The sequence below is a fragment of the Aquarana catesbeiana genome, linkage group LG04 (genome assembly GCF_042186555.1).
Source record: "Aquarana catesbeiana isolate 2022-GZ linkage group LG04, ASM4218655v1, whole genome shotgun sequence".
NCBI lineage: Eukaryota > Metazoa > Chordata > Amphibia > Anura > Ranidae > Aquarana > Aquarana catesbeiana.
Genome location: NC_133327.1, coordinates 516,952,419 through 517,024,507, shown reverse-complemented (window position 1 = coordinate 517,024,507; position 72,089 = coordinate 516,952,419). Strand labels below are relative to the sequence as shown.

Here is a 72,089-nt window from a genome sequence, read left to right as displayed (position 1 = left end):
TGTGATGTGATCATTGTTTGGATTGATGTTAAATGATGAAATATTTCTAAAATAAAAATTAAAAAATTATATTATAACTGTCATTTTTGCATTTGTGCGCTGTAATATTTTGTTCTGTTTGTATGGTCTTATGGCTGCACCATCTTCAATGCATCTTTTAGGGTGTGCCCCCCAAATCTTTGTTTATTTATTGTATGGATTCTGCCCAAATCCCTTTGGGCTGGAGCACCCCACTCCCCCATCATTGCCTCTTATTAGTGTCCACCTGTGTTATAGGAAGAGTCCTTTAGTTCTCCCATATAGAGGAGTGTATTTCTCCCATGGTTCAGAGAAGCAGGATATGCCATTCCATGGATAGCGTAGGACCCACTGATAATGGGATCCTTTGACACAGTAAGTGAGCTTAAGCACCATATAGCCATATGGTGTGACTAAATCCCCATATTTTTTTAAAGTGTTATAAATAGCCTGCAGGAGTTAAATGTCATTTTTGCATGTATGCGCTGTAATATTTTGTTCAAATTGATAAGGGCTCACACTTCACTGGATCAACAGTATAACAGCCAAATATTCTGGATTGTACTGGCTGTTCCATAACATCCACAGGCAGCTGGCTTGATTGAAAGATACAACTGGCTATTGAAGGACCTCAAATACGCTAATGGTGTGGGATCTTTACACAGGCAGTTCTGTTGTTAAATTCTAGGCCAATAGCCAAAAGTACTACATATGAAATTATGGTAGGGTCCTAAGGCACAGATTCAACAGCTGGAGTGCAAGCTGAAGCAAAAACCAATGGGAGGGAATCTGGTGTGAAGGTTTGAAGTTACTTCCATATTGACAGATGAGCTTCAGGACAATGGCTGGGATTCTGACTTTGACCTGGTTGACATTTCTCGACCAGAGTGGAAAATGAGGCTCTAAAACGGGGGTTGGCAACCCGTCAATCACGTTCTACCAGTCGACCGCATGCAGGTGACAGTTAGAATACAATCGAGTCACTGCCTTGCCAACCCCCAAGTTCTTCTCCCTGCACTGCACCGATCTGCACTGGCCCTCCTCTCCAGTCCACCCAAGGAGCATTTAAATGACATCATATGAAATGGACAAGAGAGGAGCGCTTGTGGGGACCAGAACAAGTAGATCAGCTGCAGTAAGTTTTCTGCACTGTGCTCCAACAGTAAACTCCTTTTGTGCTCTCCTGAGCCGCCCTATGGTGTGTCCTTCTAAGCCCCCCTATGGGTGTGTCCTTCTGAGCTCCCCTGTGGTGTGTCCTCCTGAGACTCCCCTGTACCATGCCCTCCTGAGCCCCCTATACCATGCCCTCCTGAGCCACCCTGTGGTGTGCACTCCTGAGCACCACTGTGGTGTAGCCTCCTAAGCCCTTATGTGGTGTTCCCCCCCTGAGCCCCCCCTGTACCATGTCCTCCTCAGCCCCTCCTGTGCCATGCCCTCCTGACCCCCCCGTACTGTGCCCTCCTCAGACCCTCTGTACCATGCCCTCCTCAGCCTCCTATACCATATCCGCCCTGTGGTGTGCCCTTCTGAGCCCCCCTGTGGTGTGCCCTTCTGAGATCCTCTGTACCATGCCTTCCTGAGCTCCCCCATGTGGTGTGCTCACCTGAGGCCCCTTGTACTGTTCTCTTCTGAGCCCCCCTGTGGTGTGCCCTCCTGAGCCCCCCTGTACCATGCCCCCCCTGAACCCCCTGTATTGTGCCCTCCTGAGCTTCCCATGGTGTGTGCCCACCTGAGTCCCCTATACTGTTGTCTTCTGAGCCCCCCTCTGGTGTGCCTTCCTGAGCCCCCCCGGCGCTGTACCCTCCTGTACTGTGCCCTTCTGAGTCCCATCGTGGTGTACCCTCTTGTGACCCCCTCTACCATGCCCTCTTGTGTCTCCCTGATCCCTCCTGTACCATGCCCTCCTGACTCCCCAGTACTGTGCTCTCATAACCTCCCAGTACTGTGCTCTCTTAACCTCCCAGTACTGTGATCTCTTGACCTCCCAGTACTGTGATCTCTTGACCTCCCAGTACCGTGCTCTCTTAACCTCCCAGTACCGTGCTCTCTTAACCTCCCAGTACTGTGCTCTCCTAACCTCCCAGTATCCTGCTCTCCTGACCCCCCTGTATTGGGCCCTGCTGACCCCCCGTCCTTTGCCGTGCTGATGCCCTGTTCTCTGCCCTGCTTTTCCCTGGACACTCCCCTAGCTACTGCTTACCCCTGGACACTGCCCTACCTACTACTGACCTCTGTACACTGCCCTACCTACTACTGACCCCTGGACACTGCCCTACCTATTAGTGACCCCTGGACACTGCCCTACCTAATAGTGACCCCTGGACACTGCCCCGATTACTACTGACCTCTGCTGACCCCTAGACACTGTACTACATTCTATTTACACTGGCCAGAGCAGCCAGGCCTGAAATTAATTAAGAAAGGCAGCCTGAAGTACCAGTTGATCTGCCTTCATGATGAATTCCTGCACCAGACTTTTGGGGCTGGCCAATTGCTCCCCAAACCTGAAAAAAATGTGAATGAAAGTGAATGCAGAGTTTTTGTAGGAGCTAACTGTTAAGGTAGGCTAAGTATATATTTTTACTGTGACATTAGTTTTATTTGATTTTTCTAAGCTTTCTTCGTGCTGTCTTTTTATTGGGGGTTTGCTAGTTAACTACTTAAAAAAATAAAATAGGGGCGCTGCACCCCGATGATCTTTGATCTCTTCTATGTTGTTCAGGTAGATCTCTGCCTCTCAAAGGTTGCCTACCTCTGTGGTAGAGGCTGTGATAGAGATGTACACAGTGCTTTGAAAAAGTACTCATGCTCCTTGAAATTTTCCACATTTTGTCATGTTACAACAAAAAGTGTAAATGTATTTTATTAGGATTTTATGTGATAGACCCACACAATTGGCACATAATAGTGAAGTGGAAGGAAAATAAAAAATGGTTTTCACATTTTTTTTTACAAATAAATATGTGAAAAGTGTGGGGTACATTTGTATTCAGCCCCCGAGTCAATACTTTGTAGAACCATCTTTGAATGCAATTACAGCTGCAAGTCTTTTTGGGGACATCTCTAACAACTTTGCACGTCTAGAGAATGACATTTTTGCCCATTCTTCTTTGCAAAATAGCTCAAGCTCTGCCAGATTAGATGAAGAGCGTCTGTGAGCAGCAATTTTCAAGTCTTGTCACAGATTTTCAATTGGATTTAGTTCTGGACTTTGACTGGGCCATTCTAATACATATATATGCTTTTATCTAAACCATTCCATTGTAGCTCTGGCTCCATGTTTAGGGTCCTTGTCCTGCTGGAAGGGGAACCTCCAGTCTCAAGTCTTTTGCAGACTCAAACAGGTTTTCTTCTAAGATTGCCCTGTATTTGGCTCCATCCATCTTTCCATCAACTCTGACCAGCTTCCCTGTCCCTGCTGAAGAAAAGCATCCCCACAACACGTTGCTGCCACCACCATGTTTCATAGTGGGGATGGTGTGTTCGGGTTTATGTGCAGTATTAATTTTCCACCACACATAGCGTTTTGCTTTTAGGACAAAACGTTTAATTTTGGTCTCATCTGACTAGAGCACCTTCTTCCTCATGTTTGCTGTGTCCCCCACATGGCTTATTGTAAACTGCAAACGTGACTTCTTATGGCTTTCTTTCAACAATGGCTTTCTTCTTGCCACTCTTCCAAAAAGGCCAGATTTGTGGAGTGCACGACTAATAGTTGTCATGAGAACAGATTCTCCCACCTGAGCTGTGGATCTCTGCAGCTCCTCCAGAGTTACCATGGGCCTCTTGGCTGCTTCTCTGATTAATGCTCTCCTTTCCTGGCCTGTCAGTTTAGGTGGACGGCCATGTCTTGGTAGGTTTGCAGTTGTGCCATACTCCTTCCATTTTCAGATGATGAATTTAACAGTGCTCCGTGAGATTGTTCAAAGCTTGGGATATTTTTTTATAAACCAACCCTGCTTTAAACTTCTCCACAACTTTATCCCTGACCTGTCTGGTGTGTTCCTTGGCCTTTATGATGCTGCTTGTTCACTAAGGTTCTCTAAAAAACCTCTGAGGGCTTCACAGAACAGCTGTATTTATACTGAGATTAAATTACACACAGGTGGACTCTATTTACCAATTAGGTGACTTCTGAAGGGAATTGTTTCCTCTAGATTTTAGTTAGGGGTATAAGAGTAAAGGGGGCTGAATACAAATGCACACCACGCTTTTCATATATTTATTTGTAAAAAAAAATGAAAATCATTTATCATTTTCCTTCCACTTCATAATTATGTGCCACTTTGTGTTGTTCTATCGCAGGGGTAGGCAACCTTTTGAGCACAGTGTGCCGAAAAAATGTTTTCAAAGAAATTGAGCGTGCCGATTTTATAAAAAAAAAAGTCAACTTCACACTCTCAATCATGAAAAGGGATTTTTATAAAGTAAATGCTTTAAACTACTTTAGTAGTGAGAAATTAACATCCTGCGTGCACTCTCACGCCTCAGATCAGCCCCAATTCATGCACCTTCACAACTGTAACCCCCTGCACATATGCCCCACCACTGTACTACCCTGCACATCTGCCCCACCACTGTAACCCCCTGCTCATCTGCCCCACCACTGTACCACTCTGCTCATCTGCCCCACCAATGTACCCCCCTTTTCATCTGCCCCACCACTGTAACCCCCTGCACATCTGCCCCACCACTGTACCACCCTGCTCTTCTGTCCCACCACTGTAACCCCCTGCTCATCTGCCCCACCAATGTTCCCCCCTTCTCATCTGCCCCACCACTGTACCTCCCTGCACATCTGCTCCACCACCGTGCCCCCTCCTCTTCTGTCTCACCGCTGAACCATCTTCTCATCCATCCTAACACTGAACTTATCTGCTCATCTGCCCCACCTCTGTACCCCCCTGCTCCTCTGCCCCACCGCTGTAACCCCCTGTTCATCTGTCCCACCAATGTACCTCCTTTCTCCTCTGCCCCAATACTGAACCCCCCGCTAATCTTTCCCACCACTGTAACCCCCTTCTCATCTGGCCCAACACTGAACCCCCCCCCTCTCATCTGTCCCACCACTGTAACCCCCTGCTCATCTGCCCCATCACTGTACCCCCCTGCTTTTCTGTCCCACCGCTGAACCACCTTCTCATCCCTCCCACCACTGTACCTGCTGCACATCTGCCCCACCACTGTACCCCCTTGCTCTTCTGTCCCACCACTGTAACCCCCCTGCTCATCTGCCCCATCAATGTACCCCTTTTTCTCATCTGCCCCACCACTGTACCTTCCTGAACATCTGCTCCACAGCCATATCCCCATGCTCTTCTGTCTCACTGCTGAATCACTTTCTCATCTGTCCTAACACTGAACCCATCTGCTCATCTGCCCCACCACTGTAACCCGCTTTCTCATCTGCCCCAGCAATGTACCTTCTGCATATCTGTCTCACCTCTGTACCCCCCTGCTCTTCTGCCCCACCACTGTAACCCCCTGCTCTTCTGCCCCACCACTGTAACCCCCTGCTCTTCTGTCCCACCAATACACCTCCTTTCTGCTCATCTGGCCCAACACTGAACCTCCCTGCTCATCTGGCCCAACACTGAACCCCCTTGCTCATCTGCCCCAACACTGTACCCCCTGCTTTTCTGTCCCACTGCTGAACCCCCTTCTCATCTCTTCCACCACCACTGTACCTCTCTGCACATCTGCATCTCCTGCTCATCTGTCCCACCTCTGAACCCCTCCTGCTCATTTTCCCCATCGCTGTACCCTCCTGCTCATCTGCTCCACCGCTGTACCCTCTTCTCTTCTATGATATCCGTGATATGCAGAGTGGTGAAAGGAAGCAGAGATGAGACACATCTACCTGTCCTGGCAAACTCATCCTGCTGATCCACCTCTCGCATCCAGCCCACGTGTATGTGACATCACATGTAAGCATCTGCAATGGATGCGCAATGATGAGCTCAGGTCAGGGGCATTTTCTGAAAGCAGTGGGCCTGTGTGCAGGATCATAAGTTGGGCCCCCCCAGCTGAGAAAAAGTGCGGCTCTCTGCGCCACAGGAAAAGTTGGGTGTGACTTTCATTGCACTGAATACTGGCTCTGGCTTAAAAGGACACAGACTGCAGGAGTTCAGTAGTAAGTGTCACAAAGGTTCAGGAATAATGTCAACAAAGTTCCCAGAAGCTCAACAGTAATTCCACAAACTGTCACCTGATTGGGGTTTTCTCAATCACAGTGAAATCCCTTCTTTCTGAGATTGGTAGTGGCAACCAAGCGAGTCATCGTCCTCCAGTTGGTGGGCGGGGCTAGCAGGACTGTGATTGGCTTTCGCAGTGGCCAATGACAGTCTTCCTTCTCCTGGAAACAGGGACCGCCCCCCTAGCAGAACTGCACCCAATCTCTTCCCCATCACAAAAGTTGACGATCACAGCTACAGCAAAGTTAGAGAACCAAACAATGTTTCCCATCTTTTACAATGTGTGGGGGCACAGTGCCTCCCCCTCAGTGCAGGTGCGGCGTGGGGAACTCTGAAATTGGAAAGCATTAGTGTCTCACTGACACTTCCCTGCGCTGTTGATGGGGAGGGGGTCGAGTGTCGCAAAAGAGGCTTTGTGTGCCGCTTGCAGCACCAGTGCCGGGGGTTGCCTACCCCTGGTCTATCGCATAAAATCCTAATAAAATACATTTACGTTTTTGGTTGTAACATGACAAAATGTGGAAAATTTCAAGGGGTATGAATACTTTTTCAAGGCACTGTATGTGAAGTATATGGTAGAGGCTGTGACAGAGCTGTATATATACGTCCTCCATGAGGTATATGACAGAGACGTATATATGAAGTATATGGTGGAGGCTGTGACAAAGCTGTATATACAATTCCTCCATGAGGTATGTGATAATGTGACGTCCTCCATGAGGTATATAACAGAGCTGTGTATATATACGTCCTTCATGAGGTATATGACAGAGCTGTATATATTTATATGTCCTCCATAAGGTATATGACAGAGCTGTATATGTAGCCATGATGTTGCAGCTAATAACAAACAATCCGCCAAATCACCCCACTGCCAGACTTCATACATCATTTCCAGAGACAATGAACAGTCTTTTGCAAGCTTTGTTTTTGTTGTTTTATTGGGAGGGGGGGTACAACTTGGATAGGGATAGGAATATGGGATGCTCATAGGATAAGTCTTTGCCATCATATTTAAGGATTTGAGTACACTATGAATAAAGTTAGAGCCAGAAGATATAATGTGCATAAAGGATTTAGTATTAGTTTTCTCCTGCATCTCCATGCAGACTGTTGCGCCTCCTGTGGCTTAATCCCCACAGACTATTCCATCTAAGAGTTCTCTTACCATCCGACCGTGTGGTGGCATCACTAATGACCATGTAAAAGCAATGTTCTTAGATCTCTTTCACCTCCTGCCCAAAACTTGAAGTTACTACTTGGAATATGACACATCCTCTTCTACTGAATAATAGGGGCCCACTCTGAATAAGCCTCCCTCCTATGGCTCTTGTTGCTCACTGCCACTAGGCCTGCAGAATCTCTTCCCGGAGGCCCAGAGGGTTAAAAGCATATCTTCTAGAAAATATGGACTACTGTTCCCAGCCAGCCCAACTTGAAAATCATAAGCCCGCAGGCTACATCTACTTGACACAGATCCCCACAGTCACTTTTCTGATTCAGGACTCCAAATCATCCACCGTGTGTATTGATGAAGACTCCACTAGTGACCCTGTACTAGCAGAGTTCCCTCACAGACTCCTTGGCACTCTAGCCCCACTGTGATAACACTCACCGACCTTCCAACAGCGCTGAGTCCTTGATGAGGAACTTAGACTGGACCATGCGTACTGCCAGTTTCACCTGCCCTTCTGCTCCAGGAGTTCCCTGCCATCCAACCGTGTGGTGGTAGAGGCAATGTTCCCTCACAGCTCTCTGGGCCTCTCCTGCGAACGGCGCACCCCCCCCCCCCCAGATGGGGATGGCCTCCTGCGACTAACTAACATGTCATTCCTCACTTCACCCAGCCAACTTCTTCCATCCCCTGTGTGGAGAATCACATCAGCTTATATATGAGGCCCGCCCCCTGCCAGCCTCGGTTGGGGATTGGTCAGGGCTTACATACAAGCTGCCTGCCACTCCAGTTCTAGGCTCAGCCCCTTTTCCAGAACCTTCTCTCTGGAAACAGGGGAGGCGCCTCAGAGCTAGAGCACAGGTGGTCACACCCACTGCTACTCTGACCACTCCCAGCCCCCCAGATCAAAACAGACAGGTCCAGCTTGCAGCATAGGACTGCCTAAATTTGCCCGTGCTGGAATAACCTAGTAAATATACCTTTACTAGTACCTACCTACTGGTAGAGGGTGCTATATATATATATATATATATATATATATAGAAAAAAGAGGTGGACCGATGCTTGATGCAAAAAAGTGTCTTTTACTGAAGATATTTCAATTAATACATGCAAGCCACTGTACAGTTCCGAGCGCACATCGCTCTTCATCAGGCTATTCTGGCTGTGTGTGACACACAGCCAGAATAGCCTGACGAAGAGCGATGTGCGCTCGGAACTGTACAGTGGCTTGCATGTATTAATTGAAATATCTTCAGTAAAAGACACTTTTTTGCATCAAGCATCGGTCCACGTCTTTTTTCTATCCATTTATGGTGGAAGGTTGGGAGTCCACCTTGACGGTGTCTTGATCGAACAGGATCTAAGAAAAGAGGGTAACCCACCTGAAGTTCATTATATATATATATATATATATATATATATATATATACAGTATATATATATACGTCCTCCATGAGGTATATGACAGAGCTGTATATATATATATATATATATATATATATATGTAGCACTAACTCACGGTGGAGCTGCTGGTTTAAGTGGGTCTGTTACCTTCACTCTGCTTCCCTCTGTTTCACCGGCACTGGGTCTAGGGGTTCCGTTGAGTTTACTGCTGAACGACACACGCACCAACACTGGAGTACGTTTTCAATGCTTTATTGAACAGTCAAGCTTTAGGAAGTAGCAGGAAAGAGATGAAAAAGGAAACTCTCAGGAGAAACTCAAATATCTTCTTGCAAAATCTTAGCTACAAATGTCCCGGTAGAATTCAGATAATCATGTGGAATGCGTTCCCCTCATGGGATGCACTCTTTGCTCATCTGGATAGGCCTCTCTCACCAGTCTAGCAGCCAGTACGCAGCACGAATCTAAAGTCTCTGCCACAGACTTATTTGGGGGGGTAAATCTGCACGATCCTCTGCCACAGGATGTATCAGATCTTCTGCAGTGAACAGTCAGTCACAGTGCCTGAACCTTTAAGCGACACTATGCTGTATAATTACTTCTTTTGGATACGTCCTCCACCCGAGTCACCAGGCCCCTCTATAGACCAGCACGCTGCGTGATCTCTCCAAGACGGGTCCTCCCCTGGGATCTCCTTGGCTGTCCAGCTTCGTCACACAGAAACGACAGCTCAGGACCATTCCTCAGCCACGGTGGTAGGCCCCAGACAAGCCTCTGGACCCACCCCTGCGCCGTAGCATCGTGGGCCTCCCGATCGGAGGACCACGAGGTAGCTCCTTAACGCATACCTGTCGGCCAGGAGGGCCAGCAGGTTGCAAAAAAAAACCTTAGAACATGGCGTCTGTTCCATAAATACCCTCGCCCAGAATGCAACTCGGAAGACCACCTCCACCGAGCTTGCCTCCGATACAGAGGCGCATCTATACACTTCGACACGTTGCCCTTCCAACACTGACTAATGGTAACAGCGATACCCACCGGTCAGCAGGGAAGCACACACAACGTCAGCCAAGCTGGAACAGAGGCGAACTTAAACCTTCCTAACACACAATTTACTAAATTTACCTAATCTGCGGTAGATTGTAAATCTAGCAGCGCTACATACTCCCCCCACTACAATAGACGTTGTCCCCAACGTCTGTCCTAAACACAGTAACAGTAACTCTCAAGCCTGAGAGTAGCATTTGAGTTTCACATAACTTTAGATAGGCAAAGAGAGAGAAAAAGGGACAGTTTAAAGACATTATGAGACTTATATCTATAAAACATTATGTTCACATCCGCGAACAAAACCACAATATAAATTTTTTTCAACCTCACTAACTAACTAGCTGAAAAGCCTCCCAGCTATACATATGATCCGATGATCCCTGAAAAAGAAACATATTTAAACACACATATATACACACTACGTAACACCAGGAGCAAAGCCTCATTTAAAAATGAGACTCTCTTCCTATGATTTGTATTAGAAAGAATATGTACTTTTGGAGTCCATCCCTGCATAAGAACTTTTCTTATAAAAGAAATCCGGCTAGCAAACAGAAGTCCTTGGATTTAAACACAGAACAGGATCTGTAGACCTTGACCACGCAGATCTCTTTGCCCTGTCGCTATCTAACTAGCTAACTTCAAAGTAATAGTGTCCACAATTACCAGTAAAACCGAGGATCTGGTAGAGTCACACATTTTCCTACTTTATCTACAGTGGTAATAAAATATGCAGCATTGTCCTTTCCCGGTCTGCAGATTACCACTTTATCAGCATAGATATGCCGACCATAGTTCCAATGAACAAAGCATCCGTTAAAACGTTCATCCATCCGGACAGAACATCCAGTCTTTCTAAAGGGCTTAGGCACAGACAAGTAGTCCCAAATAGCTTCGTTGTACCAAAGTTCCCGATTAGCTTCAATCTCCCGCATGACATCCTGGGGCACATACGGGAACTCTAATCCATACTCTGCGGCCACACGCTTGTTTAACATCCTTTGCAAGCGAGCAAGTTTTGGCAAAGATCTGTCTTTTCCCATACCAAGCGGTACACAGGAGTCTAATGACTTTTTCACCATAGACTCAGTCGGTGTCTGTAGCGAATCAATAACTTTTGACAAAGTCCCAGCAACAGCACTGTGCGTCTCCACACAGGGCGACGTCTTCCCAGAACTCATGGCAGTCCATTCAGGAAGAGTCATTGTAGAGGCAACATCCTCGTCTTGTGACCACAATAGCTCTTGCAATATGGTTTCGAACAAGTCATCATCCCCGGAAAGATCCGACATGGATTCTATTTCCGAGTCTCTCAATTTTTCTGCTGGCAAATACTTATTTACAGTCCCCAACAATGGCTTACCCGTTCCAGACGTAGACTCTGGTAGCTCCGGCTCAGGTAACCTCTGGGGTAGGCCTCGACCACGGCCGCGAGAAGCCTTCACATAGCCCACCTTCTTCTGAGTAGGCACCACAGGAACAGGTGTAGTGGATTCAGGAATCAAAGCAATGTCTCCTGATGAGACAGCAGCAGCAGTGTCTCTTTCTGAAACATTGTCGGCAGCAACAGGCGAAGTGGCGGCCCGTCGCTCTCTCTCTGTAGCGATAGCAGCTTCCACTGTAGCGATACCTGTCACCCAGTCCATCCACATCGATAGCAGGTCATGCCCAGTCCCTCAACATCTCCCGAGGTATACAGGACAAACTTCCCCTGCGGTTTCATTCGAACTCCAGTATCCGTGAGCAGAGTTCCAGATTGCACAGTATTCATCACGGTGCTTGCAGGAAACACTCTGGGTCCCACAACCGATTGCAACGCCGGAAAAGACATGGCCACACTGATCTTTTAAGCACGATCACGAGGCTTCTCTTCTCCTCTGGCGCCAAGCACACTACACGCGTCCCAAACGGTAGCAAGTAGGGTAACTCCTCCCACTTGTTCTTTCAGTCACGTAGCTCCCGGGCCTCTTCTGGTGCCCAGCGTCTACGCAGCCAAAAGCAAAGTCCCGTAGTTTAACCTTTCCTCTTCCTGAAAAGTTTTTTTTTCAAAGTTCAGCTCTCTCTGTAAACTCCCGGTAAAACACTCCACTGGGTTGCAATAATTGTCGGTCAAGAAATCCCGGACGAGCCCCCACATGTAGCACTAACTCATGGTGGAGCTGCTGGTTTAAGCGGGTCTGTTACCTTCACTTTGCTTCCCTCTGTTTCACCGGCACCGGGTCTAGGGGTTCCGTTGAGTTTACTGCTGGACGTCACACGCACCAACACTGGAGTACGTTTTCAATGCTTTATTGAACAGTCAAACTTTAGGAAGTAGCAGGAAAGAGATGAAAAAGGAAACTCTCAGGAGAAACTCAAATATTTTCTTGCAAAATCTTAGCTACAAATGTCCCAGTAGCATTCAGATAATCATGTGGAATGTGTTCCCCTCATGGGATGCACTCTTTGCTCGTCTGGATAGGCCTCTCTCACCGGTCTAGCAGCCAGTACGCAGCACGAATCTAAAGTCTCTGCCACAGACTTATTTGGGGGGGTAAATCTGCACGATCCTCTGCCACAGGATGTATCAGATCTTCTGCAGTGAACAGTCAGTCACAGTGCCTGAACCTTTAAGCCGAACCGGCGACACTATGCTGTATAATTACTTATTTTGGATACGTCCTCCAGCCGAGTCATCAGGCCCCTCTATAGACCAGCACGCTGCGTGATCTCTCCAAGATGGGTCCTCCCCTGGGATCTCCTCGGCTGTCCAGCTTCGTCACACAGGACCCACAGCTCAGAACCATTCCTCGGCCGCGGTGGTAGGCCCCAGACAAACCTCTGGACCCACCCCTGCGCCATAGCATCGTGGGCCTCCCGATCGGAGGACCACGAGGTAGCTCCTTAACGCATACCTGTCGGCCAGAAGGGCCAGCAGGTGGCTGCAAAAAAAACCTTAGAACATGGTGTCTGTCCCATAAATACCCTCGCCCAGAATGCAACTCGGAAGACCACCTCCACCGAGCTTGCCTCCGAGACAGAGGAGCATCTATACACTTCGACACGTTGCCCTTCCAACACTGACTAATGGTAACAGCGACACCCACCGGTCAGCACAGAAGCACACACAACGTCAGCCAAGCTGGAACAGAGGCAAACTTTAACCTTCCTAACACACAATTTACTAAATTTACCTAATCTGCGGTAGATTCTACCAACGCTACATATATATATGTCCTCCATGAGGTATATGACAGAGCTGTGTATATAGATATATATATATATATATATATATATATATATATATACGTCCTCCATGAGGTATATGACAGAGCTGTATATATATATATATATATATGTCCTCCATGAAGTATATGACAGAGCTGTATATGTATATATATATATATATATATATATATATATATACGTCCTCCATGAGGTATATGACAGAGCTGTGTATATATACGTCCTCCATGAGGTATGTGACAGAGCTGTGTATATATACGTCCTCCATGAGGTATATGACAGAGCTGTATACATGGAAGTGTGTTGGAGGAGAGGAGGACCAGGAAGTCCAGAAAAGGACAGCCTGGAAGGAGGAGGGAGGACGGCGGAGAGGAAGTGACTTGTCTGTAGAAGGACGGAGGAGGAGGAGGAATGTGGAAGGCTGGATTCCCTGAGTCCTCGGTGCCAGTGTAGCTGGAGGCTGCCAGGGACACCATCACTAAATTCAGGGATAACACAAAGGAGCTGCTCCAGGCAAACAAATGGCTTCTATGGCGGCTGCAATAGCCGCAGCTCGGACTGCTGTGTCGGGTAACCGGCCCCTGGATGAGAAGGAGAGGAATCGCTTTGCTTATTTCTCTTCCCTCAACTCCATGGCCAAGAAGATCATGCAGGATAAGGAGCGGGTCCGCCAGCGCTATGGCACTCAGTGGGAGAAGATGCCGCCCAAAGAGCAGGACGAAGCCATAGACAAGAGCATGGTGGACCCGGAGGTGCAGAGGAGATATGTCCTACACAGGGGAGCCGCCGACACACAGCCTGTCTCCTGCTACCCCGTCCTCAAAACCCAGAGCGGCCAGAAGGTGGTGCACTTCGGGGAGGAGGTAGGTACACTGCCAGGGACATCCTGCATGGGAGAATGACAGGGAAACCTTGCACAGGGGGTGACAGGGACACACTGCATGGGGGGGGGGGGGTGACAGGGACATGCTGCATGGGGGGGGGGGGACAGGGACACGCTGCATGGGGGAGGGACACGCTGCATGGGGGTGTGTGACAGGGGACAGGGACACGCTGCATGGGGGGGACACACTGCATGGGGGTGGTGTCAGGGATGTGCTGCATGGGGGTGTGTGACAGGGACATGCTGCATGGGGGTGTGTGACAGGGGACAGGGACACGCTGCATGGGGGGGTGACAGGGACACGCTGAATGGGGTGGGTGACAGGGACACGCCGAATGGGGGGGTGACAGGGACCCGCCGCATGGGGGGAGGTGACAGGGACCCGCCGCATGGGGGGAGGTGACAGGGACCCGCCGCATGGGGAGGGGTGACAGGGACACGCCGCATGGGGAGGGGTGACAGGGACACGCCGCATGGGGAGGGGTGACAGGGACACGCCGCATGGGGAGGGGTGACAGGGACACGCCGCATGGGGAGGGGTGACAGGGACCCGCCGCATGGGGGGGTGACAGGGACATGCCGCATGGGGGGATGACAGGTATACACTGCATAGGATAATTACAGGTAGAAATTGCATGCAATGGCCGGGATCTGGGAACATACACACTGCATGTAATGACACGGCTGCTACACACTGTGATGGTGGAGAATAGCCCTGTGACTTCACTGCCAATACCTGTAAAGTAAATAGTTCATGGTTATCCAAACTAAGACCAACACATTGACTGTATACTGTATATCCATTACAGCAGTATTGCTCAAACTACCTGGACCCCCCCCCCCCCCCTTCTCCTCCTCAAGAAATCCCTTACAATTAGTTGGTGTAAAATGTATGACATTAAGTTATACTTGCTGTACTGCTGTCCTCTGATCTCTGGGCACAATGTCCCCGTCCTTCCAGGAAGATTCCTGAGGAACACCAAGCAGGTGAAATCTCACAATAAATATACTCCAGTCTATGACAGGAATGTCTCTTCATGAGATTTGGATGTCTGTATTCCCCAGGATCTAATAGGTAGGTAAGTGATATCATCCCCACCTAGGCACTACGGGCAAAAGACGGGAGTTGGGTAACAGTGACGGCCCGTCAACAAGGGGCGCCCCCCCCCCCCAACTACTCATTATAAAAATAAATTGTCCCTTTTAAGTGTCTGCGGGGCGCCGAACACACAGGTGTCTATGGTAAGCATGACATGTTTATAATCACGTGATTGTGGCTAAGAAGCTCTATTGGCTTCCTTTAGAGTGCCCTCGGGCGCAGAGCGATGTGCGCCGAACACGCCCACTGTAGCATTATGTTTCCTGTGGTGGTTACTGATTGGCGTGGTCCGTAGGACGAAGGGCGGTGCTTTTATCAGACCCACAGCGCCCCTTGCATTGTCTCGAGTTACTCATCCCAGTCCAAAGGTGGATGGAACGCAAGGCCTGAGCAGAGGAGTCGGCTGCTGGTGAGCAGGGTGCACTTGTATTACTGCGGCTAGGGAAGAGTAGATGGGCTTAGCTCTGACGTGTTTAGCTGATGGACTTCAAACCTTCCAGAGGTGTCATCCTGGGACTTGGGGCATGGTGCCAGCAAATAAAAAGTGGCTATGTCTCCAGGGCTAGTACAGTGGGCTACCATTGGCATTGCTGATGCACTGCATCACTGGGGACCCTCATAATGGGCACAGCAGGTGTACAGATCCGGCTGGGAACTCAGCACAGGGATGGTGGGAACCCCTCATAATGGGCACAGCAGGTGTACAGACCCAGGAACTCAGCACAGGGATGGTGGGAACCCCTCATAATGGGCACAGCAGGTGTACAGACCCGGGAACTCAGCACAGGGATGGTAGGAACCCCTCATAATGGGCACAGCAGATGTACAGACCCGGGAACTCAGCACAGGGATGGTAGGAACCCCTCATAATGGGCACAGCAGATGTACAGACCCAGGAATTCAGCACAGGGGCGGTGGGAACCCCTCATAATGGTCACAGCCGGTGTACAGACCCGGGAACTCAGCACAGGGATGGTGGGAACCCCTCATAATGGGCACAGCAGGTGTACAGACCCAGGAACTCAGCACAGAGATGGTAGGAACCCCTCATAATGGGCACAGCAGGTGTACAGATCCGGCTGGGAACTCAGCACAGGGATGGTGGGAACCCCTCATAATGGGCACAGCAGGTGTACAGACCCGGGAACTCAGCACAGGGATGGTAGGAACCCCTCATAATGGGCACAGCAGATGTACAGACCCAGGAATTCAGCACAGGGGCGGTGGGAACCCCTCATAATGGTCACAGCCGGTGTACAGACCCGGGAACTCAGCACAGGGATGGTAGGAACCCCTCATAATGGGCACAGCAGGTGTACAGACCCAGGAACTCAGCACAGAGATGGTAGGAACCCCTCATAATGGGCACAGCAGGTGTACAGACCCGGGAACTCAGCACAGAGATGGTAGGAACCCCTCATAATGGGCACAGCAGATGTACAGACCTCGGAACTCGGCACAGGGGCGATGGGAACGCCTCATAATGGGCACAGCAGATTGCAGATGTGGGAAATCTGAGATATAATTAGTAGCACCCCTGAGACAAGAAGAAAGTGGCAGGTGATTTATCTCTCCAGCATCCACCAAACACTAATGCCAGTTCTGGGTGGACTGACCCTTTAAGCTGAGCTGCACCATTTTCTTAATGTACTGATTCTGCGCAGCGTCAGAATATTGTATTTTACACTCGATGCGGGGACAGATCCTCATTTTTGTCCTTGTGCACAGCTTCCTCTGTCGCTAACATTCCGTCATAATCTGTCAGGTTTTTTTCCCCCGCAGCCTATTTTTAGAACTTGTTTCCAAATTTGTTTAATATTGTGCGCCCCCCCAAAAATTTTGAGCACCAGCCGCCAATGGGTAAGGATAAAATTAAGTTTTTTCTTTACAGGTATAGTCTACACCCTCTAATAGCGGGGGAATTCTGAAGAGGGAGAGGGCCAGGCAGTGCAGAGTATACATTTTATTGTGTATGTGTGATATAAATGGTTGCTGAGTTAATAGGCATAGCGAGTTGGTTATTTTTTTCAGCAAGATTTGAGTGGTGTGTCTTTTTATTGTGGATATAACCCCTATGTATGGTATAAAAAGGATGAATGGTACAGTAGATTATCCTTCTTTGTCTCTTGGCAGTCATATGGTATTAAATTCAATGTCAGCTCAAGAAGCTGCTGCAGCATGCACAGTGCAAAATAATCCAAAAAGTATGTTTAGGTGCTCGCTCACACCGACCCCATTTGGACAGCATAGCCTGACACCTAGACAGAACATTGTGCCTTCTGTCCTATGTATTTTCTTCTCACTTATGCTCTGCATTGATGTGCTCTGAAGATAAGTAGGACGTGTTGCATTTTTAAACAGCCCATTCCAATGTGCTATAAGGTATCGCTGGGTGCATAGAACTGTCAGCTGTAACAAAAATTAGGGAAAAAATACAAACACTGCAATTCTTTGTACAACGTGCGTACTTAATCCAAACGCACACGTTCCTGCAGCAATGGCTGTGCAAATAGATGGGTGCTGCAGTGACCAACAGCTGGAACCGTCAAAAGTCAAACTGAACAAATGTCGCCAGCACATAGTTACAGCAGTGTAGCAATGTTTCAGCGTTTCTCTATGACCGTCGGAGGCCGTGCGCGATGTTATGACGTCACGTCCAGACCGCGGATGTAAACAAAGCTGCGATCGCGGCTGGTAAGCATGAGATCATGGATTTATTTTTTTTTCCCGATCTCATGCTTTCCAGCCTGAAGGAGAGATGTGGGGTCTTATTGACCCTGCATCTTTTGAAAAAGAGGACCTGTCATGGACGATTCCTATTACAAGGGATGTTTACATCCCTTGTAATAGGAATAAAAGTGATAAAAAAAAAATGTAAAAGAAAGTGTAACAATAAAAAAAAAATAAAGTTAAAAAAATAAAATAAATAATAATAATTTAAAATGCCTCTGTCCCCGGTAGCTCGTGCTCAGAAGCGAACGCACACGTAAGTCCCGCCCACATATGTAAACGCTGTTCAAACTACACATGTGAGGTATCGCTGCGTGTGTTAGAGCGCGAGCAAAAAATTTTAAAACATAGAGATTTTTTAACCGGTTCAATATAGGGCATTTTCACCCCCTTCCTTCCCAGGCCAATTTTTAGTTTTCAGCGCTGTCGCACTTTAAACGACAATTGCGCAGTCATGCGACGTTGTACCCAAAAAAAATTGACGTCCTTTTTTCCCCACAAATAGAGCTTTCTTTTGGTGGTATTTGATCACCTCTGCGTTTTTTATTTTTTGCACTATAAACAAAAGAAGAGCGACAATTTTGAAAAAAACACAATATTTTTTACTTTTTGCTATAATAAATATCCCAATTTTTTTGAAAAAAAACCTAATTTTTTCCTCAGTTTCGGCCGATACATATTCTTCTACATATTTTTGGTGAAAAAAATTGCAATAAGCGTATATTGATTGGGTTGCGCAAAAGTTATAGCGTCTACAAAATACGGGATAGATTTATGGCATTTTTTTTAAAAAAATTATTTATTTATTTTTTTACTAGTAATAGTGGCGATCGCGATTTTTTTTTTCGTGACTGCGACATTATGGCGGACACATCAGACACTTTTGACACATTTTTGGGACCATTCACATTTATACAGCGATCAATGCTATAAAATTGCATTGATTACTGTGCAAATGTGACAGGCAGTGAAGGGGTTAACCACTAGGGGGACACAAGGGGTTAAGTATGTTTCCTAGGGAATGATTCTAACTTTAGGGGGCGGGGACGTACAAGGGGAGGAGACCGATCAGTGTTCTGCTGTACTGGGAACACAGATCGCTCTCCTCTCAACTGACAGGACGTGGATCTGTGTGTTTACACACACAGATCCACGGTCCGGCCCAGGTAACGGGCAATCGCGGGTGCCCAGCGGACATCGCGGCCGCCGGGCACACGCACCGGGTCCCGAGCAACGCGGCGGGCGCGCGCGCACCCCCTAGATAGCCGGGAATCCCAGGCCGTCATATGACGTCCACCCAGGATGGGAGATCCCATCTGTGGACGTCATATGTCTATGGCCCGGTGCGGAAGTGGTTAAGTACCGAAGTTTGGCGTCATTCCATGAGTGTGCGCAATTTTAAAGCGTGACATGTTGGGTATCTATTTACCCGGCGTAACATCATCTTTCACATTATACAAAAAAATTGGGCTAACTTTACTGTTTTGTTGTTTTTTAAATCATGAAACTGTTTGTTTTTTTTTTTTAAAAAACGCGTTTGAAAAATTGTTGCACAAATACTGCCGTGCGAGATAAAAAGTTGCAAAGACTGCCATTTTATTTCCTAGGGTGTCTGCTAAAAAATATAAATATAATGTTTGGGGGTTCTGAGTAATTTTCTAGCAAAAAAATTATGATTTTTACATGTAGGGTAGGAGTGCCAGAATGGGCCCCGGTATGGAAGTGGTTAAATAAAAGCTGATCATTGTTAAATGATAAACCCCTGCCAGTGTTAAATGGTTTTCCCCACCCTTAAAACTGATACATCTGCAAGAGAGTTTGTTCTTTTTAAAAACAACTGACTTACTGGCTAGATCACCAGATGAAAATAAAGGAAAAAGCCCAAAAAAAGAAATGAATGCAGCCACCACATCTAAGAATTGGTAAGCTGCAATACAATAAATGTTTGCTTTTGGGTTTACTACCGCTTAAAGCGGAGTTCCACCCACATCTACTCTTGCATAATGCATATCAATCAAATCTAATTCTTGTCATTAGCACTGCCTTTAGAAGATAGTTATCGTAAAAAATACCTTAGATTTTTCATTCTTGGGGATTCCCATCTTACTTGTGGGCAGGAGAAGCCCACAAGCATATTCTTCGGGGATATGACGCTGCTGTATTCCCAGCATGCAACGCCTGTTCTTGCACATGCGCAGTAATAGCACGTAGCGGTGCTGGAAATTATACAGGCTGCCAGCACAACCGTGGACGGCGTGGGAAGTGGCAGCCCCATTGTGATGGTAACGAAGCCCTCGGCGTTGCCCACTGACTCCTGGGAAATGACGACACACATCTCCCAGGAGCAGTAGTGAGCAGAGGAGCCGAGGGAAATGACGTCAGGAGCCGCGGTGAGGAAGGGGAAGATTAGAAGGGACCACATAGCAACAGGGATTATAAAAGGTAAGTAAAAAAAAAAATACCGGTAATAATTTCTCCAAATGTCATTTGCTATGTTATTTGCTGCACAGTTATGTAAAATTATTTGTATGGGTAGAACTCCGCTTTAAGAATAAAACAGCCGGCAGGTCAATAACTAAAACCTGTAAATCAGCGTGACAGCTAGAGTTTTCAGAAGAAGTAATGAAGTGCAGCCTGTATATTTCTTGATGTGAGAGCAGCAGCTGGAGTTCTATCAGTTGATGATCTTTCAGTACCCTCTGTTATCTAATCCACTCATTTAATACAATGTAATAACCGCATAGTGTGACCTTGCTGCTGATAATGCCTTTTGTTTCCACGTTTTCTGTCCAGCAACTTGAATTGTAAAATGAAGGTCATTTGTTTGTAGCTGTGATTAGAGAGATCTTCCATGGTACTGAAATACTGCCCTATGATGGGCTAGTAACTCATGAGAAAGGCAGGCTTCTCTCATGGGGATCCTTTTCTCAAGATGAGGATCTATAGCTTATACGTTTTGTCTTTGCTATCTCGCTGTATTTGCACGTTGGATGGTTGTGCATTTCCTATAAGACAACAGGACAGAGCATCATTTGTGATATTCTATCCATTTGTTAAGATACAAGTAAGTATTGTGAGACATTTTTATAGTGGTTGTAAACCCTTACATATACCCAGTGATGGGACTATCCTCAGGTGATGCATAGAGATGAAACAATGCTCCTACAGAAGTTGTATCTGTCTATGTGCAGTCTTCTCTTCTCTACATCCATTTTAAAGTGCTGAATTTATAAGCTGGTCTGAGAGCTCAGAAAAAAAGAGGATGGAGAGTGTTTCTCAACTCCAGTCCTCAAGGTGTCCCAACACGTCATGTTTTCAGGATTTCCCTCAGATGAAACAGGTGTGGTAATTACTAAGGCAGTGAAACTGATCAAATCTGTGCAAAATAATGAAAAGCCTGAAAACCTGACCTGTTGGTGACGCCTTGAGGACTGGAGTTGGGAAACACCGCTCTGGAGAGCTCAGTGAGTAGAGTTCTGAGAGCTGTTTAGAGGGATGGGACAATACCCCCTTTTACACAGCTCACAAGAACAGAGCTGAGGCTGTCAATCAGCTGGAGGTCCCTCTTCTGTCACCTTTTTTCTCTTGGTGTCAGGAAAACTTGTCAACAGAATTATGCTGATAGCAGAGGAACAAAATAGCAGACAGAAATGACACTTAGTGCTCCTAATTGAGACACACACTATAGTGGGTTATGCATTGTTCATGTCTGAGGTTTACAACCAATTTAAGCTGTCAGCGATGTGGCAGGGATGGGCGTGACCGGAGGCTGAGGGAGAGGGGAGGGCGTTGAGAACCCGGACCTAGCTGCTATCAGCTGTTCCTCCTGACGCCCGCCCGCCACCCATGCTGGATGTTTGGGATGCCGTAGCGGCTTTCCCCATGTTTATGACGGCCGGAGGGTGGAGGAGACAAGGAGTAAGCAGCTGGCTCATGATCTAGCTGAAGCCGTGGCTCTCCTGGAGACAGGAGTTTAAAAACCGCACCGGATCCTTCATTTGAGCGTTCGCGCTGGCTGCCAGCACACAGGTGGATACCGCTGGTTGGCGGTTTGGATGACAGGAGGAAGGAAGACTGTCTAGCTACACAGCGCGCTGCACACCTGAGGTAACCTGTCTGTGTCACCCCTAATAAACGGGAACCTGGGGAATCCTCCTGTAGTGTCATCTCCCGGTGAGTCTTTACTTTGATGTATTGGAGGGGGCATTTCAAAGGCTGAAGAGGGAGTTGTAAGGTGCAAGGTGATCATACTGCCTAGCGCCACCGTCTCAGGGCTTTTCTGAACTTTCTGGAGCCGGTTTCTGGAGGCGGTTTTCCCCCTTGGGGTATCAGCAGACCATTGATTTATTTGGGAAGAAAAAAGTTGGCAGCGATTGAACAGGTGGTACAAACCTTTGCCCCCAAAATCTTAAGGGGTGAGGGTGGATAAGATGACCAGGAAAAAAGGGTCAGAGGAGGCCGCAGCACAGGAGGGAGCGCACAATTTGCGAGGTCCCAAGGAAAAGGTAGCCCAGGGAGCGGCCGCTAAATTGGAGCGATTTGCTCACACACCAAATTGCACACCAAAAAAGGGAAACCAGGGGGGTGCACAACTCCAAGGGGCACAGATTAATCACCCTGGGGGGAGGAAGAGCCAAGGTCCAGCTGAAATCTGTATACCTACAGTAACCGAATCAGCATTGCAGACATGTTTGGTAAAGGAGAGTGGCCTGAGTGGCCTGGGCCATGAAGTAATAAAGGATAAGGAGGCCGCAGAGCAGGAACCATCCCTGAAGGACATCCTCCTAGCAATTAATGTCTGCAAGACCACGTTGTCGGATCTATCAGACCAACTTAGAGGAATTAGAGATGACCTGGTCATATTGAAAAAGGATATGCAAGAGGTATGTGCCCGTACCACTGCTTTAGAAGAGAGGCTCAGTCAGGTGGAGGACGATGTGAACCCACTGAGACAGGAGGTTAAGAAGATGAAGGTACAGCTAGACACATGCCTCCAGAAAATTGATGAATATGAGAACAGAGCACGCAGGAAGAACGTGAGGGTCCTGGGCCTCCCCGAAAAAAGTGAGGGCAACAACCCTGTAGAATTCATGGAGGGATGGTTCAGGGGCATGTTTGGCAAGGACGCTTTCTCCAAAATGTTTGCTATTGAGCGAGCACACAGAATTGCCCCGAGGGTCCCACATCCAGGGGGTCAGCCAAGGCCACTCATAGTTAAAATTTTGTTTTTCAGAGATAAAGTGACTATTCTCCAGAAAGCGAGGGAGATGAAAAATATCCTGTATAATGGTGCAAGAATATCTTTGTATCCAGATTTTTCTCCTGAACTGCAGAGACAGAGAGCGAAGTTTGTAGAATGTAAGCGAAGCTTACAGCAGCATGGACTCAGATATGCGCTGCTGTACCCAGCTCGTTTACGGGTAATAGCAAATGGAGAGGTGAAATTTTTTAATGCTCCTGCAGAAGTGTCCTCATGGTTAGAAAGATATGAGGGAAGGCTGCGGCCAGGTGAGGGGCTCCGGGGAGAGGGGGGGAGGGAGTAGGAGATCGGAATTTGGGGTCTTTTGGGGTTTTTTTTTTTTTTTACCCCTTTTTTTTCCTTTCTCTTTTTCTCGCCTCCCTCCCTTCTCCCCCCCCCCCTCCCCCTTTTCTTTTTCCCCTCCCATCCTTTTCACAGTTGATATAGTAGGGATATATGGTTCAGTGGTGTGGGTTTTAGGGAGAAGCAGCCATGGAAAGGGGAAGAGAGAAACAATTTTTTTTTTTTTTCTCTCTTTTCTTTCCTTTTGGTATTTACACTTATTAAGTATGCTGGGGGTAATCCCCCCCTTATAAAGGTTCGGGTTGTAACGTAAAAGGAGGAAGGTGGTACACCCAGGTTTAGATGGAGTGGGTGGGAGGGGAGGTGGGGGGTTGGGAGGGCTGGGAGGGTGTGGGGGCGAGGATGTGTGAATGGGGGTTTGGGGGGAGATAGGGGGGTAGAGTGGAGTGAAGGGGGTAGCATTGAAGTCACACAAAAAGTAATAGCACTAAAATTTCAAAAATTAATCACAACAGTGTTGGAAATTGAGTATTATTTAGAGTTAAGATATAGGAACAGGTGTAGCATTGAAGTTACACAAAAAGTAATAGCACCAAAATTTTAAAAATTAATCACAACAGTGTTGGAAACTGAGTATTATTTAGAATTCAGATATAGGAACAGGTGATGGTAGGCACAAAAACAGATACGAGGGCAATGTTATGAATAGTTAATTGTGTGAAGGTATGTTCGTGGAACGTGCGGGGGGTGAAAGATGTATGCAAGAAACAAGCAATTTTCTCTATGGCCAGAATAAGGGATGTCAGGATACTCTGCCTCCAGGAGACCCATTTAGACAGGGGTTCGGTCAACATTCTAAGGAATAGGGGCTATCAAGAGCAGTTCCACTCAACCTATTCCTCGTACTCAAGAGGAGTGAGTGTGCTGATAAACACCAGATTGGTTTTCTCCTGTAGACAGAGCAAAATGGACAAGTATGGTCGGTACGTTTTTCTCTATTGTAATATTGAGGGGCGGGATTGTATTCTTGCGGGTGTATATATTCCCCCACCATTTAAAACAGAGATACTCAACAAACTGATAAATTTTACAGCGGACAAACCAGGGGTACCGGTCATAGTAATGGGGGATTTCAATATGGCTATGGATAACCGTTTAGATAGATTCCCGACAGGGTTGGCTCCTGGAGGGTTATCTAGGGGCCCGCTTCTCCAATTTTGTGAGGAAGTGGGTTGGGTGGATGTCTGGAGGAGGTGGCATCCGGGTGTGAGGCAATATTCATGCCACTCAAGGACGCATGCCACCCTCTCCAGGATAGATTTGGTGCTCTGTAATGAGGAAGCTCAGAAAATGGTGGAAGAGATAGATTATGATCTTAGGGGGCTCTCAGATCATTCTCCAGTGGTTTTTTTCAGTGAAAATGGGGTGGAACACTGGACGAGGGGAGTGGAAATTGAACCCCTTCTGGCTTGAAGTGATTGAGGACGATGGAGGGATCATCAGTAACCTGAAAGAGTTTATAAACCTGAATCAAGGGTCTGCCCCGATAGGTACCACTTGGGACGCTTTGAAGGCATTCCTTAGAGGGGTTCTTATACAGAAAATCTCCTATGTCAAGAAGAAAGCACAAGTTAAGGAACAAAGAACAAGGGAAAAGGTGAGGGAGGTAGAAGCTAGATATCTGGAGGAGCCTACCACAGTCAGATATGAGGCTTGGGTAGAGGGCCAGGAGGAATATAGAAAATTAATCCTGGAGAAAGAGGAAAAGAGTAGAATGTTTCAGAAACAGAATTTTTTTTGTGAAGGGGAAATGGTGGGTAGAACTTTGGCATTAATAGCTAGGGCAAATGGCCCCTCCTCCACGATACCGGCGGTGTGGGATAGGGACGGGTGCACTATAAGGCATACTCCTGGTATGGTGGAGGTGTTCAAAGATTATTATGAAGATCTGTATAAGGCCCCTCAGTTAGATGTAGAAGGGGAGATGTGGGAGTTCTTTGAAAGACTCAAAATTGCTCCTCTAGCCAGAGAGGAAAGAGATACCCTGGACGCCCTGCTGACACTGGTGGAGATACAAAGAGTGGTAAAGGAAATGGCGAATCAAAAAGCGCCAGGACCTGATGGTTTGCCTGCAGAACTGTATAAAAAATATGAGGAAGTTTTGCTCCCACAACTAGTAGAAGTTTTAAATGGGGCCGTGATGGAAGGTAAATTACCCATGTCTATGACAGAAGCCACGATCATAATTTTGTTAAAAGAGGGGAAGAACCCGTTAGATGCTGCCTCATACAGACCAGTCTCACTTTTATGTACGGATGTCAAGATTCTGGCTAAAGTTTTAGCAAATAGGTTAAAAAAAATAATTTCTAGAGTAATGCACGCGGATCAAACCGGTTTTATTCCGGATAGATCGGTGAGTATGAACATTAGGCGAATGTATAGTAACATACAAGTACCTATGGAGAAGGGAGGCAACAGGGCTATTCTATCTCTAGATGCGGTTAAGGCATTTGATAGCCTTGAGTGGCACTATCTGTGGAAGGTACTGGCAGAGTTTAAATTCGGCCCTAACTTTGTGAAATGGCTGAGGCTATTATATGATAACCCGAAAGCTAAAGTCAGAGTTAATGGTGAGTGCTCTGAGTGGTTCCAGTTGGGGAGGGGGACGAGACAGGGGTGCCCATTGTCGCCCCTGCTCTTCGCCCTAGCACTGGAGCCCTTGGCAACCGCTCTGAGAACGTCACAGGAAATCCAGGGCTTCAAAAGCAGGGGTGCAGAGGAGAAAGTCGCTATGTATGCGGACGATATCCTGTTATTCCTGGGAGATACACAAACCTCCTTGCTAGCAGCCATGAAGCTAATTAAAGAATTTGGACATTTCTCGGGCTTGAAGATTAACTGGGATAAATCGGCTTTATTGCCGATAGATCCCCTGGTAAATCCTCTCCCTAGTCAGGTGAGTTCGATAAAAATTGTAAACCAAATGAGATACTTGGGGGTAAATATAACAAAAGATCCAGGGCAGTACATAACAGGCAATGTAGTACCATTATTGGTAAAATTAAAGCAGAAGAGTCGGGTGTGGGGTGGTCTTCCTCTCTCGATCGCCGGCAGATGTAATCTTATCAAAATGATATGGATGCCACAAATTTTATTTATACTACAGAATTCCCCTGTCTGGATTCCAAGACCTTGGTTTAGGAGGCTGGATAGTCTGTTCAGGGAATTAATTTGGAAAAATGGTGTGGCAAGGATAGGTTTGAAAACGCTGCGGCGGCCGAGGGAGGAGGGAGGCCTGGCGTTGCCGGACCCCTGGAGCTACTTCTTAGCAGCCCAAATACAGTTTATGAGAGGCAGCAATGTGTCTGAAGAAAGGTCAGGAAGAGATAACTTATGGATGAGTAACATCAGCTATGCTACAGAGGTGGAGGCAGTGGAGGCCGAATCCTTTGGACATAGCTGCCCCACAACTCAGTTAATGATCAGAAGCTGGAAGATGGAAGATAAAGGCCGCACTAGGATACTCGGGGTTCTCCGAATTTTCCCCGTTATGGAACAACAAAAATCTGAAGGAGCTCAGTGTGATGGGGAAAATGGAAGAATGGGATAGGAGGGGTATCCACTGTCTGAGGCAGATGTATAGAGCAGGGAGGATGAAGTTGTTCCAAGAGTTAAGAGAGGAGTTTGCAGTGCCCAATAGATTGTTCTTTGGCTACTTGCAGGTAAGACATGCCTTGGAGGCACAATTTAAGGGCAAAGAGATAGAGTGGAGTGAAATGCCCTTACTAAGGAAATTGGTAAACAGCAAGGGATCTAGAGGGCTGATTTCAGAAGTGTACAGGAGTATAATCAAGGCGGGGCAGGAGGGGGAGGTAGAGCCCAAGAGGAGAACTAAATGGGGGGAAGAGATCGGCACCATAACAGAGGAACAATGGAAGTTTAATCTAGCATTGGGCCCAAGGGTATCTCTGTCACCATCACAAGGGGTCTCCCATTTGTATCTAATTTATAGACTTTACTATACACCAGAAAAACTATTTAGGTTTGGAAAGAGGCAGGAGGCGAACTGTCAGCGTTGTGGAGATGGAAGAGGCGACCTGATACACATGTTCTGGCGATGCCCCAAGTTACATAGATATTGGGAAAAACTAGTGGAGGAAATCAATGTAATATTTAGATCTTCACTGGCGATGGAGGCCCGAACCTGCCTTTTGAGTTTATTTGAGTAAAATGATATGCTGAAGGACACCCAGACGGCAATTATAAGATGTTTGTTTCAGGGTAGGAAAATTATAGCACGGAAGTGGCAGGCGAAAGAACCCCCAACGGTAGGAGAATGGAGAAGAGAGGTTAAGGATATGATCATTAAGGAGGAATTCTGGTACAGAAGGAGAGGTAATTTAAAGAAATACAAGAGTATATGGAAGTTATGGCTGGAGCATGAATGAATTAGTGAGGTGTAACAGAATTTAGGTTGTGCGGGTGGTGTGTGTTTGGGTGGAGGGGGGGGTGGAGGTGGGGGGGGGTGTTGGGGGGGGTTTGAGGGGGATGGAGGGAGGGAGATAGCAGCAGACACTACTGTAGTTTGTACAAACATTATGTATAACTTCTGCTTAACTGGAGAATTTTGTTGCTTTTATTTCTTTTCTAATTAAGAAGTTTTTGAATAAATAAAGATAAAATTGTATATTAGCCACAATGATGTGAAAAAAAGAGATGGGCTAGTTTTTGATTTTTTAAAGTTGAAACAACGTCTCTTAGGAAAAAATTTGCTGAAGTGGTTAAGAAAGAAAAGGAAAAAAAAAAAAAAAAAAAAAAAAGCTGTCAGCGATTGTACACCATGCTGGAAAAAGATTAGTGAGCTGTTTAGTAAGACCTCGTTCACAAGAGGCGTACCAAAGCGTGCACCCGTAGAGAACCGTGTATACCCGCAGCGACACAGCCGCTGCTCCCAATTTAACATCCACATGTGTGTCCCCACCTCATCCCTTTAAACCCAAACACATATTATGTGGCTGATTAAGGTCGTAATTAAACTCACTTGATGCCTAATCTGCATTAAATTTGCTGCAGAACCTGTGTAATTCATATGTGTTCAGGTTTACAGGGATGAGATGGCAACCCTACCCTGAACTCAGTGTGGGAGTTTGGGGACATGTACCTACACCAATGTCAAATAGGGGGCAGCAGGTGTGCTCATGTAGCTGCTGCCTTTCAATTGACATGGATGGCACTGCCTGTTCAGGGATACATGGAACACCTGTGCAGGTAAACACAGCCTTCCACGGGTGTATGCTTTAATATGTCCTATGTGGACAAGGCCTAAAGAAATCTGTAGGAAGATGGTCCTTCCAAGTTGCAAGTTTGGAGAGCTAAAAAAAAAAATGAAAAAAGATGAAAAAGTGCCCATGTTTTTCAGACTGATTTAGCTGATGCTTTGTGGAAGGCAAATTTATGTTCAACAGGTGTCAGAACAAAAAAAGCTTATAAATTGTTTATGCAATCAAGCAGCTTCATCTTTTGTTGGAAAGATCTCTTCCTACCACATCTTATGTGTTGAACAAACTTTATCATTTGCTTTCTATTGGGATTTTGACATATACAAACACAACAATGGAAATTGCACATAGAAAAAATTAGCAAGATTAGATCTGAATTTAGTTATCGTTTCTCTTTAGTTTTCTGGCTTGCCACATAGCTATAACTTGAGGGTTAATATATGAAATAAAACCTTTCCACTAAGTCCAAACGAGTGTTTGGTATCAGCTCTGTCATCAGAGTCCACAGAGTCTACCTCTACCTGGTACGTTTATCAAGTGTTGAAATGTTTTTTAGACGTGTTCAGCAAACCATTGAGTGACATGTTACACGCCTGTCAGCTTCTAGCTACATTAAGACCTGTTCATGTTTTTGATAGAAGTCGATCCTTTTTTTTATTCACAAAGGCATTGTTAAATTGATCATAAATTATAGTCATTACGTTAAACATGTCATACTGTTTTTTTTTTGTTTTTTTTTTGTTTTTTTTTTATTTCATATAACTGTTCCATTCATCCAAGAATTCTCTATTTGCAGACCTATAGCATTTTAGCTGTCAGTTTTTGAATCTATTAAGGGGCAGATTTCAATCATTCATATTTCTTTCCAGTTGTGTGACTGTCTTGTAGGGTATCCTTGTCTTCCTACAAGAGCACAAGAGAATTGAGATCTGTCAATTGTGCCTGCAAGTCGATGAAAGACTGGAATCCGACATCCTGTATTATCATTCTACATTTTGATAGAGGGTCCTGCATGGTGAACTGAAAAGGGGAGTTACACTGACCCACATCCCGGGATAATCATGAAAACAAAAGGGTTCCTCTGGGTGGGACTTTAAAAGGACAGTGAACAACTGGATGATCACAAAGGGATAGAAAAATATATCATTTTTAATAGCTCAAAGTTAAAAGATACAGTACATAAAAACTCCAGATATCTCTGTTGTTTACACGAATTTCTCAACAGACCCAATTGGTAGTTGTCAACATTTGCCATTTAATCCGCAATGAATTTTTATGTACTGTATCTTTTTTACCTTTGAGCTATTAAAAATTATATATTTTTCTATCCCTTTGTGATCAGCCAGTTGTTCACTGTCCTTTTAAAGTCCCACCCAGAGGAACCCTTTTGTTATCATTCTCAATTAGGCTTTAACATTGACTAGAAGTATGCTTGGTTTTGAACTTTGAATTTTGCACCAATTTAGCGCTGGACACAGGGGATGACACAACCTTGTCAATAGCATGATAACCTCTCTGGTTTATTATTCATTCCATCCTCTGGAAATCTCTCACCTTGCAAGAACCTAAGTAGCTCCCTTCTTCACTATGCCTAACAGAAGCCATCAAGCACTTCATTTGTGGTTTGTCTCACAATTATTACCCTTCTTGATCCAAACACTTCAGATGTGTCCATAATACTCCAGTCATTAATGATCCAATTTGTACATTCTTTTCATTTGTCAGCTTTACACATGTCTACCTTTATGGCCAGACTTCTCTTCATGAACAGTGGTGCTTTTGAATTTTCCACTTCTTTTTTATATCCTGGTTAGGATCTAGTTTCTTTTCTTTCAGGACAGTCCGGACTTTTTGTCCCCATGTGATGGGGGGGGGGGTTTATAAAAGTGTAAAAAATGTAAGTTATAACTAAGCACATAAAAACCCCTCCAAAATTGTTGGGCCCCCCCACATATACACACGTACAAATGTAAATGTACATGTAAGGGGCACCTACGCAAGAAAACATAGATTGCACTGCACGTGTTACATATTGCTGCACGTAGAGTGATAATTCTAGGCCCATTATAATGGTTAACTGGACACAGCGAGAGCCAATCGGTGGGTCCGGCGGACGCGATGTCCGCCGGGAACCCCGCGATCGTTTGTAGAGAGGCAGAACGGCGTTCAGTCTATGCAAATAAGGCAGATCACTGTTCTGTCAGTGGGGAAGAGGTAGATCCTGCTAAGCAGAAACATGGATCCCCTCCCCAGTCAAACCATCCTCCACACAGTTAGCAAGCACCCCCTAGGAGCACATGTAACCCTTTGATCGCCCCTGATCACCCCTTCCATGCCAGTGTCGCAGTCCTGCTAAAAATCGCTGATCGCCGCCATTACTAGTAAAAAATATAAAAAGTCCATAAATCTATCCCATAGTTTGTAGACAAGATAACTTTTGCGCAAACCAATCCATATACGCTTATTGGGATTTTTTTTTTACCAAAAACATAGCAGAATACGTATTGGCCTAAACTGATGAAAAAATTAGATTTTTTCATTTTTTTTTTTTTTGCTGGATGTTTTTATAGCAGAAATGAGAAAAATACTGTTTTTTTTTTTTTTTTTTTTTTTTTCAAAATTGTCGGTCTTTTTTTGTTTATAGCGCAAAAAATAAAAACCGCAGAGGTGATCAAATACCACCAAAAGCAAGCTCTATTTGTGGAAAAAAAGGGACATAAATTTTGTTTGGGTACAACATTGCATGACCGCGCAATTGTCAATTAAATCAACGCAGTGCTGTATCGCAAAATAATGCTCTGGTCAGGAAGGGGGTAAAAGCATTCACCATAGAAAATGTAGGGTGCTAACGTTTTATTACCATTTCACATGTTGGGAATCTCGTAACTTGGCGCAACCTCCTGCCTTTCCTTTTTTTTTTTTTTTTTTTTATTTTATTTTACCAAAAGTTGGGTATTACATTGTGTTTTATGTGCCCTAAAATAAACTTATGTTACTGAAATGTTGCATTTTTATGAACATTTTGTGAAATAAATAAATTGGACCTATGACTATTTTGTGTTCTAGTTCCCTAGATTTTTTTTTCAAGTGAGAAAACGGTAGGGTTAAGCAGGCCTCCCCCCCCCCCCCCCCCCCCCCAAGTGTGTGCTTTGGGCTTGGGCTGTGGTAATAGTAGTGTGGATATTTCACTTGGAGGTGGAGTACCAGCAGGCACGATACCCTTTGTTATTTTTAGCACATGCATTTAGCTATAAAAAAACTGACATTTGTTAGAATATCCTAACTTCATCTAAATTGTATGTATTCTAGTTCCATTTATGATTTTTGTAATTTGGTTTTAGAGTCTTCCCAGCGTAGAAACATAATGGCTAAGCAGGGAGTGATCCCCTCCACCTTGAATGTCAGTGATTTCAGATGAGACATTGAGCATGCTCAGAGCATGCAGAAAATGAAAGAAACCTTTTCATTTAATATCTCGAGAGCCACAATGAATTGTAATTAGTTTTGGGACACAAAGTGCTTGAAAGACGTCACACCATATTTCTGTATATATTTTCTTATGTTTAGATCTAAGGAATTAAACTTTTTAAACTTTACTGCATATGATGTTTTTCATAGTAACCTATTTTTAGCAAGCAGATGGAACTATTGGCTCCTGTTTACCAGGCTAAGCTTAACTGCTTTGTGGAAAAAGCCTGTTGCTTGCAAAGCTCAAAAGCTAAAGCGAAAAATGAAAGTTGAATGAGTGGGAAGAGTGATTAATCTCCTCTTCCTTCTCGGACACCAGTGCCATAGGTGCACCTCATATTAAAGTGGACCTGAACTCCAAAAAGTTGCATTGTTTTATGGAATATTTATAATTTTTATGATATTCTTATTAACAATATTAATAGGGAATATTTAATAACTTAAAATACCCTGAAAATGTACTTTGTCTGGAATTCCAGACCAGTGCGCTTTCTGGTATGCAAGGGTGCCTAGGCACGCCTGTGTGAATACAGCTCGGTAGTTGTATATCTGTAATGTGTAATCTAAGAAGCCACTACTGCCTCTGACTGCTAGTCTCAGAAGATCGGGAGTGACATTTGGTGATGTCACTACTGCCCCCTACTGTTCTCCTTGCTGCAGTATCTGATATGACGAAGCAAAGTTCCACCTGTGTCAAGATGGCCTATTGTAGTAGGTGGAAAATGCTGGGAAAAGATCCCTGAATCTTCCAAAATCACAGCCGCAGGGAAACCGCTTAGTGCTATGCGTTCCCCACTAGGGATACTGTGTGGGGGTGCCATTAAAAATTGGTGGCACCCCAACGCCTCTAACAGCAGTTCATTTTTCCTATGGGTGCAGGAAAGCATGCAATTTACATGTAGACCCGCATATAGTGTGAACCTAGCATAACTGTTCTGCAGAAAATACTATCCAGCTTTGTTTCACTCTCTCCTTTTTTTTTTTTTTTTTTTTTTTGAGTCAGATCTGCACAGCATTTATTCTTTGGATTTGTAGGGTTGCTTCTTGTACAGTGAGCTTCTAACCCTTAAAGCAGGTGCCTGCACAGGAAACTTTTGGATTATTCAACATGCCCATTAATTTAAGCATAAGTCACAATCTAAATGAAAGATGTAACAGAGTGGATACTGACATTTCATTACTCTGTTTTTTTCAGGATATAACATGGCAAGATGAGCACTCTGCACCATTTTCTTGGGAAACTCGAGTAAGTTCTATTTTATATTGCTTGATTGTGAACCTTTTTATTTTTCAATCACTGATCTCTGGTTCTGTCAGTGCTGATGCTTTAGAATGAGGTAAGTATACTGCTGCAGAGGTTTTTAAGTGATTGGGCTAGGACTTAGGCTATGTTAAAACCTAACTTTATATATATATATATATATATATATATATATATATATATATATATATATATATATATATATATATATATATATATATATATATATATATAGAATTTTTGGATAGAATAGAGAAAATGTAATATTTCTGGCAGGTTTTCCCTTTTTTCTGTTTCTGCTATATCTGTTCAAGAAAGAGAGTTGGCTTTAATGTTAGCTGGCAGGTCTAGTTCACTTTTTAGGAAAAAATAATACATGCACATATTTTTTGAAGGAAAAAAAAAGTGCATTTATTATTGTTCCCTACAGGAGCCTGCAAAGCATCGTACATACAATCAGTGGCAATGTCAGGCTCCTGCAGACGCTTACTCCAGCTTTCTTGTCTGTACCTCTGTATAGACTTTCTGCTAGAAAGCTGGAGGAGGTGACCATGAACTCAGAGGGCTCTCATCAGCACTCTCGCAGTCCATTTGAGAACTACAAGCTGCCTGTCACAGTGGCAGACCGGACTTGTATTTTTATCATTCACAAATTTCTGTGAGTGAATGACGTGGCTGTGTAGGCAGAGCACCGCACAGCTGTGCTGTTTTTAAAATGTGACAGTGTCTGCAGAGAGAGGATCCCCCACCCGCTGTCACAGTGGTGGGGGTGAACGGGGAACGAGCTGGAACATGTTACATCGTAAAATGATCCAAAAGTGAACTTTAGCCTTTAGGTTTCAGGGCCTGTTCATATCAGAACATGGAAATGAGCAGGCGTTTTATGTACGTTTTTACGCACCACGTTCAAAACCCACTGGGCGTGTGATCTGCTGCGGGTTCCAATGTAAATCTAACACCACCCCAAACACAATGCGTTTTTCCTGCACCAGATTGCATGGTACCGCAGTACTAGGTTATCCAGTTGCAGTGTGTTTTTTATAGTAGTGCATGCACTACTTTTGGTGCAATCAAGGGCAGTTTCATCCTTTTCAAATGAATGGGCTAAAAAAAATGCATCGCACAGGAACACAGAGCGTGTTCCCATGTGAACCAACACTAAGAAGGGTTAAGGTAAACCTGAACACTACGCAGATACTGAAAACGCAAATTAATGCAGCTCTGTATTCATTAATATATCAATAAATGTATAATTTTTTTAAATTGAGAGAGTTTTAAGAATCTGACTTTCATTCTTTGTTGCTAATCAACTACTTTTTACAACCTAAATACGCATGTAATGCGTCTCTAAAGGTGGAGTTAGCCTTTAAGTGTTTGGAGGAGGCTAAGAATTAAAGGTTTATTTTAGGGGTTGTGTTTTGTGGCTTGTTAAGGAAAAGGTTAAGTGTTGGGGTCTGTTCAACAAGTAAAAATAGGCCAGGTTATAGACACTGGAGGGATTTTATTTTTACTTTTTGGCACCAAAATGAACTACTGTGCTGAGCTTCAAGTGCCAAGAAGTAGCATAGAAATTTTTTTTTTTTTTTTTAATTCCTGAAGATAGATATTTTCCAACAGCCTGCTAAATATTACAAGCTTGTTTATTGGATTTTAAAACCTTGTCTGAATTGTTATCTTTCCTGAATTCTTCGATGATTATTGAATCCAGAAAATGAATTGGAAACATCTTAAAAATTGATGTTTGAATGCAGAAAGCACTCTGTATCCATTGAATGTCACTCAACTTAACCATAGAACAAATGTCATGGTCAGACATGACCCAGTAAAAATTGTTTGGATGATTTGAGGATGCCTTTAAATTCTGTAGGCGGATGTCATATCAAATAACATATACTCTAATTGCTTCTATTCACCCTTTTATTACAGTGCAGTAATAGGATGTAAGCTATAGCAGTTGTGAGATCTAGCTGCCCGCTGCTTAGTAAAAAAGATCTGGGAAGCTGTAACGTAATGAAGTTTACGTTAAATACATTTTTAAATCATTTTAAAAATAAAGTGTAATAAAGTTAAATCTAAAAACATTTATTTTTTAAACCCCTCCAAACAAACGCATACATACACAAATCTTGTAAGTAGGGTGTGCATGTGGTAAAAGGCGTTTGCACTGCACGTTGGGTATTGCTGCACACACCAGCAGAAGAAGAAAGGTTTTAGACCCAATATGAACTGTAAAGTATTTTAAATGGATAACTTTGGTCATCGTAGTCTTTTGCTGTTTCATGAGCATGGGCAATTTTACTCAAAGAACTCTCATCTTTTAAAAATGTTGGTAAGCCAGAGAAAAGGGTTAAATGGCTTACATATAGTCAAGTTTTATATATGCCTGCTTTACACTTGAGAGCCATTCTATCCAAAAGATCTTTTCAGTTCTTGTTAAGTGCATTTTAGGTGCACTCATGTGCATGGCGCTTTGTACACTACAAATCCCATAGTCCTTCTCAGGAGCAAGCTTCAGAGGGTAGCTACCTTCCTACATACAGTGGAACCATAGAGAATGAATGTAGCCACAAAAGCTCAGATCACAGGTGGGGGGGGGGGATTTAAACATTTGGAGGAGGCTGAGAGCAATAGTAGAAGGTCCTTGTTTGTGTTCAAGTGATTATAAACGATCACCTTGTAAAACAACCCATTCAGTTCAAAAAGAAATTACTACTGCACTACTTTGGTGCGACTTTAGGTCCATAGACCTCAAGATTACACAGACAGTTACACAGGCATTGCTTCAAGTGTGAAAGGAACCTTAAGTACTGTAGTTTGTCGCTATTCCACAAGCGTGCACAGTTTTAAAGCATGACATGTTGGGTATCTATTTGCTCAGCATAACATCATCTTTTATAATTTTCCAAATTTGGTATTAATTGTGTTTTTGTGCATTAAAATTCATTAAAGCGTATTTTTTTCAAAATAAATTGCGTTTCAAAAACAGATGCGCAGATTCTGTGTGACATAAAAAATTGCAACACCCACCATTTTATTCTCTAGGGCCTCTGCTTAAAAAAATGTACAGTATAATGTTTGGGGGTTCTAAGTAATTTTTAAACAAAAAGTGACAGAATAGGCCTGGTCTTTATGTGCTTAACCACTTCAGCTCCGGAGTGGTTACCAGGCCATTTTTTTTGCGATACAGCACTGCGTTACTTTAACTGACAATTGCGCGCGCATGCAACGCTGTACCCAAATAAAATGTATGTCCTTTTTTTCTCACAAATAGAGCTTTCTTTCAGTGGTATTTGATCACCTTTTGCGTTTTTTGGGGTTTTTTTTCAAATTGTCAGTCTTCTTTTTTTTTTTTTTTTTTTTTTAATATAGCGCAAAAAAAACAGCCTATTTTTTACTTTCTGATATAAAACAGTCCCAATAAAAAATGTAAAATATCAAATTTCTTCATCAATATGAATTCTGCTAATTTTTTTTGGTTAAAAAAAAAAAAAAAAATCCCAATATGTGTATATTGATTGGTTTGCGCAAAAGTTACAGCATCTACAAACTATAGTATATTTTTATTTATTATTTTTTAATTTAATTTACTAGTAATGGCAACTTATAGCAGGACTGCGATATTGTGGCGGACAACTCTGACACCTAACTGACAATTTTTGGGGACCAGTGACACTAATACAGTGATCAGTGATAAAAAAACATATGCATTGTAACTGTACTAATGACACTGTTAGGCAAGGGGTTCACATCAGGAGCAATCAAAGGGTTAAATGTGTTCCCTGGAAGTGATCACTAACTGTGGGGGGGGCTTTTGACTGGGGGAGATGTAAAGATCTGTGTTCTTGCTTGGCAGGAACACAGGATCAGCACATTCCCCTCTCACAGAATAGCTACCTGCCTTATTTACATAGGCAGTCTGCCATTCTGCCTTTCTCCTGAACGATCGGCGGGTCCTGACGGACCTGGTGGGTCGCCAGTGGCGTGTGCGCCCTAGACCCGGATGTGTCAGATCGCGTACCAAGTACATGATCTGGCGCAGAGCGGCCGCCCAGCCGCAGTAAATCTACGGTGGGTGGTCGCTAAGTGGTTAAAAATAGACTTTAGTGCTGCAGACCTTAGCACTGCCATGTTTGCTTGTTTGCCTTTCTTTTTAAGCCTGTGGTTGCATTAAATTCCATATCTCAAAATGCTCTCTTTTGTGGTACCTGTTTAGAGTGGCTCCGTTCCCTTACATAGAGCCACCTTTTACAAGTGCGTTCCAGACTGGCACTATTACATTGTGTGCATCCACAGAAACAGACAGCCCCGGTAGCAAGCCACTCCCCTCCTAAGTGGATCCCCACAATATGACCTGGATCCTTCCAGAGCCTGAAGCAGCTCGCTATAAGCCGACTCTGAGGCACAGGAGTGCCACTGTAAGTTCGCTACTGTGGTCCACAAGAGAAGTACTTGTCTTTTAAACTCTGCTTTTTAAATAGAAAAGGGAGGGGGGGCACGGGTCGGGTTTTGTCATAATGTGGTAAACTGCACTGCAGACCTACCTGCCAAAGGGCACTCTCCAGCATTGCGCTGTCTGCGCTGCTGCTGGCCCCGGGCCCTTTCATCTTTTCCTGGTCTTCCTTCCGGGTACCATTTTTTTCAACTGCTTGAATAGCCGGGGCATAATGATTTCACTCTCATGCATGCGCACAGGAGCACATCATCACAGCATGGAGCGGGTGCCATAAATGCATGCTGAGCTGTGCACATGACAACTGACAGGCAGAGGGAACCATTTATCACAGTAGAGACGGATAAAAACCTTACCTGTCAGCAATTTATAGAAAATGGAGTTTAATACCAATTTAACTACAACAAAAAGTAACTGCTCTGTAACATTCTCCTCAGAATTCTTTACACTCATTATTGCCAGACATCTAGCCTTTTTTTATATATATATAATTTTCTTTATTTTACATTTTAGGCAATACAAAACCTAAAATAAGAAACAGGGAAAAAAAGCAGGAAAGGAAATCGGTATTCACTGAAAAACATAGATAAGTGTAGCAACATAAACCAATACAATATAACCATTGTAAGTCCTCCCCTGTTCCAGATATTCGATCTAGATGGACATTTCCCCCCAAACTTTGGGGGAGCGAAGAGGAGCGCACATAGAAAACTAGGAAAAATATTGTAATAGGTAAAGAACATATGAAATATGGTTGAAACATATAAAACATTAAAGAAACATATAAAACATTAAAGTACTGCTGAGGCAGATTTTTTCAACCAGGGTGCCTTGGCAAAATGCCTACAAATTGCCCAAATTGTCCAAAAACTTTTACCAAGCCTGAGGGTGGATCAAGCCTGCCTTTACACAAAGTCACAGGATTTCATTGTGCAGCATTACCACCTTAAACACATTGCAGGCCAGCTGCTGGTGCCCTAATAACTGATGTTGCCATAGGTTGATAGGGAGGACATCCTTGTTTGCCACTCTCCATCAGCATTGAGGTTACATACCCTCCCCCTCTGATTCCTCCTGTATTGAATTGTATTGTACTTGTATTGTCTGCCCTAATGTTGTAAAGCGCTGCGTAAACTGTCGGCACTATATAAATCCTGTATTATAATAATAATAATAATAATAATAATCTGAATGAAGGAGAGAAATGGAGGGAGTAGATAAATGCTGGAATACCAGTCAGTACCAGTGTGCAAAGGTATATTGGTTTAAAAAAATAAATCCCCTTTAATGTTGGGTGTCCTATGTGTGTAGATTTTGCTGTGATATGTGAAACAGTTTTTTTACATTTTAAAATGGGGGGGGGGGGGCATAATTTTAAAGGGTGACCTGACTGAAAATAAATTGAGAAACACTGATGTAAATTTCCATAGTGTAAGCTGTATGACCGATTCCTTTAAAGTCCACCTCCAATACATTGGTTAAATAAAACAGTAACACTGTACTTTATATCTGATGAGCATTAGCCCGATGGATAAAACAATCTTCTAATTGTCATCCTGCCCTCTGGTTCATGTCTTTATTACAGGTACAGAATTAGATTCCTTTCCCTCAGCTACTTAAAATTCTCCAGACTGCCAAACTAAACAGCTTTCTCTGGTCACAGGAGGCCTTGCATGCTTGTGAAATAGCATACATTCCTACCAACTGAATAACATGTAAAAATAGACTCTGAAATCCTGCCTTCTGAATTTGCAGCAAATTGATGTTCTTTTCATGGCAGCCTCCAATTCAGTAAAATGTCTCTTCTTGCTTAATCAGAAGGCAAAAATAAAAGTAGTGCTATTTTTGTTCAATCTTCCTTGTGTTATTAATTGATTGCAGAATTTTATAAATGGGTAAGAAATCATACGTACCTCCCAACCCCATGTACAATTTGTTTTTTGATGAAGTGGGTAAGGATCAGAACTTCTGTCACGTTTTATTTCTGAGGGTATCCTCAATGATGAGATTGACCCCCACACCCCTGTGCTGGTGACACTAAAACAAAAAATGAGGATGTAGATGTCACTCGGACAGGAAGCCAACAGAGAGCAATAAAGATCCAACAGAGGTAACTACACTATATTACCAAACGTATTGGGACACCTGCCTTTACACGAACATGAAATTTAATGGCATCCCAGTCTTAGTCCGTAGGGTTCAATATTGAGTTGGCCCACCCTTTGCAGCTATAAAAGCTTCAACTCTTCTGGGAAGGCTGTCCACAAGGTTTAGGAGTGTGTCTGTGGGAATAAAATAGAAAAGGGCTGCGCTCAAAAACATAAATCATAAATGGTGAAATCAGTCCATAAATTGATAAATCAATAGTCCATAGAATCAATCAGGTAACCACCACAGCGACTTCACACAAAATAAAAGAAGTGCCCGACCACCATATAAATTGCCTGCTTACCAGATAGCAGGCAACAAGAAGCGGTCAGCTGTAACCCAGCCACGGCCTTTAGCTTCCAAAGACGACTGCTGGACTCACACAGGAATGCCCCTGGTTTTGGACCTGGTAATAACAACCACCTAGGCGTCCTGCTGGATCATGGCTAGACTGAAGATGTACTCCGGGGAAGCTGCTAACACACGCTGGCTCCGCGGCTCCTCTGCTCCTCACAAGAAACTTCCCATCACTCTGAGAAGAATGGAAAACACACAAAGAGTGGGAATGTTTGGGGGTGGAGGAACTTGACTGGCTTACCTCAACCTGATAGAACACCTTTGGGATGAATTGCAGCGGAGACTAAGAGCCAGTCCTTCTCGCCCAACATCAGTGGCTGACCTCACAAATGTGCTTCTGGAAGAATGATCAAATATTCCTATAGACACACTCCTAAACCTTGTGGACAGCCTTCCCAGAACAGTTGAAGCTGTTATGGCTGCAAAGGGTGGGCCAACTCAATATTGAACCCTACGGACTAATGCCCCGTACACACGGTTGGACATTGATCGGACAGTCCGACAACAAAATCCATGGATTTTTTCCGACGGATGTTGACTCAAACTTGTTTTGCATACGCACGGTCACACAAAGTTGACGGAAAAGCCGATCGTCCTGAACGTGGTGACGTAAAACACGTACGTCGGGACTATAAACAGGGCAGTAGCCAATAGCTTTTGTCTCTTAATTTATTCTGAGCATGCGTGGCACGGTGTGTCGGATTTGTGTACACACGATCGGAATTTCCAACAACAGATTTTGTTGTCGGAAAATTTTATAGCAAGCTCTCAAACTTTGTGTGTTGGAAATTCCTATGGAAAATGTGTGATGGAGCCCACACATGATCGGAATTTCCGACAACAAGGTCCTATCACACATTTTCCATCGGAAATCGTGTGTACAGGGCATAAGACTGGGATGACATTAAAGTCTGTGTGTGTGTAAAGGCAGGCGTCCCAATACTTTTTCTAAGATAATGTATGTCATTGGCACCAGGAAAGGAAAATTGATGGTAAGTATTTGATACAATTTTACAATTGTTGTTGCTATGTCTCTGTTACTGCCAAAAAACAGCCCATGCACTTATCAAACCCTGACACTGAAACAGGAGGTAAGGTTAAATATTTCTTTGTGGAGCCACAACTGGCAGAAAGTAAAAAAAAAGAAACAAAAAAAACACAAAAGATATTGTAACTCATTCCCCTCTACCCCTAACTGTAAAGAACTAAAAAGGAAACCCAAGAATTCTCCACGGCAGTGATAGTCAGTCATTGAAGGTGTCTGCTGGTGTGGAGCTGTAGATATTTTGCACCTTTGATATGTCCTATTGATAAAATGCAAACCTTTTGTATGTCTAGGATTTCTCTATGTCTAATGCAGCAAGTAAAACTCTGAATGGAGTAGAAGCTGGTCATTTTAATTGCACTCTGCTTGCTTTTGAGTCCCAATGCACATTTGTGTGCCATTTCACTGCTTTATAAATATGTACAGTACATTAGACAGGGAGCGCAATTGGTCTTCAAGCCTTCAGTAAGGGAGCTACAGTTTTCTTACCAATGTCCCACAGAAATCTGTCCCCCTGCCCCTCCTCAAAAAAACATGAAGAGGTGTCAGTCCTTCACAGCTAGATTCCCTGTGCATTTTGTCTACTTAAAATTGATCAGAAGAAAGGGTCACTATCATTTTGGCTTTGTAGTGGTAGCAGCTGTATATAATAGAGGGGGAATGAGAATTCTGGTCCGAGAGTAAAACCAACATACTGTGTGATCCTACATTACAGATGGAATTGGTCTTTAAAAGGAAAGAAAACTGACCAGCTTGTAACGTTATATGTACAGAAGGCATTTTTATTTGCACAGTACATGTATGAAGGCTTCGCTTCCTAATTTGCAGCGACTGCATAGTGATATATAAGCTGGATTGTTCTTCTCTCACAAGAATATAGTTATTCACATACTTTTAGATTTCTCTTGTTTAGAGTACTGTATGCCTGATGTAACATGTCGTCATATAATCTTTAAGGGGAAAAAAAGAAAAAGAAAAAAGCCCTTGGGTGGTGGTCTTTCATATATGGCTGTCAAAATGTAATTCCTATCAATGAATGCCAACTCTGTAATATTATCTCCAAATAATGTCAGAAATCTCTATCACGGAATGATGGTAATGAATCCATGCTTTAGATACCAGACTCTTCTTGAACAGAATGATTATGTGCAGATTTTGGCACGTTTTCAGTTTCTGTTGGGTGGCCTTTTATGAAAAACCATTTAAAGGGGTTGTAAAGGTAAAAATTTTTTCACCTTAATGCATTCTATGCATTAAGGTGAAAAAACTTTTGACAGTACCGCCACCCCCAGGCCCCCCGTTTTACTTACCTGACGCCTCGAATCTTCGCTGCTCGTCGTCGTCATCTTCATTGCAGCTCAGCCTGGTCGCTGATTGGCTGCAGTGGATGGATTGAAAGCAGCGCAGCCATTGGCTCGCGCTGCTGTCAATCACATCCGATGACGCGGCGCGCCGGGGGGCGGGGCCAAGTGATACAGCGAGCGGCTATAGCCGCCGGCTGTATCATGGGAGCGCGCCCGCAAGCACTCACCACCGTGCGAGGGAGCTCGCATTAAGGTGGTAAATGCTTGCAGGGAGGAGCTGAAACAGCCGCCGAGGGACCCCAGAAGACCAGGTTCGGGGCCACTCTGTGCAGAACGAGCTGCACAGTGAAGGTAAGTATAACATGTTTGTTATTTTAAAAAAAAAAAAAAATTAACTTTACAACCCCTTTAATTATAGTATAGTACAACAGGCACCCACCATTCCACAATAATGCACAACACAGGGCTGGAATAGGCTCAGGATCAGTCACCAGGAGTACCTAACAATTATGTTACCAAGCACCAAATGGTTTTGTGGTTTAAATCATGAATTAAATCACTAGTAAAAAGGCTTGATTTAAATCATACGTTTTAAAGAGCGACTGTCATCTATGTCCCGCAGCGGCTCCTTTTCTGACCCGCCATTGACCCACCGACAGTCCCATTCACTTTAATGGGACGCCTGGTGAAGCTGCAGTGACACAAGAATGTGAGGGACATAGTGGCAGCAGGTGAGTGGATGCCTGTTAACAGGCGCTGAAATGACAGGTGCTCTTCCAATGTAAGGACTCATTCTTGCTGATAGTTAGAAACTTTAATATTTGTAAACAAAATGAAGCTTTCCTATTTAGGGTCGGTTCACACATGGGCAACACGACTTTAGCGCGACTTTGTACCGCGACTTCAACGCGGCTTCAGCGCGACTTTAGCGCGACTTCGGCAAATTACGAGGCGACTTGAAGTCGCCTCCATGACAGGCGACTTCGCCTGTGGCCAATCACCTCTCTGGGAGGGAGGGGGGAGGGAGGGGTTTTCTCTGCAAAGTCGCTTGAGAGATCCGACTTGCAGGCGACTTACATTGAGTTGAATGGGTACAAGTCGCCTACAAGTCGGATAGAAGTAGTACAGGAACCTTTTCTGAAGTCGGAGCGACTTCAGTAGTGTCAATTAAGACGCTCCCATTGCCTACCATGATAATCTAAATGCAAAGCGACTTGGGGCGACTTGAGGGCGTACAAGTCGGATCCCAAGTCGCCCCAGTGTGAACCGATCCTTAGGCTCCATGCACACTGGAGCTGATAAACTGCAGTTTATTGCCGGTTTTTTTGGACGTTCTTTAGCTTTATTGAACAGTGAAGTTTATGGGCTTTTTTCTGAACGGCAGAAATTTGCGTTCAAAGTGCCGTTTTTTTCACCGCTAAAAAAAGTCAAACGCTCATAAACGCGCGTTAATTAGCGTTCTACTTTTTCAATGCATTGTGGGAGTTTGGAATGCATTGTGGGATTTTTGGAGTGTTCTCTGTGTATTTTTATTAAAAACGCCCATAAACGTTAACGCTATAAAACACTCAAAAAATCCTAGTACAAAACGCTGTTAAAAGCACGTTTTTCAACCAGTGTTTTCTTCCAGCAATCTGGCGTCCAGAAAAAGCTTTTTTGAGCTTCAATGTGCATGGAGCCTAAGAATAATAAGCTGTCAGGTTTGTAAGGGCTCTTTCACACGGGGGATCCGTATGTCCGTTTTTCATCCTTCCGTTTTCGGATGAAAAACGGACATACATGTATCCCTATGGAGCGTCGGATGTCAGCGGTGACATGTCCGCTGACATCCGACGCCGCTCCGATCCGAAAAGTGTAACGGAGGAAAAACCTACTTTTCCATCCGTTTTCGGATCGGATCGGGTGACGACGGACACTACGGTCCGTCATCATCCGATCCCCCATAGGGGAGAGCGGCGCTCTGACAGGTCCGTAGCTGCACAGCGTGCAGCGATGGACCTGTCATCTTTCTGCTCAGCGGGGATCGGCGGAGCGATCCCCGCTGAGCCAGCGGGTGTTCACGGGGCGGATCATCACTGATCCGCCCCGTGTGAAAGAGCCCTAAAACCGTGATATCAGAACCAATTTTAGGTTAATCACACATAGCTGGAGAACTACTACAATTCCTTTAAATTTAATTAAAACAATAACCTTGCCAGTGCATGTTATCTCAGCTTGCAGAGCTTGGATTCATTGAATAAGTTTACCAAAAATGTAAATATTGCAGAATATACAGCCTCATGCTACCTAACGAAGCTCCATTTCATGCTGAATAAACTCAATCATTAATGTATCTCACATGGAAAACTATCTTTAGATACATTTTTACTCCAAGCCTTTTATTAAAATAAATGTGATCAAAACAAAAATAAATTAGATTTTAAATAAATTTAAAAAATCAGATTAATTTTTTTTTTTTTTTCTAAATCATTGATTTTTATCCAACCTGAGTCTACTTATTTTCATGCTATTGCTGTCAATAATTACCTGTGAACAAATAAAACTGTTGTATCCTTCCAGTGTAATAAACCGTGTGATTGGTTCACAGTTTTTCCCTGAATTCTGCACTGACATATAGGACATCCATTACACTAGCAATTAGGGATGCACCGATACCAGTTTTTGTTTTTTATTAGGCCGAGTGCTGATACTTTTTCTCAAGTGTCAGGTTTTTTTAGGGCTCATTCACAGCATACATGCATGAAAACTGATAAAAAAAAAAAAAAACACACAGATTTCACTTGCAGATACATCAGTTTTGGTCATTTTAGTAATGTTTTACTGCCTGTTCATATATGTGCGGGCTGGGCCACGGTGCAATTTGAAAGAGTCCTGTGAAATTCCAGTCCGGCTCAGGTGCGATTTCTAATTTTGTACACAATTCACATTGGAATCGCACCTGAATCTCGGAACGAAATGGCACTGCAAACCGGCCCCCACATATGTGAGCCAAGTCTGAAGGTATCTGTTTTAGTATTGTTTAGTACAAGTACTTGTGCAAATGCTTCGTATCGGCACTGATTGCTATCAACTTTTTGTGAGATATTTCACGAAGCCTGTGTCCAGCTGAGAGAGTGGATGGATGCCCTGTAATGTTCCTTATGAGATAAGCTTAGGTGGTTATAATGAAAGCATACCCTCTCATCCAAAAATATGTTTTAAAGGATAAGTTCGCCTTTGGAAACATGTTACATGTTCCACCTGATTTTAGAGTAGAACATATAACATGTTCCCAGTACTGCAGCCGTCGCCCGCTGCCCCCCCTTACCTGTGGCAACAGTATGGGGAAAAGGTCCCTGTACCAGCTGTCCCTGTTTGAAAACATATAAGGAAGCCATTTGACCTGAACACTTATACTTCTATTTCCACTGCATAGTGCAGGTCAGTAATTAAAAGTTCAGGGATGCCTAAAGTTGCTGTATTATTTTTTGATGGAACAATAATTTATGCTCACTGTGTTGTAATATTTTATTTGTTTAATAGTTTCTTTGGGAATACTCCTGGTTCCATGCATAGATAACTATTTTTACCTGCAGGTGCTGTACACCTTCTTGAAGTGGTTGTAACCCAAAAAAATAAATAACAATGTATCCTGTTCCTTTTAAGCATGAATAATAGCACAGTGCTTGTGCTGTGTAATTTGGCCCTTTCTATAATCTAAAATACATATCTGATCCTGCCTGGTGCTTCCCTCCCCTCTGTAAACTGACCATGTTTATCATGGCTGCTGAGCCCGGATACCGTGGTCAGTTTACGTGCCTCCGTCATCCGCTGTCTCTCCTCTCTTCCCCTCCCTGCTAGTGTCGGTGCCCTCTCTTCCTACTGCTAAAATAACTTTATGTACTTTATAGATTTGCCTCTGTTCAATGATCTTGTGTGCCCCAGTGTAGAACATACACTGCGGCACATATCATTGAACAGTGGGGAATCTATAAAGTACACAAAGTGGCTTTACAACCACTTTAAATTGTGTGTGTGTGTGTGTGTGTGTATGTGTATGTATATGTGTGTATATATATATATATTATATCAATATTCATTTTGTCTTACATGTCTAATGTATGGTACAGATTTTAAGTGTTTGTTTGACTTTCTATAATGTATCAAGACTTGAACTAAGAATCTCAAACAAAACAGATGAGCACACATATGAGCCTAAAGATTATAAAGGCCTAAACTGGCTATCATGAATTTACAGGAAACTGTTAGACTCCAATAGTAAAATTATCCAAATGAAAATATCCCCCACATTGCCTGTCCAGATGCACAACAAGCTGCAGTAGTTTCAGGACGTATTAGCCAGTAAAAAGTTATTTTCTGTCTCCTCGTGTTTTTACAGAATCCTTATATTCAACATAATAGTTCTATGCATTCAGGGCATTCATCACATTTATCATGTTTTCAGAGTGCACTTCAAGCCTAGTTTTTGACACTATGGTTGAGCCCAGGTTCACACTGACAGCGGGAAATAAGCCCAGGTCTTATATTTATTTTGGCAACCAAAAACACACTAGGGCTTATTTTCGGGGGATGTCTTATTTATTTATGGTATGTACCGGTACAATGATCTTAAAGTGGTTGTCACCCTAAAAAAAAAAAAACCTGATAGATTGCATAGTGCTTGTGCTGTGTCATTTATCCATGTCCTGTGTCCCCCTGTCTTTTCCCCTCCCCCTCCCCACCAGGTCAGGAGTCTTTTGACATAAACATCTTAAAATACTTATAGAATTATGTAATACATTTTGTAGGAATTGTGCAGGCATGGGGTGCAGCGTGTCTTCCTTTTGTAATTGTTTTCAGGGAAATACCTTTTGTTACAGCTCCTCTGGGTGACACATGATCTGCTTGAGCTCTTCTCCGCTCTGAGATCCCCGCTGACATCAGCCCGCTCCGTGCACTGAAGAGGGAGGGGCCGCAGACGTCAGCCGGGAGGAGAGTTGAAGAGGGAAGCGCCGATATCCCCGCTGCAGATGTCAGCCAGGAGGAGAGGAGAAGACCTCCGGCGAGTCTGTAAATAAAGTATTTGCACAATGCAGTTACAAAGGGAGACACACACACCTTATAGCGGTGTAATCGTTCCGCAAGGTGGATTACATTTTTTTTTTTAACGAGCTTTACTAGGGCTTATTTTCGGGGTAGGGCTTATATTGCAGCCCCCCCCCTCCCCCCGAAAATCCTGCTTGATCTGGTAGCAGCCCCTTGCCTTTCCCTGTGCAGCAGGGCTGGAGTGTGAGAGAAAGAAGCGGTGCAAGGAAACAAATAAGTTCATGAGCTGACAGGAAGCATGCGGATAGGTGGAGAGAACAGAGTAAGAGATAAGCACACCATTGGGCCGCTTCACCTTAAACCATCAAAGGCTGGAGCAGGTCCGGGACAACCTGGACTCAGAGGAAGTGGGTTAAATGATGCCGGTGTTCTGCCAATATGTGCCCATCGTCGAAAAGTGCCCGCTCATGCGCAGAACGAAACGGCACTCCAGCTGATTTCCTGATCAGCCGCAGTGACGTCACCATAGCGCATGCGCACATCGTAGAAGCCTTTTTTTTGACAAGAGATACCATTTCTCGGCCACAATTTAATGCTATAACAGCGGAGGGACACCATATTTGTCATATTTTGCCTCGCTGTTGTGCCACGAGTTTACAACGAGGCACAATCTGACATCTACGGTGTCCCTCCGCTCTTTGCATAGCTTTCAATTGTGCCTGTGAAATGGTATATTCCGTCGAAAAAACCCTGTGCTGACTTTTAATTTTTTTTTTTTTTTTTTTTTTTTTAGCAGAACTCCGCTTTTAGTATATCTGTGCAGCACAAGCTCTGAATTTCTAAATTGAGAATCCTTTAGCTCCTGGCCTTTACAGATGTCGGTATGCAGAGGTTTATACATTGGCATTCCAATCTGGCGTCTTTCGCATGGTAGGAAAATTCTTATGTATTAAGTAGACGATACAGATTAAATTTCCAGTGAACAATCACACTGCCTGTTTCTAAATCCAGGATATTTGCTTGTCCATGCTGGAGTTCTGTACAAAATATTTAAAGACCTGCTGCCTGCATACTTTACATAAGTCACTTATCTAAAATGACAATATGTAAATAAGCAGATGATGCATTTCCTGTGCCTTGCACTGGTTGACTTTCTTCTAAAATAGGAGGTATTAAAAAAAAAAAACTAAGTATTGAAAAATATAAACTTGCATGGTACTGAAAGAAGTATCCTTTTTGTGTTCTTTAAGTCTACTTTCCCACCAGTATCTGTAGTAGGCTGTGGAATCCTTTTAGCTATCGGAGATGTGGCAAGAAATAAATAAACTTTTACCATTTGTTTACCATCAAGATCTGAAGGTAGAGCAGCACCCTGCAACTAAAATCAGTCATGGCTAAAGGACTTTTCCAGATTTTTCTACCTAGAAAGGAAAAGGAAGCATCTAACTCGGGTGTTTTTAAACTTTCTAAAAAAAAAAAAAAAAAAAAAAAAAAAAAAAGGCCAGTTTGGGATCCTTTAGCCTTTAGAGGGGCCCAATTGTGGCCAGTGGATGTAGACAATACCCTGGTGTTGGTGACCAGTGAGAGTAAAAAATGCCTTAAGCCTGCCATGGACGGTTCAAATTTCAGTCAGTTCATCAGAAACCAACATATTTGAGCCATGTATGGGCAGGCTGAATGTACCCAAGTTGATCGATCAACTTGCGTACAACCAACCTGTCGGAGTTTACAAGCGATTATTGCCAGGAGCTGTTGTAGCCACTAGCAAAATTCACTGTGTTCTCCAGGTGGAGACGGCTTCCCCCACCCTCCTGCTAGGAGAACACTATGACTCCATGGGAGGGATTCCCCCATCAACACCGTGGTTGCAGGAAAGAAAATCGCTCTGTCTATGGCCAGCCTTAGGTTTAGTGGGAATAAAAACAGTGCCAGGGTTGGTGATTAGTGGGAGTGTAAAAAAAAAAAATGCGGTTTTAAACCTTTTTTGGCTGTTAGCAGGGGTTAAAAGCACCCCACTAGCGGCAGAATAGCAACGATAAAACGACAGTAAAGCGGCACTAAAAATAGCGGCGCTTTACCGCCGACACCTCAGTGTGAAAGTAGCCTTATGCCCTGTACACACGATAGGATTTTCCGACAACAAATGTTGGATGTGAGATTGTTGTCGGAAAGTCTGACCATGTGTATGCTTCATAGAACATTTGTTGTTGGAATTTCCGCCAACAAATGTTTGAGAGCAGGTTCTCAAATTTTCCGACAACAAAACTTGTGTACACAATTCCGACGCACAAAAGTCCACGCATGCTCGGAATCGAGCAGAAGAGCCGCACTGGCTATTGAACTTAAATTTTCTCGTCTCGTTGTACGTCACCGCGTTCTTGACATTCAGAATTTCCAACAACATTTGTGTGACCGTGTGTATGCAAGACAAGTTTGAGCCAAATCCGTCGGAAAAAAATACACGGTTTTGTTGTCGGAAAATCCTGTCGTGTGTACAGGGCATTACTACACAGTACCCGTGTTGTTTCATAGCAGCCATTGCTCAGTAAACATTGAACATTGAAGCACACTCAGGGATGGTTTTAGATAAATTGGAACCCTGCACAAAATGAAGCTAGGCCTTATGTGATAATGATAGCTCGGTAAAGTTTATAAACTGCACATGCCAAACGGAGGAGCAGATCCAAAATTCTTTTTATCCTGCTGAGAGCAAAAAAGGCAACACAAATTTAGATCAAGATCAATATTACAAAATATATTCACAAGCAGTAGTGTATTTTGCAAATTGTCTTGTTGTGGCCAAATCTTGAAGTTTTGTGCACATGTACCATGGTGCCTTCTGTGCAGCTGTGATGTCAAATAGCCCCAAATAGCTTTAGAGAAAATCCCATTTTTATTGCAATAAATGTTTCACAATTTTTGATCTAGACAGCGAGTATGGGATCTTGCATATTTTGGCCCTGATTTTGCTAATTTAGGTAACTTGTGTGTTTTGTAAAGATATTCTATAAAAGTTCCAAAATCAGTTACGTGACCAGGATTACAGTCAGATAATATTGCCAGTTATTATTTTGGTACAGATAAAACTTTGATTTACAGTTTATAAATCATTATTTGTTTTTTCTTTAAAATTGTCTCCTTGTCATTTCATTTAACAGAGTCAAATGGAGTTCAGTGTCGCCTCTTTATCTGGTCAAGAATTAGCAACTGGTCTTGCTCAGACTGAAACAAAGCAAACCCCTAAACCTGCAAATCAAACCAATCAGATTAAGACTCCTCTTGGCAATCCCCAAGTTAAGAATACCCAGGTTGCTAGAACACCCAACTATGATGGATCAACTCCGATGAGGAAAGAAGAGGAGTCAGCCTTTTGGAAAATAAGCATGGAGCGATCTAGAATTGAAGGTTCACAGTCAGAATTTCAGTCTTTAACACCGAGCCAGATAAAGTCCTTAGAAAAAGGTGAAAAGCCACTACCTGTTTATTATAGGCAAGATTCTTTCCAGAAGGAAAAGGAAGTATCCAAACCTGAGAAACCAGCACTGTTGACTGAAAAGCCAGTTGTGATTACCAAACAGCCGAAGACTACCATTCCAAGTGTTGTCTCTTTGGAGAATCCTAGGCCAAGCCAGTCTTCTGTCAGCACACTAGATGATGTCTTTCTGCCAGAGCCAGTTGAACCTGTAATGGAAACCAGCAAGGGACCTGAAAATGATGAGACTTTTTCAACAGGACCTCAACTGTTTTCACAGGTTGGTGTTTAAGTTATCTCATACCTTCTGTAAGCCAGTTGTACTCACACTCTGTGTTGCTAGAAAGTTTTGCACCGACACCTTTGATATACAATTGATTGACAAACTGGAAGCTGAAACCTTTGTGCAACTTGTGCTTAAACATTCAATATAAGCATGAAAAACAGTGCAGTTGCACAATGGCAACTACTTTAAGTATAATTTTCTCCTCTTTAACCTTGCGTAGCCTACCCCCACCTGCCCCAACTGCATACATTCTGAAATCCTGCATCCATGGCCTACCAGAATGTTTATCTCCTCCTGCTTGAATCTTCTAGCTGTACACATGTGCAAAGTAGCTTCCCATAGAAGCCCGTGGGGGTTCTCCTGCACACACTTGGAAGAAGATCCAGGTAAATACTGTCACTTGTCATGCCTGTCTGTTCTCAGTCTATCCAGACACAAGTTTCTTTGGCTGGTATACCTGGCACTCCTACTACTACCTCAGAACATTGGACTCCCTGGATTCGATTGCTTGCTTGACTTGACCTTGGATCTGTTGTCCATTATGTCCCTGCTATCTATTTGGCTGTCTTTAGTCAACCACGGCAACGACCTTGGCTACTTACCATGGCAACTCCATAGTCCTTGGCTCGCCTTTACTGGGAATGGGCGCCTGTTAAAATTCAGTAATCTGTCACTTCCAATAATCCAGAGTTTAGCTTTTGGTTATTCTGCTAAGTGTTCACTAGGTTTCACTTTTGCTACCCATGTATGTAAGCCCTTAAAATTAAGATGATGATTTAGAGTTAAGACCACAAAAAAGTGAAACAGATCTATCTGCTGTAATTTGCCAATATTTTATTTCTTATACATTACCAACAATATTTTCTACCCTGGCACTTATTTATTTATAAATTTTTGGAACCAGTACTATGTGCATGTATAGGTATATTTTGCATGTATACATCATCTATACATATGTCACCTTTATTTTTCAATTATAAGCCATTCCTTCCTGAATGTCATATTAATTACTGAACGCATTTTGTCATCCGTGTACATATTACATTTGACTAAGGGCACTTTGTTACAGGAAAATGCATCTGTGTGGCAGATACATAATTTACTACTGCATAATCTGTTTATCTTTACAAAGCATCAATTTCCTGATCAACTTTTTGTTCCTTTTGGCTATATGATGCAGTCTTCATTTCACTGCTAACAACATTTATGGTCCTTGAAATCTAATTTTCTTTGTGTCTGTTTTCTGCTAAATAAATAAATACACAGCAGAGTACAATTGCCACAGATAATTGTCAGGCATGCCCTTTTGGAAGTATATGACAATTTATATTTGGCAAATCTAACTTTAAACATAATTTTCAGCCAACTGTCATTAGCCAGAAATCCCTATTTGAATACATAACTCACAAACCAGTAAAGCGCACTACAAGGTCCAGCTTCCTCAAGCAGTCAATCAAAAGGTGCCAAAAGTGTTAAGGACAGAGGCCAATTTCACATGACAAGGATTCTGCAGCTTGGCAAGTAGATCCAGGGAGATCCAAAAAGCTCAAACAAAAAAAAGAAGATAGTAGCATGGGATCCTCATTGGTATTATGAATTGAATGTATTCAACAATAAAAATAGTACACTTACATGTTAAAATCCAGCATAGATAGAAAACCTACTACACTCTGCCTCGTGGAACCTCTCTCGCTAGCAAATAGGGGGTTCTTCGAGACAGAGTGTAGTATCCAGGGCGCCGGGCATCGATGGCTTCTCTGATAGCTGTCAGAATCTGATCCTTGCCGGCTAGAGGTACACACTGCTGACATGCATTGACAGCTCTGCGGTGGTTTCGTCTTCTATCTATGCTGGATGTAAAGCGTTTAACATGTAAGTGTACTATTTTTATTGCCGAATAAACTAAATTCATAATACTAATGAGGATCCTGCGCTGCTATCCTCTTCTTATTTGAGTACATAATGACTGTATTATCTAAATAGTCATAAACCAAGATGTAGATGTACATACAGTAATACCTCGGATTGTGAGTAACGCGGTAACGAGCGTTCCGCAATAAGAGGTATTATTTTTTTTAAATCCTGACTCACTTTGCGAGTGAGCAGGATTCAAGCCTCTGCGGTGTGCAGTACCGCATTTGGCCAGAGGTGCGAGGGTGGCGGTGACACTCGGAGCTACTCGGAAATACTTTGTTCCCGAGGGTTTCCAAGTGCATTCAAGCTGTCTGAGTATTTCCGAGTCTCTCTGGCCTCATACAGTGCTGCTTACATTAGAAGTCAATGTGGAACAAATGATCTTTGTTTCCATTGACTTCTATGGGGAAACTCGCTTTGATATGTGAATGCTTTGGATTACAAGCATTCTCCTGGAACGGATTCTGCTCATAATTCAAGGTTCCACTGTGCATATAGTCTAGCCATCCATGGGTCCTCTGGATAGTCACTCCCTTCCCCCAATCTTCATGAGTATAATACATTTATGCAAAAGTACTAACTAAAAGATTCACAGAGAACATTTTATTCTTTGCTTGTGAACATTAGTCTGATGGACACTGTTCAGTAAGCATTTAAAGGCCCTGGGAAAGCTTTCTTTTGAGTCCTTAAAAGACAAATGCTGGATCATATAAAATACTCCCAAGCCTACCTCAAGTCACTAAACCTCCCTTGACTACATGGTCCACAGCCTGGCCGATAAAAATTAGAAAGACTTGAAATGGATGTAGCTCCTGCAGTATGGTTAAATCTCATTCAGGTCTGAGGGACATTCGTGCACAAGTGTGGGCTTTCTGGGCTTGTAGACAACAAGGGATGCCTCCAGCATTAACTGCTTAGTGAAGCTAACTGCACAAAGTGGTACAGAACCAAACTGTAAAAGCAGAAGAACATAAATACAAAAGCCTCTGTAAAGGCAAAAATAAAAAAAAATAAAAAAAAAATACTCCATTTACTAGCCTCTCATAAACTATGGCCACTTCTCCTGATCTGTCATCCTTTTCAGCTCAGCATTCTGTGGGAGAGAGCAAACTGTGCGGAGACAAACTGCAGGCAGCTCTGAAAAGCCAGTGAAGAATTGGTTGCATAGTTTTCTCTACAATGCAGCCAGCTAGCGGAAGTGACAGTTGCAGCCTGGAAGAACAGAGCTTCAGGAGCCAGAGGAATGGAAGGAGAGTCAGTACTCACTGTTGTGGCATCATTAGCTTGCACTGCCTTACTGTCCCATCCAGTAACAACTATAGACCAACATGAGGCACAGGGCCAGAGCATTTTTGACAGCCTTGGTTGTTGGTGCCCCCCATCAACACACTGTGGGCACTGAGTAGTTGCACAGCCGTGGGAGCAGAAAACCAGCCTACAGCCAAAAAGCAAGTCTTTTTCAAATTGTAAAAATGTGTTTTTTATGCTGTTTTGAGTATAACATTCTTTGGAATATTTTATTGTATATTCTAATCTGTACTTTCACATAATGTGGACTGCTCTTCCCTGTATGCTGTGCATATGCTGGCTTCCTTAACAATCACCAGGTTAAAATGCACCCACCCCTTACTCCACCCTATCCACCATCAGGTTAGCATGTGCATTGTACAATCTTGCCCTCCAGCTGCTCTGGTCCGGCCTCCCCCCTTCTCCCCTCACAGCTGTTGCTCCCGGCTGATCTGCCCGGCCGCTATCCCTTTGCCTCCTCCTCCCCTCCGGTGGTAGCATTACTCCTGCTGACCACTGAGGGGGAGGCCTTTATCACTGGTTGTTATAGAGGAAGTAAACCCTTGCTAAAATGTTCTTCTGTTCCCTCCCCTGCAAAGTAAAGACATAATGTGCTAGTATGCATCACATACTAGCACATTATGTGACACTTACCTGCATACGAAGCCTGCGCCACCCCGCTGCAGGCTGCATCCATGTTCGCCTGTCTTCCTTCCAGGGCTGTGGACTCCGGGTCTGTGACTGGCTGGAGCCACGTGACGTCAGTCATGCGCGCAGGAGCTGCCGGTCACGGCACTTGCTACTGAAGAAACGCCACGGGTGCCCATTTCTTCAGAGCATGTGCGCCGATGACATCATCAGCGCAGTATACTGTAAGTATCTCCTAAACAGCGCACGTTTAGGAGATATTTACAGTACCTATAGGTAAGCCTTATTCTAGGCTTACCCATAGGTACAAAGTGTAAAGGGAGGTTCACAACCTCTTTAAAGGACGCCTGCGTGTTCAGTATGATGAACACACAATTTGTTTAACAAAAAGAAAGATGCATAATCAGCTGGAGTCCACACAGTATGAGTGTCTTTCTCCCATGGGTGGAGGAGGTCTTTGTGGCTAGGGCTGCAAACACCAAAAATAATCTTATCAAGGTGTAGTATAGAGAACACCAACAGGTACCCATCACCTTATATTAGAAGGGAATCATCAACAGAGAAGTTTTTTATGTTGGGCAGGCTATAGATTATGTAGATTATGTGATTTTTCTTTCCTCCCACAGAGCTATTGTGTTCTCGTGGGGTGGCAGGGGGGAGCTGTCCCTGTCGGAAGAACACAGTTATCATTTATGCTAGCGGCTATAGCCACTGGCAATAATTGCATGCTAGAATTCCGGCATACTGGTTGTACCCACGTCAATCGATGGATATTATACCAGAGTTAATCAGCCTGCCCATAGATGGATCGAATCTCGGCTGGCCCTTTGCTGAACCGGCCGAGATTCAAACCATCTATGGCTGGCTTTAGTATACGCTGTTCAAGTCAGACACTTCCTCTCACGAATGTACTGTCTGAGCTCTAATAATGCTATCTGTTCACATTCAGCTTCTCCTCACCTCCTTCCTATGTCAGCCCTCATTAAAATCTCCACACCTGGGAAGGAAAGAAGCTGCACCATCTGCTAGCGGGTATATGGCCGCATGTAAACAATGAAAAAACAAGTGTGTCTGTATTTTTTTTTTTCCTGGGTTTTTTGGAGTAATTTTTACTTAATATACATAACAGAAGGAAAATGGATTTATTAGGTGCCATGTGGGCCATTTGGGTAGCAGATGCCTTTCTCTCTACTTTAACTGAACTCCTGAACAGTGAGCTCAGCAGTCTGACAGGAATGCCCAATTCCAGAATTGCAAATCATTTGGCAGGTAAGGCATCTGTTTGTCTGGAGTTTTGCTTTTAATAATCATACTAATACTACAGCGCTATCGCTTATAGGGAGCTCACCTATCAAAAACAAAACATCGCTAATTTTCTTCCACCTCCATTCATGTCTACCCTACGTGATCATAATGTTTTCCACTGCCATCTATGTCCTACGGCTTTTGTTTGTGACCATTTTTCACCACTTCCTCCGTGCTAACTTTACAACCCTATGTGACCATTGACATCCACTTCCACTTTTTTTTTAACAAAACAGAATGTTCCTTTATTGCAACAAAAGGCATGGTACATATTAAGGAGTATGAACAATATCAAAAGACATATTATAGACGTATAGTTTTGGTGGACTCAAAGTACATATCAAATAGATGACTACGCTCAATGTTTAGGGTACATCTCAAAGGAAAACAGCGATACCTCCCCAAGTCTAAACAGGGCGAAAGAAAGGTAGACTCTGGCAGATTTTTAAAAGTAAAATCGGTGCTTTCAAATCTGCTGTCTATGGCAGTGGTGGTCAACTCACTTTAATTTAATTTAAAGGGTATCAAGTGTGGCCCCTAAAGTCACCACATATAATATTTCGTAAATGTAATGTCAGAAAGCTGCCAGAGACTGCAGACCTGCTATAAAACAGTGGTCTCCAAACTGAAGCCCTTCGCTTTCTTTTATCCGGCCCTTGGGGTACTATTTCATCCACGGATACCAACAATGGGGCATCATTTCCTCCCCACTAACACCAGTGAATGGGGCACAATTCCTCCCAATGACACCAACGATGGGGCACAATTCCTCTCAATGACACCAATGATGGGGCATGAATTCTTCCAATTACACCAGCAATGGGGCACAATCCCTCCCACCGACACCAAAGAAGGGACATTGTTATTTTTTCTGCTGACGTCTGGACTTTTTCTACTCCCAAAGACTACAGTCCGGCCCCCCTAAAGTCTGAAGAACAGTAAACTGGCCCCATGTTTAGAAAGTTTGGAGACCCCTGCTATAGAAGACGGCCAAAGACTAAAGCCATGATATAGCTGTCGAAGACTTGGGACATGATTCAGGAGACAAATTACGTGGGACCGCAGCTCTTTTAGTCCCTTTACAAATCAATGCTTCAATTTTTGTGCTTCATACAGCCCCCTTAAAAATTACTTGTGACACATGATATTCCTCTCAGCAAAACCCATTTTATAAAAAGATAGTTTAAAATAAAGGGCCTCTGAGGGTGCCAAAAAGCCGCAGGTTGGACATTGGGTTTCCATGGATCGCTAGAGAGCTGTGAGGAGATACTGTGTGCTTTAAACAGCTTACAACAGCCTCCAATCAAAAAAAAAAAAATTTCGCACAGATGAGCATGAAGGAAATTGAAGGAGGTTCTCTTTACAAACTAAAACTGGTATTCTAGAAGTTTTATGTTGCCAACTATAATTTATAAGAAATTCATAGCCAAGTAAAATAAGCTGCGTTTTCATACCTTGTTAAAGTTATTTTCTTTTAATGTTTTTTTTTTTTTTTTAAGTTTTTGTATTGGTTTATACATGTGACAGTAATCCTTTTTTTTTTCCTTTTCCTTTACAGATTAACACTAGCAGTATGCTCTTGAAGACTGGATTTGATTTCCTTGACAATTGGTAACACTAAAGGCTGCTATCAGACCGATCGGAGTCATGTGCAAATCGTTTTTTTGTAACCTGAAAATTCTTGCCTTCCTAGACAGCTTTTTGTAAAACTGTATGCATTATTTTATATCATTTTGTGAAGTATTTTGTTAGTTGAAATTTTTATGTATTGTTTTGGCAAAGTCAAGCTCTTTTTAAAAAGGTGCTTAAACTATTGACCTTCTTAAATTTAACTTTTTGAACAGTGCTATTGCCCTTAAAGGGAAGCTAAAACCAAAATTGCCTGTTACTACTCATTTAAACTAGCTTGTAATATTGTTGGACTAATCTACTGTATGGGAGCCTTAGTTCAGTTTGGAATTATGGGTTAATTCATCGCAAAACTAAAAAAACCATGGTTTTTAAGCACCCTATGTAAAATAGTATTCATATCGTAGAGAATTTACTGAATAGAAGAAGGGTTTGACAACAAGAATTGATAAGAATGCCACTTCTGCTTGAAAACCCAGGTGAGGGATTATGCGTTAATACTTGAGCATCCCGTTTTCTGTTTCCAACCTAGCACTAAAGTTTTTTTAGATGGCAAAGTTGTGTAGACTGTTCCAAAAAAGTTCTTTCTGTGCTATTAAACATGTTAACCCTTTTCCCTCCCTATGCCAGCGTCCCTTAAATAGGATCATTACCCTCGGGGAGCAGGAAGGACCAGCCGATTATGTGCCAGCTGTAATTGGCTGTCACAGTGGTCACATGAGCAAGGGTCAGTCCTGCCAGTTTGGACACTGTTCTGGGAGCACATAGTGAGCATGCTTTCAGCATAAGAAACCTTTGCCGTCCATGTATGTATATGTGCGGCATGTGGGCGTTAAAGCCCACAATCTTTTTTGCCACACATATGCATTACGTGGGCAGCAAGAGGTTAAAAGTTTGGCATAGGCATCCGAACATGAGGTCTGTCTTTGATACTAATGATCAATACGACAACGATGGGGAACAAGGAAAGGATCATTGGTTACATTGAATCTACAGAATAGTATCGGTGCCAATTTGGAAGATCTGAGTTGTATCCTAGTTAATTTGTTTGCCATTGTTTAGAGCCATTGTTTTTGCTAGTGCAAATTGGGTAATATATAGTGGAGCTGTCTTCTAGTGTCCTACCTCTGAACACAATCCGGATCTGAATTCAGGAAACAAAATTGCACTGTGATGTTGAACTCTAAACCAGTGGTCTTAGTGGCTCATTTAGAAACTAGACTATAGGTTTCAAAAGAAAGATTTGAAGATTTTAAACTGTTGGAGATGTGGCACCAAATACTTGGTGTCAAGCTGAAGTATAGAATTTTTCTCAAGTAAACAGGGTTTAAGAATCTCTAATTAGCACATGTGTATATGTAGTTCTGGTCCCCACCATTACAATGATGATACTGGTATAATTATTTTTGATACCTAGATTTCATACACTTTCTGTCTTGATTTCCAACAACACTAACCACCCAAAGCTGTTAAATTATATACTATGACATCTTTTTATCAACATATCAGCCACTTATGACACAATGATCTTTCTGCTTTAATTGCATTGCCATTTTTCTTTTTTATAAAACAAAGGTTTTAGAGATGTAATAAAAGTTGACCACAGAAAGGCAAACATTAGGTTTGGCATTGTAGATCCATTTTAGTAGGTAATATAACTATTTAAGCTCGAAAGCCATTTTCACATTCAGCTGTGGGACAATTAATGTGGCAATAACTTTGAAATATGCTATGTTACAGAAGTGAGGCATATAATGGGGAGAATTTACCAATAATGGAGCAGTTGTGCATAATAACCAATCAGCTTCTCAATTTATCTTGTTCAGTTAGGCTCAGTTTCCACTACTGCGAGTTGTTGTGCGACTTGACATATGTGAAGTAGCATAACAAGTCAAAATACATTTATTTCAATGGTCCCCGTTCTAATTGGTGTGACTCAAGTCGCAGCCACTTCAAAAAAGGTTTTTGTACTACTTTGTTCCGACTTCGGTGCAACTTGTTCTCCCATGGTTCTCACCAGTCGCATGACTGGTGAGAACCAAAAATCACATTGCAAAGTCTTAGGGCCCTTTCACACTGGGGCGGGGGCGGTGTCGGCGGTAAAGCGGCGCTTTACCGTCGATATGCGGCCGCTAGCGGGGCGGTTTTACCCCCCTGCTAGCGGCCGAGAAAGGGTTAAAACCACCGCGCTTTGCCAGTGGTATAGCTGCGCTGTCCCATTGATTTCAATGGGCAGGAGCGGTGAAGGAGCGATATACACTCCGCTCCTTCACCGCTCCGAAGATGCTGCTAGCAGGACTTTTTTTACCGTCCTGCTAGCGCATCGCTCCAGTGTGAAAGCCCTCGGGGCTTTCACACTGGAGACAAAGCAGCGGCACTTTTGGGTTGCTTTGCAGGCGCTATTATTAGCGCAATAGCGCCTGCAAACCGCCCCAGTGTGAAAGGACCCTAACTGTAAAACACGCGACTTTGGGGCCGCAATAGTGGAAACTGAGCCTTAAGCTTTGAAAGAAGCTGATTGGTTGGCATGCACAGCTGCTCCATCTTCTTTGGTAAATTCTCCTCATTGTGATGTGTTATAAAATATATTTTGAAGGCAAAAGGCAGTACAAAGAAACTAAATAAGCTTTTATTTCCAGTTTTAACAAGTGGTTTTATTTATATTTACCATTAACACATCAAGTTTAACTCTATTTTTTTTTTTTTTTTTTAAATATATATTCATATTTTTAATGCTTCCAACACAAAATCTGAACAAAAAAATAATGCAACATTTTTATACGTGCAGTGTAACGTTTGATAAAAAAAATGGTGAACTTCCATTTTATTTACATATACTGATTAGACACATGTAAACCTTTTTGTTTACTTAACCACTTCAGCCCGGAAGGATTTACCCCCCTCCTGACCAGAGCACTTTTTGCGATTCGGCACTGCGTCGCTTTAGCTGACAATTGTGCGGTCATGCGACGTTGTACCCACACAAAATTGACGTCCTTTTTTTTCCTACAAATAGAACTTTCTTTTGGTGGTATTTGATCACCTCTGCATTTTTTTTTTTTTTTTTGTTTTTTTTTTTTTTGCGCTATAAACAAAAAATATCAACAATTTTGAGAAAAAAAAGCAATATTTTTTACTTGTAATAAGCGTATATTGATTGGTTTGCGCAAAAGTTATAGCGTCTACAAAATAGGGCATAGATTTCTGGCATTTTTATTATTTTTTTTTTTTTACTAGTAATGGCGGCAATCTGCGATTTTTATCGGGACTGCGACATTATGGCGGACACATCTGACACTTTTGACACTATTTTGGGACCATTGTCATTTATACAGTGATCAGTGCTATAAATAGCCACTGATTACTGTATAAATGACACTGGCGGGGAAGGGGTTAAACACTAGGGGGCGATGAAGGGGTTAAGTGTGTCCTAGGGAGTGATTCTAACTGTGGAGGGGATGGGCTACCACTGACATGACAGCGATCACTGCTCCCGATGACAGGGAGCAGTAGATCCCTGTCGTGTCACTAGGTAGAACAGGGACATGCCTTGTTTACATCTCCCCATTCTGCCTCTCTGTCTGAGGATCGCTGCCACGGGGGGCGCGCACCCGCAAGATGGCAAATTCAAAGGGACGTACAGGTACGCCCATTTGCCTGTACAAGCCATTCTACCGACGTATATGTGTGTGCGGAGGTCGGCAAGTGGTTAACTTTATGCTATGTATCGCAGTGACAGAATATAGATTCCTCCATTAATATCTTAATCAGTGAGCTTTAAAGTTTGAAGTTTGAGCCTAGGTTCACACTGATGCGATGTGGGAACCAGCGCGAATACAGCACTGGTTTCTGCATTGCATCTCTCCTGCAGGCAGTTCACACTGCCTTCTGCTGCAGGTGTCAATACATTGTTAATGACACCCCCAGATCGGTTCACAGATCACAGTGCAAACTGTGAACGCGCACAGGAATCGGATCGCATAGGTGAGCACACACATGCGATCCGATTTCAGTGCGGGGGGGGGAGACACTGCACCTTTTCTTGCGAATCTAATGCAAGTTAGACCTCTCATCAAATCTCGCAGATATCGCATGTGATCTGCACCACAGGTGCAAATCACATGCGATGTCTGTGATCGCAGTAGTGTGAACCTGGGCTGAGACGGGATATGAAATTGTCAGCTGAAAATCTGCCCCAACAAACTGCCTGACCTTACACTCTGCATCCTTAGAAGCAAGGAGATGGTGTGTATCATACATCGGGTGATTTTTTCACTACTTGATTCAAGTTAAAGAATACCATACAAATTCTTGCATAAGCCCAGTTGTGACTTTCCCTATTAAGGTTTATGTAAACCCTAAAGATCGGATCTTGTGTGATTCCTGTGCAATTCAGTGCGGTGCAATTTTCAGCCTATTTATCTGATGAGCTCCAAGTGCACCGGATCGTACAAAAAGTAATGCATGCACTACTATTCAAAAACGCACTACATAAGCTCGCATGGTACTGCAGTACTAGGTAATCTGGTGCAGGCAAATGCACTGCTTTTGCAATATGCATTTAGGGTTTCGTTAAGAATATATTGACACTTGCAGCAGGCACTGGGTTTTGAGCACGGCGCAGAAAATGCACACAGACCACACCTTTCCTGTAACAACCCCGAATTTATTTTTTTTAGTGTGTTTGGTATCATGCCCCGTTGTTTACAGTTTTCTTAAGCAAATTGTTTTTTGTGTGAACTAGCTGCACGGTTTCTTAACTGGAGCTCCTGCCAGTAACAGCACTTTCTGTTGCAAACTGACAACACTAAGCCACTGCCTCTCAATCAGTAGCAGTGTTGTCAGCCTGTTGTGTGAGCGCCTTCATTTAGCCATTGTACTGCCTATAAAATGGACAGCCCAACTTCCAACTGAAACAGGGCACATGGCAGGCTTACACCGCTGCTGCTAATTGCAAGATGGTGGCTTAGCGGTTTTTACCTACTACAGGAAGTTCTGTTACTTTGCAGGATCTCCAGGTAAGAAACCAGTGTTCAGAGAAACATAAGCGTATTACTGGGCATATGGGGCAATGGGAGTTATTTACTAAAGGAAAATCCACTTTGCACTGCAAGTGCACTTGGAAGTAAAGTCGCTGTAGATCCAAGGGGGACATGCAAGGAAAATAAAAAACGGCATTTCAGCTTCCACATGATTGGATGATAAAATCAGCAGAGCTTCCTCTCATTTCAGATCTACCCCTTAGATTTAGAGCGACTGCACTTCCAAGTGCACTTGCAGTGCAAAGTAGATTTGCCGTTCGTAATAACACCCAATGTCTCTATATTAATACTACCAGTACCTACACCAATAATTACAACAAACTATATATTTTTTTTAAGACTGCTAATTTTGACTGCTGATGCAGATACTATTACTTGCCCAGGAATCCTAATCTAGCAAACAGCTTCCCTGCACAGATTCAAACAGGAAAGCCTTACTTTGAGTCCACTCAAGGTTCTCATTTTTAACTGAAGACCTGATGAAGGGGGAGTTCCTTTGACCTTGGCTTTCTCGTAACACAATATCAATAAATGGATTTAGACTCTTATCTTTTAGTCAGGTGCTCCTTCCATATATGCACATCTTTTTCTGGTAAGCTGCTGGAGTACCCACTGGCGGACAGCCTTGTGTGTTGTGAGCAGCCTAACCTTAGCCTGCGGACTCTTAAATTATTTTTTGCCCTTTTACTACTGTGTTTAAACTCCTATCAAAGTCCCAGCATCTTTTGGATGGGTGTAAACAAAACAGGAACTTAGGGGTATTTTCCAAATGTGGACACAGACAGCAGCAAAAATCCTAACCTTTTCCTACTCTCACTAAAGTATTTAAACCCAAAAAAGTTTTTTTTGTTTTTTTTTTTTTATGGCTGGTGTTCAGTTTTAATATTAAAACCTACTCAAACATGGCATGTTGTATATGGACTGTTAACCAGCACTACCTAAATACAGAGACCCAACATCTCTATTCAGCTTGCTCAGGTATTCACTCACCATGGCATAGTGTGTCAGTTTGTGTGTAATTGATTGTATTTTTAACTCTAACTTAGATCCCCTGTGTGGTTTTTGATGGTGAAGAATTTATCAGAATTCAGAATTTTTAACTTTAGCGATATGACTCTTTTCTGGCTCCCTTCTTGTCACTAAGAGCCGGTTCACACCAGAATCACACAGGAATGCAGTGTGCGTTCCTGTGCAATTCACTTTGGTGCAATTTTTTAGCCCATTAATATAAATAGGCTGAACCTACACTGGATCGCACCAAAAGTGCTGCATGCGTTACTTTTTAAAAAGGTACTGCAACTGGATTGCATAGTATTGTGGAACCATGTGATCCGATGCTAGCAAATGCACCGCATTTGGGGTGTCGTAAGGATTACGTTGACACCTACAGCAGATTGTACATCCAGTGTGTTTTGAACAAGGTGCAGGAAACGCACAAAGAACACAGGTTTCTGTTCTAGTGTGAATGACCCCTAAATGTTTTGGGGGAAAATTAAAGAAGTAGCGCCTTGTACACCTTATCCCGTCTTCAGCCCCAGGTAATGAATATTGTTCAATGCGCTTTTAAAGTGTAAGAACTATTTATATTTCGCACGTGTAATAAAGGTCCATAATTCCTGGTGTGATGTTGAGGGTTTTTGCTAGTAGTAGTGCTTCCCAGTGAGTTTAGTCCACTCCAGGAATGCTGTTTATGGGCTTGCTGGCCCATTCTATTACCAACACACAAAATGAGTTTCCTACATGGGTTTTCACCATCAACATGAACATAAATGACACTCTGTAGCCATGCTGCTCCTCCTTTTGCCTTGCTCCTCCACACTATCTAACATAGCATCTTGGTGTTCCCGTACAACCTCAGCTCCTTGTTTCTCTGTCACTTACTGCTCCTGCACTGTGCAGACATACATGCTCTGGCTGCCCCATACAAACTCTTTGACTCTTGGGGAAGGATTGGAGTCCTCCTGACCCCCAGAGACCTTCTGTCTGTCAGGTCCTAGATTTTAAAGGCTATGATCAACTGCTGGTTTCTGACGAGACCCAGGCACAAGATTGGAGACTCCTTCCCTCCGAAAGCACTTTTCAGTCTCCCAGCTCCAAACCCTGATTTGGAAATTACAAAACTCAGAGAGCGATGAAAAACCACCTTTCTCCACTCAGAACTGACATTCTCGAGCCCCTCAAACAGTAATCTTGAGGACCCTATGCTTTCTCCTACATGTTCACAGTGGCAGGGCCTTGCTCTGTCACACTGGATATAAGCCATTTACCTATTTATATATAGTGGAGGATTGTTGAAGCGTGATGTTATGAATAAAATATTCAGTATAAAATAAAGGAAAAGTTGAAATGATGTTTTTTTTTTCTTTAATGTGCAGCTTAGCTTTTGCATGCTTTAGGAATTATCCCATCCAAATACACAGGTGTTAATTGGAATTTTTTTATGTAAGATTTTATGCTCAACTTTTTTTAACCATACGGTTTAGGTTGTTGGGTTGTTGGGGGGGTTGAACCTTCTATGCTGGAGAAGTCATACATATGTTTTACTTATATAATTATGCTGAGGTTACAGAGCACATTTATGGATTTTGCATGCATTCCTTAGCAGGATTATACATTCCCTGCCTGTGCTATATTTATAGTAAATGTAGTTCAAGTAGAATGGGCAGAGTGCATGTATATAAAACCTAACTTTGACATACCTGGGCTGTATGGGTGAAAAATATATATTTTCAAACCCACAAATATTTTTATTTTATACAAGCTGTTTTTGATATGTAAAATGCATTTTATATCCTTAAACAGGTTTATATATTTAGATGTTTTTTTATTTGTTCATCAACACTTAGTGGTCAATAAATATCTAGAGCTGTTTATTAAAAAGAAAAAAAAAAGATTATTTTCTAGACATTGCTAAATAAATGCTTTTACTCTTTATACATACATTGTGTATCTTGCCTTAAATTGTTAAGACTGTGCTGAACCTTCAGTTTGCATTGGTTGTAGTTACATGCTGTTTTATATCTATTTTAACCAATACTGTGGGCTTTTTAAAATGTAGTGCAAAGAGCATTAATGTGCTGTAACTTGGAATAAAAATCACCCACCAGCCCTCATTATTACAACTACTCTAACCTGCTTAAAGCTGATACGTGATTGTTGCTGTGTGCAACACCTTACTGCTTTTACACTACGCTGTTAACAAGCCTCTGTAACAATTTATACATAAAAAATTGTATAATGAAAGTAATTATTTGAACTTGTATTTAATTGTAAATATAACAGTTTGGTTGCTGTCGTAGGAAGGGTCACTCACCATTCAAGTTATTTTATTTAGTTTGTTGGGTGCTTATAACTGAAACCCACTTTCATTGTACACTCCATGTATTCCACAGTGGAGCAATATACATTGGAGGGGGGCTGTTTAATAAAACATGTGCAGGTTGAATACAGGGCAGGGTGATTTTAGTTACCCATGTTCTGGGGAACTTTGTGTGTTAAGTACATAAATGTTCACTTTAGTTAGGTAAACAGTTTAACAAATTCTTGATTTTAAAGTTAACCATTAGCATAAGAAATCACCTGGAATAAGCAGTAGCCCCCATGTTTTCTTTGGCAATTACTAATAAGTAATAATAAGCATGCATGTTCATTTGATACAAATGTGAACATGTATGAAAATATCTTGCATCACCTATCTATCCTGCTACCCTCAGCTATCCATGGTAAGGTTAAGTAAAGACTAAAATTTCCTTGTTATTAGAATGCACCAGCTTTAAACGGGTTCTAAAGCCTAAAGGATTTTTTACCTTAATGCAGTCTATGTTTTAAAGGTGAAAAAAAAAAACCTTCTGTGTCACAGAATCCCCCTTATACTTATGCACAGTGCTGGATTGAAATCGGGGTTGGATGAGAGCAGCGACTCTCTTGCTCCTCACAGGGCAGATTGATAGCAGTGGGAGCCACTGTTAATCAAATTCTGTAAGGAGGGAGTGGGGGGGGGGGGACGAGGCAAGTAGCGCTGTCTTTGTCAATAGATACAGACAGGGCAGCTTTGGAGCGAGCCCAAATGAGTGCCCCCATAAAAAGTGGCTCACCACCAAGGGGGGGAGCCAGGAGCGCTGGGGGGGGACCCCAGAAGAGGAGGTTTTGGGCTGCTCTATGCAAAACCCATGTTTGTACTTTTATTTAAAAAAAAAAAGAAAGCTTTACTTCTACTTTAAAAGCCCTCACCCTTCACCAGTGTGCTTTGAGTCACTTTAGAGCATTGCTTGTATTCACATTGCTCAGCTTGATATTGAGTAATATGTGGATGTATCACTAGGCTACTATAGTTCTGCAGCCTTCATTTCTACAATAGGGGCTTGCACTGTTCCTGGTAAGGGCCCTTCCTCCAAAAGCCATGTAGCAAAGCAGGGACTGGGCAAAATAGTTGATCGTCTGAAGTGATATGGAATACTCTTAAAAAGCAAACCTTTAAGGTCAATATTGTTTTTAGTGAGAGAGAAGTTTTCATTAGTGGCTTAGGTATAGTTTTATCATTTTTATTCCTATGAAACAGAAAGGTGGGAGTTTAGACTGGGAGATTATGTGTCAGATAAATATTTTGGAGGGCATTGTCTAACACCTAATATATTGCTTGACTGGCCTATAGCTATTTGTATAACTTTTGTACACATTCAGTACATGTTCCGTAACTGACTTGTCAATGTTTATGGTCATCTGCACCTTTTACTTTACCAAAGTGAAGTGTTGCAGGCTTTTGGAAGTGGAAGAATAAGTATTAAAAGATTTAACATTCTCTCCTCTGCTGCCTTTGTATTTCTGTTATTATGCGTGGGGGCAGACGCAGAGCTGCCTGGGTGCTCTTGCCCTTCACGATGTTTTTTTTTTTCAATTTTATGGATTTCTTGTCATATTTTATATTGTAAACCGTAACATTTAATAAAGTGAATGGACGTAAGCACGCTTTCATGGTGTCATATTTGTCGTGCAAATTTTGTTTCTACTGTAATAAGTACATATGTTTTTCATCATTTAGGTCAGGATCACACATTAATAATGCGACTCTGTGACATTTTTTCTAACAGCCAGTATGCATGAGAAGATAAAGGGGTTGATTTACTAAAACTGGAGAGTACAAAATCTGGTGCAGCTCTGGATAGAAAACAATCAGCTTCCAGGTTTTTTTGTCAAAGCTTAAAGCGTTACTAAACCCAGGACCCTGCATTCTCTATACAGTATCTGGTCACCCACAGTACAAAGAACATGGGAATGCAATCATTTTGGTAAATATAAACTGCTAAATATCTTTTCTCATTAGCAGTATATAGCAATCTTGTAAATTCTATTAGTTGCTGGTTAAAGCTTGTAGGAAGAATTTTCATACTGCACTGAACTGTCTTGTCAGGATCCAGGATACTTGGCCCTTTGTCTGGACAGTGCTGACTGGCCCTGTGCTGATCACATGCACTCTCCCAAGGAAAAAAAACTCTAGCAATACACACCAAACTAAGCATGTGCAGTCTGACTCCAAAGGCTCTGTTATCCGGACCTGTTTTGGAGTCAGTATAAGAAGAGGAGGATACAGGAGGATATAGGAGAATACACAGACTGATTTTACTGTTGTGGGTTTAGAAATACTTTAATTGAACAAGCTGAAGTTAGAAACTGGCTACCATACACAGATGCACCAGATTTTGCACTCTCCAGTTTTAGTAAATTAACCCCAAAGTGGCATGTGTGGTTTTGGCCACGTTGGGTGGGTTGACAAAATAAACAAGCTGCCTTAATGTGACATACATTGATGTGTGTATTAATACACTGCACAAGTGTGATATTGGAGTCCAGCTCCAGCCAAAAGCACTCCAAAGACATGCTGGTAGGTTAATTGGCTTCTGTCCAAAATTGGCCCTAGTATATGAATGTGAGTTGGGGACCTTGGATAGTGGGCTCCTTGGGAGTAGGGACCAATGTGAGTGTGCGATGTATGTGTGGAGCCCTGCGTAAATTGACAGCGCTATATGGGTACCTTTTTAAAATAAAAATAATAATATAATAGATGAGCGTCTTAATGAGACATATTGTACAGGGATAGGGACAATTGTAGACACGCACCCACAATCACTCAGGTTGAACTGGATGGACTGGTGTCTTTATTCAACCTTCCTATGTAACTGTTTTCATTTTGGATAGAGTAGGGTTGGGTTAGAAGCCTTGTCAGCCTTTTTACTGCGGTTGTTTCCTGGTTTTGAGATTTCTCTTCACTCTGGAATCTTTCCACGTCCTGTCCATATAACAGCATCAGACAGAAGAGAAGTCGGAAGATATCCTCCAATGGTGACAGAGAAAGCAATAAAAACACATTTTCAAGCAGACAAGCTTTGGTATTCTGTAGCAGGAGGAAAGATTAGAACGATGGTGGGCAAGTTATTTGATATAGGAGACATCAAGGCCCACACATAATGGTCAGTATATGTTGTGCTACAGAAAGCAATCAATCAAAGACTGGGATTACTACATTATATGGATTCTGCAGGAGCTAGTCCAAGACTGCAGACATGCTGCTGGCATACCATTACTACAAGTGGGGGAGTGTTCACTCCAAAAAAGGAGGAAGTAGGGGGGCACAGTGGTGTAGTGGGTAGCACTCTCGCCTAGCAGTAAAAAGGGCTGCTGGTTCAAATCCCAACCACGACACTACCTGCCTGGAGTTTGCATGTTCTCCCTGTGCATGCGTGGGTTTCCTCCGGGTACTCCGGTTTCCTCCCACACTCCAAAGACATGCTGGCAGGTTAATTGGCTTCTGTCCAAAATTGGCCCTAGTATATGAATGTGAGTTGGGGACCTTGGATTGTGGACTCCTTGAGGGTAGGGACCGATGTGAGTGTGGGATGTATGTGTGGAGCGCTGCGTAAATTGACGCCACTATATGGGTACCTTAAATAAATAGGGATAATTGTAGACATGCACCCACACTCACTTAGGTTGAACTGGATGGACTGGTGTCTTTATTCAACCTTACTAACTATGTAACTATGTACCATCGCTTTACATTAATCATATAGAAAGAAAAAAAAAGCATAAAAAGTCTCTGGGATTTCTGAGATACTGGATAGAATATCAACCATATGCAACCCCAATTCCAAAAAGGTTCGTATGCTGTGAAAAATCAACATAAATACCAGAATGTAATGATTTGCAAATCTCAAAAACCCAAACTTTATTCGCAATAGAAAATATCTCAAATGTTTAAAGTGAAAATGTACCATTTTAAGAAAAAAAAAATAAGGTAATTTTAAATTGGTGGCAGCAACACCTCTCAAAAAAGTTGGGCCATGTTTACCACAGTGTAGCATCCCCTCTGATTTTAACCGCTTCAAGTCTGGACACTTTCAACCCCTTCCAGTCCAGGCTAATTTTCAGATTTCAGTACCCTAATTAAATTTTTATAATTTTTTTGAGACAACTTTATATTGGTGCTATTTAATCACCACTGAGTTTTTAATTTTTTTTGCTATATAAACGAAAAAAAATTCCGTCAATTTTGAAAAAAAAATAAATCTTAGTTTCTGTTTAAAATTTTGCAAATCTTTTTTTTCTATTCCTACATTTAGGCCAAAATGTATTCTGCTACTTTTCTTTGGTAAAATCCCAAATCTGGGTATATTATTTAGTCTGTGTGAAAGTTGGAGTCTACAAACTAAGGTATATACAGTGTATATATATATATATATATAATTACAGTGTATCAAAAAAGGGAGTACACCCCTCACAGTTTTGAAAATATTTTATTATATCTTTTCATTTAACACTGAAGAAATGACACTTTGTTATATAAGCTGTACACTCACTACTTTGTAGCAGTGTAAATTTGCTGTCCCCTCAAAATACCTCAACACACAGCCATTAATGTCTAAACTGCTGGCAACAAAAGTGAGTACACCCCTAAGTGAAAATGTCCAAATTGGGCCCAATTAACCATTTTCCCTCCCTGATGTCATGTGACTCGTTAGTGTTACAAGGTCTCAGGTGTGAATGGGGAGCAGGTGTGTTAAATTTGGTATTATCGCTCTCACTCTCTCATACTGGTCACTGGAAGTTGAACATTGCAATGAACTCTCTGAGGACCTGAAAAAAAGAATTGCTGCTCTACATAAAGATGATCTAGGCTATAAGAACATTGTCAAGACCCTGAAACTGAGCTGCAGCACAGTGGACAAGACCATACAGTGGTTTAACAGGACAGGTTCCACTCAGAACAGGCCCCGCCATGGTCCACCAAAGAAGTTGAGTGCACGTGCTCAGTGTCATATCCAGAGGTTGTGTTTGGGAACTAGACATGAGTGCTGCCAGCATTGCTGCAGAGGTTGAAGGTGTGTGTGTGTGTGTGTGTGTGTGTGTGGGGGGGGTTGGGGGTCAGTCTGACAATGCTCAGACCATACGCCGCACACTGCATCAAATTGGTCTGCATGACTTCCGTCCCAGAAGGGAGCCTCTTCTAAAGAAAGCCAGCAAACAGTTTGCTGAAGACAAGCAGACTAAGGACATAGATTACTGGAGCCATGTCCAGTGGTCTGATGAGACCAAGATAAACTTATCTGGTTCAGATGGTGTCAAGCGTGTGTGGCAGCAACCAGGTGAGGAGTACAAAGTGTGTCTTGCCTACAGTCAAGCATGGTGGTGAGAGTGTCATGGTCTGGGGCTGCATGAGTGCTGCCGGCACTGGGGAGTTACAGTTCATTGAGGGAATCATGAATGGCAACTTGTACTGTGACATACTGAAGCAGAGCATGATCCCCCTCCTTTTGGAGACTGGGCCACAGGGCAGTATTACAACATGATAAGGAC

The 72,089-nt window shown here is 43.2% G+C and overlaps 1 protein-coding gene across 1 annotated transcript; it reads left to right on the top strand.

Annotated features, from left to right (window-relative positions):
- Window positions 1–13,433: 13,433 nt before the first annotated feature.
- Window positions 13,434–68,202, top strand: LG04H1orf198 (linkage group 04 C1orf198 homolog). Its single transcript, XM_073627757.1, has 4 exons — window positions 13,434–13,931; window positions 33,265–33,315; window positions 50,818–51,411; window positions 58,130–68,202. Exons 1-4 carry the CDS (start codon window positions 13,590–13,592, stop codon window positions 58,184–58,186), a joined length of 1,044 nt encoding a protein of 347 aa, XP_073483858.1. The 5' UTR covers window positions 13,434–13,589; the 3' UTR covers window positions 58,187–68,202.
- Window positions 68,203–72,089: the final 3,887 nt, after the last annotated feature.

What these genes read in the sequence shown, in the direction of transcription:
- LG04H1orf198 (XM_073627757.1), top strand. Translation starts at nt 13,590, where the DNA reads ATGGCTTCTATGGCGGCTGCAATAGCCGCAGCTCGGACTGCTGTGTCG. An exon ending in TGGTGCACTTCGGGGAGGAG is followed by an intron (nt 13,932 to 33,264) that starts GTAGGTACACTG and finishes TGTTTTTTTCAG; the next exon opens with GATATAACATGGCAAGATGA. An exon ending in CATTTTCTTGGGAAACTCGA is followed by an intron (nt 33,316 to 50,817) that starts GTAAGTTCTATT and finishes TTCATTTAACAG; the next exon opens with AGTCAAATGGAGTTCAGTGT.